The sequence below is a fragment of the Scleropages formosus genome, chromosome 13 (genome assembly GCF_900964775.1).
Source record: "Scleropages formosus chromosome 13, fSclFor1.1, whole genome shotgun sequence".
Classification (NCBI taxonomy): domain Eukaryota; kingdom Metazoa; phylum Chordata; class Actinopteri; order Osteoglossiformes; family Osteoglossidae; genus Scleropages; species Scleropages formosus.
Genome location: NC_041818.1, coordinates 5,875,135 through 5,939,944, shown reverse-complemented (window position 1 = coordinate 5,939,944; position 64,810 = coordinate 5,875,135). Strand labels below are relative to the sequence as shown.

General features: G+C 41.6%; 4 protein-coding genes across 4 annotated transcripts in view; 3 read left to right on the top strand and 1 right to left on the bottom strand.

Moving 5' to 3' along the window:
- Positions 1-7,109: 7,109 nt before the first annotated feature.
- Positions 7,110-22,173, top strand: LOC108925383 (TNFAIP3-interacting protein 3). Its single transcript, XM_018737245.2, has 7 exons — positions 7,110-7,505; positions 16,206-16,341; positions 16,422-16,565; positions 16,665-16,799; positions 18,246-18,482; positions 20,187-20,312; positions 21,430-22,173. The coding sequence occupies exons 1-7, from the start codon at positions 7,363-7,365 to the stop codon at positions 21,724-21,726; spliced, it is 1,218 nt and encodes a 405-aa protein (XP_018592761.2). The 5' UTR covers positions 7,110-7,362; the 3' UTR covers positions 21,727-22,173.
- Positions 22,174-29,151: 6,978 nt separating this feature from the next.
- LOC108925387 (probable alpha-ketoglutarate-dependent hypophosphite dioxygenase) lies at positions 29,152-34,471 on the top strand. Its single transcript, XM_018737248.2, has 7 exons — positions 29,152-29,228; positions 30,456-30,732; positions 30,962-31,265; positions 31,380-31,471; positions 33,114-33,253; positions 33,967-34,071; positions 34,236-34,471. The coding sequence occupies exons 2-7, from the start codon at positions 30,600-30,602 to the stop codon at positions 34,326-34,328; spliced, it is 867 nt and encodes a 288-aa protein (XP_018592764.2). The 5' UTR covers positions 29,152-29,228; positions 30,456-30,599; the 3' UTR covers positions 34,329-34,471.
- A 23,775-nt stretch (positions 34,472-58,246) lies between these two features.
- On the bottom strand, positions 58,247-61,499 carry LOC108925337 (glutamine amidotransferase-like class 1 domain-containing protein 3A, mitochondrial). The gene is made up of 5 exons (XM_018737177.2): positions 61,453-61,499; positions 60,135-60,247; positions 59,451-59,622; positions 59,050-59,251; positions 58,247-58,853 (listed from the first exon to the last, which is right to left on the bottom strand). The coding sequence occupies exons 2-5, from the start codon at positions 60,240-60,242 to the stop codon at positions 58,661-58,663; spliced, it is 675 nt and encodes a 224-aa protein (XP_018592693.1). The 5' UTR covers positions 60,243-60,247; positions 61,453-61,499; the 3' UTR covers positions 58,247-58,660.
- Positions 61,500-63,456: 1,957 nt separating this feature from the next.
- The window catches only part of LOC108925354 (uncharacterized), a 4,898-nt gene continuing 3,544 nt past the window's right edge, over positions 63,457-64,810 (top strand). Inside the window, exons 1-2 of the mRNA XM_018737204.2 lie at positions 63,457-63,615; positions 64,604-64,717. Of these exons, the coding sequence (XP_018592720.2) occupies positions 63,555-63,615; positions 64,604-64,717 (175 nt within the window). The 5' untranslated portion in view covers positions 63,457-63,554. The remainder of the gene's footprint in view (positions 63,616-64,603; positions 64,718-64,810) is intronic.

Genomic DNA, 64,810 nt, shown 5'->3' with positions numbered 1-64,810 from the left:
TTTTCAAAAGTTTCATTCAGCTTTAATATCCTTCTTTTCAAATTTTAGTATACATATAAAATTAAAAGATATACTGATGATATGAATATCATCAATATATACAAAAGTATTCAGACCTTATCAGTATTGCAAATAAGTCCAGACCATTCCAGCAGTTCTCTCATTTTTCTGAGTTACTGAGCAGTAAATGGAAATTTTATCCTCTACGATATTTTAAACGCTGAAACTCAAAATAAATTATTTTAATATGACATTTGCATTTTAAATATTTTTTTTAAGAAAAAGTAAAAGAAAATATTTTGCTATTTTTTATAAGTATTCAACCAGCTCAGAAAAAGGACAAAATAAATTTTATTGTTTGTGATTCTGAAAAATGTGAGAATTGGTGAAGGATCTGAATAAAGACACATGGCACTCCATAATCAGAGCACTATTTATGATTAAATGTGAATTTAATTTGACTTGTTGATGAATGACTTTATGTGCAGCCATGTTGGGCATTCTTTGTCCACTAATGACTATCACCTCTGGTTCCAACATTCGCTCTTGTTTCAGAGTTCCATTCTAACAGTGTAACATGCCTCTCCACACCAGTCCACCCACACCCCCTTATGTCAAATGCATTGGTGGTTTCCTGCCACATTGGCTGACTCTAACACCAAAGTTCCCCAAGTGTGTGTCAGTCATGGTCACACCGGGCCGTTTTTGTTTCTTTGTACCACACTGTTTTCCCGGCAATTTTCTCTTAAATACACATGACATCACATCTGCAAGTCTTGTCTAACCAACTCACACGCGCATACACTATGTGTGCTTGTGTGGTTAAATGCATATGTGAGTCCTGTGAAATGTTGCTTTCCTCAAGGAGCAGAGCCTTCCTGTGACTGATGACTAGAAAGAATATAAGGTAAACATGAAGTCTATCATCCAAATCATTGAAAGTACAGGTAGTACCCAACTTACGATGGGGTTACGTTCCGCGAAACCCATTGTAAGCTGAAAATATTGTAAATCGAAAATGCATTTAATACACCTTACCTACCGAACATCATAGCCTAGCATATGTGTGATGGGCATTAGGGGCTTGCCATCTTCATACTGGCCAAGTATCTTGAGTTTCTCCTCAAAAGTAATCGCCCTCTTCTTCTTCCCGCCAGTAGCAGGAGACACAGATGGGCATTTCTGTAACATCATAGATGCACAAAATACAATGTAAATACAGGAGGGTATCTATATAGTGACCACGTGACAGACTGGGAGATGCGGTTTGCTGCCGCTGCCCAGCATCATGAGAGTATCGCACCGCTTGCCTGGGAAAAAATCTAAATTCGAAGTACAGTTTCTACTGAATGTCTATCGCCAGATCACCATCGTAAAGTCGAAAAATGGTAAGTCAAACCATCGCAAGTGTCACGTTTACGCCCACAACCCAGTTGACAGCACCTGACTCCAGTTCCTGACTAATTGCTCACCCTTTAAAAGACCCTCCTCAGCTCCCGTACCTTTGCAGAATCTCGTCAGAGACAATCGTCCTCCTTCATGATGTCCAGTCCATACACAACCCTTGTTCTCAGTTCTCGTTCTTCACTTTTCGTCCCTTCGCTTTGTTTCCCGGCCATCTCACGGATCTTCGTTTTAACGCCGACCGCCGATCGACCGATTCTTCGCTTCGTCTCGTGACCTCACCCACGGATCCCTGCTCTGACCCCGACCGCCGATCAACCGACCATTCGCCTGTCCCCGCCACCGAGAACTTGCCTGATCCCCTGAATTCAGACGAACAACTCTGCACTTGGGTCCAGCTGTCCCGGTTCCCTCGGTTCCACATGACAATATAAGTCGAGGAGCATCTGTACCTTAGTCATGCACGAAAGTCAAAATAAAAGTGACAAAAATATTTCTGTATATCTTTTTTTCTCACTTCTCTGCTCAAAAATACACCAATCTGTTAGTTCAGATACGCAAAATCAAGTGATTTTCAAAAAATAAATACCTTATGTTCAGTAGGAGTGGCACCAGGGTGCAGTGGGTAGCGCTGGGGCCTGGCACTGCTTGCGCACGTGGGTTCGAATCTCGCTCAGTTTGTGTGGCGTTTGCATGTCCTCCTCGTGTTCATTTGGATTTCCTCCCAGAGTCTAAAGACATGTTTCAAGTGAGTTTGTCACTCTAAACTGCAGTGTATCTAGCACTGTTTGTCACCTTGGCTTGGACAATGGTGTGAGATAAACACTCATCACTGTAAGTAGCTTTAGAGAACACAGTCTTGTAAATGAATAAAAGCAATGTGTATACAGTCCACAAAAATCCCTTCAAGTTTATGTTTTCTTTCAGTGAACAGTCCTCAGAGGGAAAAATGGAGGAATATGACAATTTCAATTATTACCTGTCCAGGAGGCCCTCCTGTTTGAGAAATTACTTCACACCATAGACCCTGGAGTATGTTTGTGTCCTCCACCCGGCGCAGGGTTTACCGTGGCTTTGAATAAAGAGCTGTCACTCATCCCTCCCAAATCGGACTTGAAGAAGGATCCTGATTTTTCACTGTCATCGCCATCATTCCAGTGGCAGAACAACATGTCAATGGAGTTCTCACAAATTTTAAGAAGTCACAAAAAGCTTTATTGAACACTAGCAGAGACAGACATCCCAGCCCCTATGGTTACAATTATACATCATATAAAATACTGTATAATACATGAAGGGACAGTAGCTAATAAAGCTGTTGTAGAGCTGGACCAGAAACTACAATGTGATACACATAAATGGAGTCATTTCAAGCACTGTATATAACTATATTAAAAGTGGTTGCTAAATATCTCATTGTGTGATTTCTACCTTGAAGATAAATTCCTCAGTAGATCATGTCAGGGATCGGGTGGACACTGATTTCTGGTTTCTCGTCTTCTACTTCCGAGGAAGATCCTATGCGTGCGTATGATCTTGCAAGACCCTTGCTCTTGCAATCTTATGAAGAAAATCTCTAACCTCAACCCTACTTCTCTTCTGAGGTCCTGCTCTTGCACCCTGGAGAACATCTTCGAAGTCTAGAACAATATTGTCATGGTTTCCCACACAGAAGAGAGCCGTCGGACCCAATCACAGTGCTCAGGGTGGTTTATTCAAAGGGCAGTCCAATCTCGTAGTCAAAAAACAGGCAAAGGGTCACCAAGACGCAAATGAAGTCACAATCCAAGAGATGAAATCCGAAACACAAGCCATGAGTCGGGGAAGGCAATGATGAGGAGGCGAACAGACAAGGAAACAGGGAATACGGAGGGGAGGGGGGTCGAGGAAAAGAGGCTCTAAAGTCGTTGTCAGGTAAGGCACTAACTAAGGTTCCACAAACTGCTGCGTCCAGAGCCGCTCTTCATACTCCCATCTCTTGATCAGCCGCAGGTGTCACTTGCTGTGTGGAAGCAGAAGGCGTGACAAATATCTCTTCCACTAACATCTCCAGTTCAAATGTGTTTAGAGTTGGCTATAATACACCTCTACTGTCACACACATTTGGAGCCAATCCACAGACAGATGGATCCAACATCCAAGCAAATGCAACACCTGACAGGTATAGAACTAACCCCTAAGTGACTCGCACACATGTTGAGCTGTGCATTCCATCCATATCTAGGCCAAGCTGAGGAACAAGCAGCAATGATCAAGGCCTATTAAAATAACGAAAAGGGCCATCATTCCTGACAGCGAGGTTCTCCAGCGTGTGTTTTTTTTGGCTGGCAATAACTCAGTATATGGCAAAGGAAAGCCACATCAGTCATCTGTTGAGTCATGACTTCTTATGAAGGCCGTTTATTCATGAGAGATGGAGCTCTGGGCTTTAATGAGCATCCCAGTCTTAGGAGATTACTGCAAAGCTGCATTGGAAGGCAATTTCCTGAGAATGACAGGGGGAAATATTACATCCAGTGCCAGCTCTTAGGATGCAGATCATGTCCAACACAAAAAGACCCTGTATGGCCTGAAAGGTCAGCACCGAGGGAGAGACACATCAAAAATACAAGCCCAAAGGCAGTAGGCTTAAACCAAGTAAACCAATGCATGCATGCATTTTTGTACGAGAGAAGCGACAGGTGAAACTCATTTTCAGTGAGCACACACTTCCTTCTCTATCTTACTTGGTTGCCTGTTCAAAAACTTTTGTTCAAGACTACAGAGATTCCACTGAAGTAACCAGCTTTGCCTGTCACCAAAAGATTTCCTGTTTAAGTCCCAAAAGGGGAAAATTGACTTTGTTGGTCTCAGCCTGATGCCGGGCTTTAGTAAATTAAACTAAATTTTTTGCACACTGTTGAGCTGGTTTTACTGAAAGCAGCAAGACACTCACCCTACTTCTTCCCCTCACTCCTGCTGGGTGGGGCTCTGTGTAAAAACACCAAATTTGTCCTTGTCTGTGACTAGAAGCCCAGTGAATAAAGCCATCTCAGCTGATGAATGTTAGAGCTGCATCTGAATGATCCAGGGCACCAAAACACACACAACCATCAGACGCCATGAAGTAGTGGGGAAAAAGTGTGTGTGTGTGTGTGTGTGTGTGTGTGTGTGTGTGTGTGTGTGTGTGTGTGTGCCAGAGAGTCCGGAAAAAACTCCGTCATCAGTTCCTAATTTCCACATTTGCTTAAAAATGTTGATACCTCAGTGTTTATATACAGTCATATCCCGTATGCATATAAAACACACCCATTCGAGTTAAGAGTAGGGCTTCTTTGCCCAGGGATTTGAGGATAGCCTCTGGACCACTGTGACCCTGGCAAGGAGGTAACAAAAGAGAGTGACTATATTTATGAAAATGCATAAATTGAAACTCTTCATTTATAAAAGAAAGATTGACTGGGGAAAAAAAAAAGAAAAACTGGATGATCCCCAATTAATATTGTATAACGTACAGGGTTAAGGAGGTTTCATAGAAAATTATTCAATTGAATCTACCCAGCAAAGACCATAGTTAATATGAATATGGATGATAAATTCCTTTATGTGAAAGTAGCCCTGAAACCATCCAACATTTATTTTGGATACGTCCCCTACTGAAAACTCTTTGGGATGAATTGAGTCTTATATTAAAAACTGGTAAACACACACAATGTCTACAACTGTCCCAAGTGGGGTCACGGGGAGCCGGAGCCTAGCCCGGCAACACAGGGTACAAGCTGGAGGGGGAGGGGACATACCCCGGTTGTTATACCAGTCCGCCACAAGACACCCCAGACCCACCACCCGGCAGGCACCGGCCAAACCCACTGTGCCCCCAAGCCCCCCAACAGGTAAACACTGATATTAATTTAAAAAAAAAAAAAAAACTGAATGTGATGATAAACTTTAATTCCATTGAAAATGTTAAAAAGATGTCTTTTGTAAGTGACTTAATTACCATATTGATATTGTAGCATGCCCTTTGGAGTTTCTGGAGTGAGGGTTCTGGGACAGGCAGGTGTGGGTGTGGGCAGCAGGGTAACAGTAAATAGCACTGCTGTCTCACAGCGCCTGGGTGGTGCAAGAGGGTTTGTGGGTTTGACCCCTGCTCAGTCTGTGTGGAGTTTGCACGTTCTCGCCGTGTCTGTGTAGGTTTCCCCCCACAGACCAAAGACATGATGTTCAGGTTCCTCCACTGTGTGTGAGTGACACAGAGAGAGTGTGTTCCACTGCTGTATGGATGAGTGACCCATTGTAAGTAGTGTAACTAGCAGTGTAAGTCACCTTGGTGAATAAGGTGTGTGGGCTGATAACACTACATAGAGCTGATTTGGAAGAAACTCTGCTAAATAAATTTAATGTAAAAGTGCTCTTTATTAAACATGTACATGTCTGTCAATGGCAGTCTTGACAAAGGGCAACAGACATTACAGGACAGACTAATAAACACTTGAAGGTTCCCCCGGTCACTCTGAGCCCCCCTACTCTCTACAATGGTTAGGGGGTCACCCGTTGAACCCCCCAGAATTGACAGACAGAGCTTTAGTAACGTGACGACCGATTAGAACGGAACTCAGGACTATGTACAAGAATGGACACTAACACCTACTATTTTACATCAGTTCACCTTAGCGTCGTTACAGTATTTTACTACATCGAAATGGTCACAGAAGAAGGTCCTACCTTCTACTGCACAAGGCCTATTTGCAAGTAATTTCAAACCGTAAAAGACAAAGCTTCTTCTTGTTTACTGCATTTAATCTTCCTGCATAATGTGTTTGTGTTGTAATATATTTATATTTATAGAGCCCTTATAGTGCTCTTATCACTTTTTGACAACGTTGTGGAATGTTGTATGTGCTCTTCTTTCTGTTGTGTTGTGTAATAGTTTTTTTTTTGTTAATTAAAATATTCAGAAAAAAATAAAATAATAAATAAAAGAAAACAAACAAACAAAAGAATACACAAAGAGATAGATAGATAGATAGATGAAACTATGCGAACTGAGTATGACCTCTGAATTTTTTTAAATACACCTCTTATCAAACCAAGTGTTGACGTGTGAAAAAATTTCCATAAAGCACCTCAGCCAGTCATATGAGCTTAAGTGTATCACCGCGTCACGCTTTGCCTGTGACCCTTGCAGCCCCCCCGACCGCAAAAAATACACCCCCGGTATCTACTAGTACACCTTTCAGCCAAACACTCTAGTCTCGTGTCCAAGTGTGCGAGTGTGTGTCTGTGTGTGGCTAGCATTATTCCCGCCTCAAGATTAGAGAAAGAAAAACAGTTCTGGTAACGAAATATTTCACTGAAGCCCAAATGAACATGGATAATTATTGTGTACGCTGTGGCATGGTGCTTGTCACGTAGGGACACGTGAGCGCGCTTCTAGACGCCGGTCTCCCGGCGCGCTCCCGTGGCGGCGGAATTCCCCCCTCCTCGCGCCCCACCGGTCGTTCAGTGCACCCACACTGCGCGCGCCACCTCGGCCGGTTGCCTGGCGCTAAATGCTGCTGGTGAACTTTATTACCAAGTATATTATTCATTTCTGACTGACTGTGAACTGTGTCTTTAATCTTGTGAACACAATAATTTGAAAACGTTTTTTTTTTTTTCTCCTATTCCTCATACTAATGAAAGAAAGCAGAGTTCGCAGAACAAGTAGTAACACTTAACGGTGTATATTTCCCCCGTGTGTGTGTGCGCGCGAGTCACGCCTCTCCTTTGACTTTTTGACTTCCTCTTCGAAAGTAACACAGACAGACAGCCTACAAATATAGTGTCGCGTTTCGTCTCGACTTTTTTTTCGCAGTCACACCGAAGCGAGCGGCTGAACAAGACACCTGCCGCATTGAAATAAAAAAAAAAAAAGCGCTCAGGTTCGTGCCTTTTTCCTTCCCGTCAGTCAGTGTGTTTCCCGGGACTGAGTCGCTCATGGACGGGAGCTGCTCCTCCTCGCAGTCTCTGAGCTCCGAGCCGGACTCCAGCGCGCAGGGCTCTCAGGAGCCGCAGGAAGCGCCTGAAGTGCAGGGGGAGGGTGAGGAACGGCGCGCAGCTGGACAGGGAGCGGCTGCACAGTGAGTACACTGTACTACAGTCTACACACTATAATACACTGTGCTCTACTACACTGCTGCTGTACTCACTGTTACTGTACTAATATGCAATGCTCTACACTGTGTGTATTCCGCTATACACTATGCTGTACTCACTGTACTATACGCTATACTATACACTGTACTCTACTACACTACTGCTGTATTCACTGTACTATACACTATACTGTACACTTTACTACACTGCTGCTGTACTCACTGTACTATACACTATACACTGTATTCTACTATGCAGTATGCTACTACTATAGAATATACTCTACACTGTACTCTGCTATGCACGGTACTTTACACTGTACTATACTATACATTATACTATACATGGTACTCTACACTATAGACTGTACTATACAGGGTACTCTACTCATAGACTATACTCTATACTGTAGTCTATTATTCACTGTACTATGCATTGTACTCTAGACTGTACTATACTCTGCACCATACTGTACTCTACATTGTACTTGACTATGCACTCTCCTATACATTGTACTCTACCTGACATTTTACACTGTACTCTACTGTACACTGTAGTTCGCACTGTACTCTACTATACACTACTCTACACTACTATACATTGTACTCTCGACTGTACATACTATACACTATACTTAACACCGTACTGTACTCTACATTGTACTCTACTATGCACTCTACACCATACTTTACTACACACTACTGTACACTATAATCTACACCTTACTCTACAATGTACTCTACTATACACTGTACTCAACACCGTATTCTGCTATACACTGTATGCTGTGCTTTATACTATACCCTATATTGTACTCAACACTGTCCTCTACTATACACTGTACTTTTATGTACTGTACTATACAATGTACTGTTCACTATAATGCACTCTGTTGTACTTTACACTCTACTGTACCGCACAGTATACTTTTGTACTGTACTGTGCTCTATACCAAACTGTACTGAACTGTACTTTATTCTTTTTTCTACTGTACTTCACACCATACTCTATACCACTATACTGTACTCCACTGTAGTATACTGTGCTGTATTCTACTCTACGTCATGTTTACTGGAACACTGGGGGACACTCACCGGACCCCTTTGACTCACGCACACGCACACGCACACGCACACGCAAAGTTAAGGCAGCAGGTGTGTAACTCTGCTTTTTTAGCAGTCAGTGACAGAACAGTCCCAGTGCGAGTAACACACAATAGCACAGGTAGAAATCCCCCTGCGCCTCCTGTCATAAACAATGGTGGCGCGTCACGGCTTTTTTTGATTTCACACATGACTTTTACTGTCTGCACCGCTTCCTGGCGCAAGTCACTTTTTATGCATGCATTTGCATCATTTTATTGAAGTAATTGGTGAAAAATTTCAGGTAAAAACCATACATTCAATTTGGCATTACTTCATTTAGCAGATGCTTTCCTCCAAAGCAACTTCCCATGAACTCTATGTAATGTTATCAACCCAAACACGTTATTCACCAGGGTGACCTAACACTGCTAGATACACTACTTACAATGAATTACTCATCCATCCATCAGTGAAACACACTATGTCACTCACAAACTATGGGTGACTTCGAGTCAACAATCCACCTGAACAGCATGTCTTTGGACTGTGGGAGGAAACCCACACAGACACAGGGAGAACATGCAGACTCCACAGAGACTGAGCAGGGATCGAACCCATGTCCTCCAACTACTCACTGTGCCACCCCGAGTATTTAACTTTTATGTAAAAATGTTCTTCACTCTATATATTGGATGTAGATATGCTTAAAACTATATGTATATATATATTTATGTATATATATATATATATATACACATACCTGTATATATGTACATACATTCCCTTTACAATATCAGAAAACTTCTCAGCATAGTTATGTTGCGGTAGCAGTTGCCCAGATCGATGGCGCATAAATGTTATTTGTGGTGGGCGGAAGGTGTGAGGGAAACTACTGTGAAACTCCATTATACTGGTGTAAAACTACAGCAGCCCCAGGAACTTCCTCGGGGGTGTTACTTGTGACACCACAACAGCCCTCACGCTTTCCTACTGCTGTACATAACAGCTGGGTCACGGTTATGCTGTGAACATTAGAGCCACATTTGTCTCACAGATACTGAGGTTTGTTAATATTTATTAAATTTTTAAACATCCTAGACTCATGCTGGAATACAAAGATAACAAGGAGGCTCCTAAATATGGTCGCTGATTGATTGATTCATATTGGGGGGCGCGGTGGTGCAGTGGGTTGGACCGAGTCCTTCTCTGTGGTGGGTCTGGGGTTCGAGTTCCGCTTGGGGTGCCTTGCGACGGACTGGCATCCCGTCCTGGGTGTGTCCCTTCCCCCTCCGGCCTTACGCCCTGTGTTGCCGGGTAGGCTCCGGTTCCCCGCGACCCCGTATGGGACGAGTGGTTCTGAAAATGTGTGATTGATTCATTCACTCACTCACTCAGTCATTTCTTAGAAATCAACACAATCTTTTTTTTCATATCCAGAACTTGTCCATTGATTTGGAGAAACTGCGTTTAACTACACTATATTAAATCAGAGTCCAGATATAAATTCGGGGTTTACGATCACATGACAGTCATGCTGTTACTGAGGCGTACTGAGGATGGGGGTGCGTACTTCCAGGGTTCACGCAATCCTAACGTGACCCCCCCTGAGTATTTTTGTTTAACTTTAAAGTATTATTGCTAATAATTTTGATCCTCCCAATACCTGACAGCTTGCTACACCTTTATGCTGTCATCATTGTTTCATATTTAGCAGACACTTTTGTCGCAGGTAGTTTACAGTGCTAGATTCCATCTTTCTACCCATCAACACACAACAGAGCAGTGTAACACACACACTAACACATTAACACCCTGCAGGCATTTTAGAGTCACCTGTTGGTTGTATCAACTGAGATTCCTTGCCACTCTTGACATTCTTTTTAAAATAGTTTATGATGCAAAAACATAACTTCTCTGAGTGTAACGTATGGTCCCGCATATATTTATCACACATTTGCAGGGATGGAATGCCGCTGTAGTAATGATAAAGATGCTTCCTTTCAGAGTTTTCCAGTCACCCAGAATAGCAAATGTGAAATATCCACTATAAATACCGAAACATGCTTCGCTGTTGATAACACAACCGACACCACAATGCAAAAAGTTTAATAATTTCTTCCTTATCAATATTCAGTAAATTACAAAAGGAATTGCCAGAAACAGAAGAAGATTGTGTAAATATATTCAGACAAATACAGCAACCCAAAAGAATAAATTGTTTTTTAACCACCAAAGGAAATTCTGAAATTCATCTTATAAATCAAACACCATTTAACTATGAGACACTGAAGTTTCTTGCAAGAAAATTAGAATTGGACCCATTGCTGAAAAACTCCTTCCATCTAAATATGATGTCATTCCATAATTTATACTACCTGAATTGGAGACTAGTGGTTAGAGCTGGGGGGGTGCGGTGGTGCAGTGGGTTGGACCACAGTCCTGCTGTCTGGTGGGTCTGGGGTTCAAGTCCCACTTGGGGTGCCTTGCGATGGACTGGCGTCCCGTCCTGGGTGTGTTCCCTCCCCCTCTGGCCTTACACCCCTGTGTTCCTGGGTAGGCTCTGGTTCCCCGTGACCCCGTATGGGACAAGCGGTTCTGAAAATGTGTGTGTGTGTGTGTGTGTGTGTGTGTGTGTGTGTGTGTGTGTGTGTGTGTGTGTGGTTAGAGCTGGGGGGGGAGTGTGGTGGTGCAGTGGGTTGGACTGGGTCCTACTCTCCCGTGGGTCTGCGGTTCAGGTCCCGCTTGGGGTGCCTTGCGATGGACTGGCGTCCCGTCCTGGGTGTGTCCCCTCCCCCTCCGGCCTTATGCCCTGTGTTGCCGGGTTAGGCTCTGGTTCCCCGCGACCCTGTATGGGACAAGTGGTTCAGAAATTGTGTGTGTGGTTAGAGCTGCTGTCCTCTACTTGAAGGACCAGGGATTTGAATCCCACCTCCTGCTGAAGTACCCTTGATGAAGGTACTTACCCTCAATTGATACAGTAAAAATGGCACAGCTGTGTAAGTGACTAAATCATTTTTAAGTAACTTTTCCTCAAGTATATTATAAAAGCGTGCTTTCACTCTGTTACATTTCTCTCACGCTCTTCTTGCTGCTTTTGAATTTCTTTCGTTATATTTTAAATTCCTCCACTTAGAACTAATAAAGTCGCTTTCGCTGTGATCTTTTAGCACCATCTCCTCGCAGTCTGCTGACGTCTTCTGTCGATCTATGGGCCGCTTTCAGCTGTCAGTGCCTTGGCCAGAAGCCCACTTTCGGGTGAAAGTTCATGTCCCCAAATTCATTCTGTTTATACATTTCTCCCACCATTCAGCAGAAGCTAAAAAGATACAAATTCAAAAGCATTTATACATTTAGCAGCAGGGTTCACTAGTTGCCCATGCTGCAATTGTTGGAATTCAGAATTTTCAGACACAAAAGTTTTTTAAGTTCTTTTATCTGTTTTTATAGAGAAGCATCAACTGAATTAATGCAGATGTAAATTTAGAGACACAGAACATCTGCAAGCACAGGCAGTTCTGCAAAACACCACATGGCGATGTTTATTGATAATGACCGGTATCCAATATATCAAAAAACGCAACATGGAACAAAACAGAGGGGCTTTTTTTGGTTAATGACTCAAGAAGTTCAGATAAGCTCAGGGCCCACGCCAGAATGTTCCATGGTTTTATTACCGCCACCCAGAGACCCAGAGGCCACGCTCGGCGTGACACAGTCTTCAACACCCTGTAAAGACATACGTGACATCTGTGGTCACATGATCTGGTCACAATGACATTGACAAACACATTTGTTGCCAGAGGAGGTTTGTCTCAAAACATAGTTCATCCACATGTTTTGTTTATTCGCAACCCAGGGAGGCCTTTCTGTATGTGGGGGTGGGGGGTGGGGGTGGCGGTGGCTCTGTGCAAATGCAAATGAGTGCATTGGAGCAGCGAGCAGCGCTCGCGTGCCGGTGTCACAACAAACCCTGCTTGTAAACTGGGACGGCAAGAACAAGATGAAGAAGATAAAGACTCTTATCTTTGTTTTCTTGAAAAAACATTTTGCCTTGGAGCTGAGCCGCCTCCTTCGTTTTATTCTGATGTAGCTTTTTCCAGTTCTTCCAACCATAAGGGACGGCAGTGCAGGGAATCCACGTGTAGCAAATGTGGTCACCATAAATTCACACGTTAAAGATTTTTACTTTGTTCTCACTAAAAATAAGTATTAACCACTTGATTGCCAACTTTAATGGATGTGTTTTCCCTATCCAACAGAAAAACATTCATTTACACTTTAGGACATATATATCCCTCATGTAGTTCTTACCAAAAAGTATCAGTAGTTAACTGTTGCCTTATGTGTAAAGGTGCACGTAATTGATTTTACACATTTTACTGTCGTTATTTATTGACCCACGAATAAGTCAACATGCAGGAGTCGTCAGTGAAACACTAAGAGCAGCCCATCGTCAGGTAGCCTGTAGATCTCCTTCAGCAGAAGTAACCTGAAGCAACAGTTTTCAGTATGAGTTTCCTCTCTCTAGCATTGCATCAGAAGAATCCTCTCTCTCCTCCATAGCACAGTAAAATCTGTCATGTGTTATTTGTCACATTCTTGCTGAAGACTACGTTAAGGTAGTTATTGTCAAATGAAGAAAAGCATAGAACTGAAAGAGGCTGTACTTTTTTTTTCACATCAATTTATAAACCAGCCAAAACTTTCAGTGTATTTTCTGGAAATTTTTTTTGTTCTCCCCACAAGGCATTCAGTTAACTATTTTGATTATCAAACCTGCCAGCATGTCTTCCTAGCTCTTCTGCAGCAGAAGCCTTGTGAGATGCTTTGCTTTCCCTCTTCAGTCCAGTTTATCTCATACAAGTGTTGCTCAGGTGTACTCAAACTTTTGGAACATCCTAACCCTAACCCTAAGGGACTGTTTATTCAATAGCTTTCAATTAGTTTTACTTTCTATGCAGTCCAAAGTTAGTACAAAAAAATAAAAGGTCTTTAAAAAAAAGAGTCTTCTTTTATTTATTATAGCTGCATCCAAGGTTTTTTGCAAACCTAAACCATAAATAATTCAAAGCATGTCTGTATTAAATTTTTGTCGATTGTGACCAGTAGGTACAAGTGACTCGGCGATTACAAACAAAACACGTTAGGAACAGCATTCCAGATATGTTCATAATTTGAGGAGATTGTGTATATATTAAATTGCAGTATGACAAATTGAGTGTGCCTGGTGACCCGTGTGTGTTACAGTTTGAAATAGCCGACAAAATATTTTAACTGCTCACAATGACTATTGACAACACGTGAACGTGGTTCAGCACAGTTTGTGAGGACAGCAATAGCCTCTATGTCGGTTCATGCTGGAACAAAGCAGGAGCAGAGAAAGAGGAAGCGGGGGATGAAGCCCAAGCAGAACGGAGCACTGCTGCTGACCAGAGCGGAAACTTCTTGTCAGACATTCTGTCACTGGGGAATTCAACATGCCTTATGACCATTGGGAATGTATCATCCACAGCTGTGACCCAGTAGGGTACTTAGTACCACGGTGAGTACTCAGTACGACCAGAGACACTGACTGTAACTGTTCAACTGATAGATCACTATTAAGAGGAAGACAAAGCAAAATAATCAAGAAGAGTTTGTCTATTTAGATTCAAAGCAATTTTCATGTTTTAAAATTAATACAGGCCACTTCTCCTCATGCCACAACCAGGCATCTATCTTGCAAATATTTGCATTTGTTTATTTAGCTGTGTCAGCATAATGCATTGTAGAGAGCGACCTTTATTTTAGCGCTTCATACATTTTGCTGACACTTTTCTCCAGGATAACTGCTAATTATTCAGCGTTGGTGAATAATTTACTGTAATATGTACTGTATCAATTCAGAGTAAGTGCCATGAACAAGGATGCTATAACAGGAGGTGGCATTCAAACTTGGGTTGTTTGGGTCCAAAGGCAACAGCGCTAAGCACTGCCTCTAAAATATATTGTAAAGAACAACCTTTGTTTTTAGTTTTTTTATACACCAATACATTTGTACCTCTCGAGGCCGAAGAGTGGCACCACTGTCTCACAGCACCTGGGTGGTGTGTGAGGATGTGGGTTCGATCCTCACTCAGTCTGCATGGAGTTTGCATGTTCTCCCTGTGTCTGTGTGGGTTTCCTATGGGTACTCTGGTTTCCTCCCACAGTCCAGAGAGATGTTGTTCAGGTTCACCCATAGTGTGTGAGTGACAGAGAGAGTGTGTGTGTTCCACTGATGTATGGATGAGTGACCCATTGTAAGTAGTGTATCTAGCAGTGTTAAGTCACCCTGGTGAATAAGGTGTGTGGGCTGATAACACTACATAGAGTTCATTGGAAGTCGCTTTGGAGAAAAGGATCTGCTAAATAAATGTAAATGTGTTACATTCGTCAGTTTTTCAAAGATATGAGCTCTTCCAAGTTCATTTTCTTTTTCTTGCACTCCAAAGACACAGTCTATTTTGTCAAAATTTATCTTTGCAGAGCCAAAATAGCCCTTGGTTAGGTGCAACAAAACACACTCATGTAGAGTACAAGCTCAAGCTGTGGAAGGAAGAGGGAGGGAAAAGCATGCGGCTTATGGAGGAATTACAGTCACAAAATTTTTAAAATTCATTATTCGTACTTTCAGAAACAACCCAGGAAATAAACAGAGATATGTTTCTCTTATTAAAGCTAAATTAACCACATACTGACAAACTTGTTTATGTGATGAAGTAGTCTCTTCCATATGGCCAGATTGGTGGCTTATCATGACACATGCAGTCGATTTTTAAGGTGAAACACTTTTTAATTAGTTCTTCCCATGCAATCCTTCATTACGCTGCACTTTGCCTTCCTTTGTTTCATTCCCTTGAGCCACCTGATGCACAGAACCAACACGGATCTCAGCGTTTTGCTTGTGGTGGTTGTGGAAGTGATGTACTTTTTCCAGTCATTTTGAAGTAGACTTCAGTTTTGCTTCTTGTTAATAAAAGATAATAACATGTTATATCCTGTTTCACTCTGTATCACATGAGCTATGGATGAAAATAGAATAAATAAAAGTCTTCTAGAGAATTTTTTATGTATTTTTAATTAAATAAAAAATTCTCTATAAGACTTATGTTTATCTGAGGGGTGCGGTGGCACAGTAGGTTTGACCGCGTCCTGCTCTCTGGTGGGTCTGCGGTTCCAGTCCCGCTTAGGGTGCCTTCTGACGGACTGGTGTCTTGTCCTGGGTGTGTCCCCTCCCCCTCCAGCCTTACGCCCCGTGTTGCTGGGTTAGGCTCCGGTTTGCCGCAACCCTGCTTGGGACGAGCAGTTTCTGTCTGTGTGTGAGCTTTATCTGATTTTTTTTAATTAATTTTAACTGTTTTGTGAATAACTCAAAGCATTAAGCTTTTATGGTAGCATAGTGCCTGGATTATGAACAATTCCAAGTTATAAACTGACATCCAGTTTTAAGTTGCGTTTTTAAGTGGCAGCATGGTTATAAAAAGGTATAGTTATAAAAATGCAGTTTTTTATATACTGATGACTGTGTTACCCGCTGCAGTGTGTAGGGACTCTGTGACCGTGTTTGTGCTCCCACAGCAGGAAGGCCTACAGAGCGCTGGCTGAGGAGGAGCAGGTGACCCTCATCACAGAGAGCATGTCAGTCACCTCAGCGGATGAAGAGAAGCTGCTGCTGCTCAACCGGAACACCGAACTGCGTCGCATCAACAAGGAGGTGAGGGGTATGAGTAGGTTGGTGCTACACGTCACTGCAGGGCCTTGGGAAAACGTGACCAAGCTGTCCTTGTTCACCAGCTTATGAGGCTGAACGAAGAGTGGGACCACATCTACCGTAACACGACCACTGGCCTGCAGCAACGTGTCAACAGTCTGGAACAGGAGGGTGCCACCCTCAAGCATCTCAACAGCCGGCTGCTTCTCAAAATGGAACATGAGCAGGTGAGCACGGGGGAACGGGCCTGGGCTGTAGAAGATGGTGTGGTTGAGTTTTGCAGCCCTGGAAGGCGCACTCGCTGACTGGGATTTGACCCTGTGCAGAATAAGAAGGAGTACTATGAGCAGACGCTTCTGCAAGAGCTCAAGAAGAACCAGCACCTCCAGGAGTATGTGCGTTTGCTGGAAAACCGCCTGCACCACACTGACACACACCGGGACTGGACAGGGGTGGCACTGGTGAGTCTTGTGTGTGAATGTATATATACGTAGGTGGGTGTGTGCATGTATGAGTGTGTTTTACTTTATGTGCTCTATGTGGGTACTGTGGTGGTTAGAATCATCCCTTTACAATAGAATGAAGCAGGACTGAGACCACCCTCCTGCTGTTGTGCCATTCATCAAGGTTCTTGTGTAAAACTGATACAGTAAAATGACCTGGGGGCGGTGGTGCAGTGGTGCAGTGGGTTGGACCAGGTCCTGCTCTCTGGTGGGTCTGGGGTTCAAGTCCTGCATGGGGTGCCTTGTGATGGACTGGTATCCTGTCCTGGGTGTGTCCCCTCCAGTCTTACACCTTGTGTTGCCGGGTTAGGCTGCGGCTCCCCACGACCACACATGGGACAAGCAGTTCAGACAAGGTGTGTGTATGTGTCAAATGACCAAGCTGTATAAATTGGTATATCAGTGTAAATCAGCTAGTAGTATAAGCTGCTTTTGAAATAAGTCTCAGACACAGGCGATCTGAAACTTATGACAGCTATCCTTCAACCTAATTATATGATTTTTGAGTCCTGATGTCTAGTCATAACGTCTAACACTGACCCTCCATCTGCTGTACAGTAACACTGACTGGTTGCACTGCCTCAAGACTCCATATTTATTACTGACTCGGTCAGTGTGGCTGTCAGCGAATGTTTTATGTAGAAAAACATGGTTGTATTTACAGAATTATTCATCTGTGATTCCATTCACTTTACTTTTTTACTCAGAATGACTAGGAAGAATTCAACTTAATTTTATTGGTACAGAAAAGAAAACATTTATAACATTAAAATAATGTTAAACATTATAAATGAAAGGGAACATATATGAAAATATAATACTGTACTATATTTATATAATTATTCTATATTACTATTATTTTAACATAAATAAATGTGTGAAATTAATGAAAAAATATAACAAAGCCCTGTTAGACAACCTAATATTCATGCTATTACTTGTTTATATTTCATTATGGTTATTTAAACAATTAATACCATAAATATTATGCTATCCTAATGGGTTTGTGACTTACAACAAAATTGACTTAATAATGAGGTCATTGGAACATAAACCCTGAGGTAAGTCAGAGACCACTGTAAATGCGCACACGCACACATCATCTGAAACCGCTTGTCCCATACGGGGTCGCGGGGAGCCGGAGCTTAACCCGGCAGTACAGAGCGAAAGGCTGGAGGGAGAGGGGACACACCCAGGATGGGACGCCAATCCGTCGCGAGGCTCCCCAAGCAGGACTCGAACCCCAGACCCACCAGAAAGCAGGACCCAGTCCAACCTATCGCGCCACCACCCCCACCACGGTAAATGAATAAATGTAAATATGCATGTGAATGTATTTATGCATATATGTGTGTGTTTCAGTCTCCCTCTTTAACTCTGTCTTACTCTGTTTCATCTTAACAGAATGGCTTGGAGGTGGCACAGCCCCCCAAGGTAGGGAGTCCACCAGAGGCCCCCCGACAAGGGTACCAGGACTCGGGCCACAGCTCACCGCTCCTGCCGGGTTCTCCGCCTGCCACAAGTCGGTGGAGCAGGACCCAGGCAACCAAGAGCTCCCCTTGGAGGGAGCCCAGTGTGGAGTCAGACACCGAGAAAGAGATGAGGAACCTGAAGGAGCAGCTGGAGGCCCTGCGGTGCCAGGTGGGTCACAGTGGGCTAGTCCACGCATTACCGGTGAAGCGGAACCGGAAGCCTGGCACTAACACGTGCGCCAGGCTGTTTGCACGGGCGTATCTTGGCCATAGCCTGTAGTTAGAGACAAAAGCCCCTCTAAGGTAGCTACCCTCACTGCACAACATGGAGCACATCGCCACCTACGGGCCACCAGCTTTACCCCCCACCAGTTCTGAGCTGAACAGGCTGTACAGCCAGTTTTTTTTCCTCCCCAACACTTTTTCGGCAAACAGTTCATAATTAAAAATAATAGGTCTCTGTTAATTAAAATGAAAAATAAAAGGTCTATAATTTAAAAATCTGTGTAACTTATTTATTATTTTGAATTTTAATTAACAGAGAGCTTAGGTAAGAAGAATGTTTGAAAGCTTTCAGCTCAAAAGCTTTGACCTCTTGCTGTAATAGAATTCGTTCCATCAGAAGTTTTTGAGTGCATGGCCATTAACGTTTTTTTGAACATATTGATTGCTTTTTGGGCATTCGACTTATATGGTTTCTCTATACTTTGACTATACAGCACTTTTCCTTTCCAAAGAGTAAATGCTTGTTGTGCACATCTTAAAAATGTTATGTCCATGTTTATGGAAAAGGAGTGTATGGGTTTTTTATACTAATTTAAAAAAATAAAAAGCTAAATATTATACTACATTGAAAAAAAAACTGAACATTTTTGTTACTTCACTTCACATATTAGCCTCTGTGTTGCATGTGGCTTGGATCAGTTGCTGGGTCTGATAACAACTGGGGAGGCATTTAAGGACAGTGTGGTGTTAACATCTTTGGATTTTCATAATTACCCTGCGCAGAAATTTATATGGAAAGAATACAGCATGACTATCATTAAGAAGCAGAGCTAAAGATGTTTACATTAGCATTCCCATCCACTTCACTGCAGCTATATTAGTTGTAGCTGGTGTTTCAAGTCATCTAAAAAAAAGTATTTTTAAACGTGGAGAATGCTTTTCTATTTCATGCTCTTACTTTGAAATGCAAATCTACATTGCCCACTGGCTGTCCAGTATATGCATCAAATATTATAAAGGCAAGAGTTCCTATTAGTAATTTCTCATTTTTATATTCAGATACCAAGTTGTCTGGAATGCCAGTCTGATTCAAAGTGTTCACATTTAGTCAAGGTGCTGCTGCATCATGCCTGGTATTCTGGTATTAGGGGTAAAACACTGTTTTCCCTGAAGGCAAACAGGGGCTCTGAACTTAGAATCCTTGTCAAATGCCAGTACAGAAGCAATGTTTTTATTGTGGGATGTGTGTAATGCCTGGTGGCTGCCGTCTCATAGGTGCTGGTGTGACTGCACATGAGATCGATCCCCACTCGCACTGCGTGGAGTTCACATGTTCTCCCAGCATTTATAAAGGTTTCCTCCAGGTGCTCTGGTTTCCACGCACAGCCCAAAGACATCTATTTCAGGTGGATTGGTAACTTTACTTGACCCATAGGTTCTGAGCATGTGTTACATTGCTCTGCTGTATTGGATGTGCGAATGGCTGTAGGGAGTTTACTGCAGTGTATCCAGCACTGTTAGTCACCTGGATAAAGGTGTCAGACATGGTGTCAGATCATCTTTGTCTGCCACTTTGGAGAAAAGCGTCTGCTAAAGCAGTAAATGTGGATGACCCTTTTGTAACTGTGAGTGTATGTTTGTCCTGCAGACACAGATCTATGAGGCTGACTACAAGACAGAGCACAAAGACCGCGAGCGCATGTTGCAGGAGAACAAGAAACTGCGCCTGAAGGAAAGCGAGATGCGGCAGCAGATGGCGCTGTTGCAAGAGCAGGTAGCTGCACTTCCTCCACTGTTCAGTACTTCCATCACAAGGGCTTCTTTCCCTTAAGGGCTTTAATTTGCTCTGTTGAACCCCCCTGCATTATTTGAAAGACTGTAGTTCAAAGTTCAAATTACAGTTTTTTTTCTTATCCAAAAAGTAATGCATAGCTGCTGAGATGCACCTAAAAATAACTAAAACACCAAATAAAAGACATTGCAAACAATGAAATACTCACACCAGCATATTTAAGGTTTTTGTAGCAATAATTATTGTGCGGTATCCACATACATAATGGCCATGAGAGAAGTATGTTTTAAACAGGCCACGTTTAAAGCTGGCCGTCCTAAAATGGTGCTGTACAAAACCCCTGCAGGAAATGGGGTGGTGACATGGGACACCCCTCAAAGCGCATACTGGTCTTGTTTAGCCAAATTAAACACTGCTTTATAACACAAAGTAGAAGAAAATATAAAATATGTAATCACACACACACACACACACACACACACACACACACGCAGAAACTGCTTGTCCCGAGTGGGGTCGCAGCAAATTGGAGCCTAACCTGGCAACACAGATCACAAGGCCGGAGGGGGAGGGAACACACCCAGGACGGGACACCAGTCCATCGCAGGGCACCCCAGGGGGGACTCGAGCCCCAGACCCACCACAGAGCAGGACCCGCCCAAACCCACAGCACCACTGCCCCCCCCCCCAAAATATGTAATAAAATATCTACTTAAAACATCACGGAGTATGCCATTATGAACTTTTACACAGTGCACATTAACAAATGTCCCATGTTTAGCTGGAGGTAGTGGGGAACATGGTCTTACTGGGGTTTGAATCAATCCACAGTGTATGTTTGGTTTTAAATAGCTCTACGCTGCTGCACTGAGTGGGGTCATACACAAAGGTGAACCAAATTAGGTGAACCAAAGGGTACCTTCTTTTATGTAACACTGTAATACATTTTTATTATGTGGGACCCCGCTTTTCATTAGATGAATACATCTAAAATTTGGTGAGGTGTCATTTTAATGCCAAGTTCACTGAGTCACAGGTAAATATGATGTGTTTGCTGTGCGACTGCACTGATTTAGCTGTAACACCTGTCTCTGTGCAGCTCAAGGTGTACGAGGATGACTTCCGGAGGGAGCGCTCTGACAAGCAGTTGTTGCAGCGACTCCTCCTGAAGAAGACGCCGTCTAGCGAGCCCGTCCTCGTCCATCGCTGCAACAACGAGCAGGAGGTACCGACGGCGGAGGGGGGTGACAGGGAGCGGCAGCGGGAGCGAGAGAGGAGGGGCCGCTGCAGCAAGCAGTGCGAACGGCACGGACATAAGGCCGAGCGCCCACGCAACACATGTCCGCAGCGGCATATGGAGGTGCAAACGTCGCCCTTCTCCGAGGAGTACAACTAAACCCCACCTGCGCTGCACCCATGTCCCTGTGCGCTCATCCTGGTATTGACCAGTCCAAGTTCAGAAAACCCCTCCTGCTCCATACCTTTTGAAAAACCTGCCTTCAGAATGTATCAGCAATCAAAGTTTACAGCTTTGGAGAGAGTTACACTAATGCACTGTAACGTAGAACCATCTCTGAGCTGAGCCCACGAGTCCTTCCACACTGTGACACACACACACACACACACACTGGTAGCTGGATGGAGATCACAAACTGATCACTTAGCCACATTCAGTGGCTCTGCAGACTGGGCATTGACACCTTTCAGTTGCCATGGAGCCCATTCGCTGAAGATATACCATCCTCACATTGTTCTAGTATTTAACTTAATGGCACCAAATTCTTACAGTAATCCTAATGCACTGATGTATGAACAGCTGTCCCCTGACATGCAGAGTTAACTGTCAGAGACTGTCAGAGCTATTATTATTATGATTATTATTATTATTATTATTATTATTATTATTACAAAGCCTTAGAATAGATTTTTTCATGTTTTTATACACAACTGTGCTAAAGTTCTATGAAAAGATTTTTTGTAATATATTGGTAAATATATTGTTTAAAAATTGTGCTTTTTTTAATTTGTATTTATACTTCCCTGTGTAATGTAGTATTGTTTTTAGAGGAACTGTTGATTTTTAATTATTTCCATACTAATACAATTCAGTTTTTTTAAGTGTTGAAATAAAATTTTATACTGTTTTGTAAATCACTTTCTGTAAATTCCCTTCCTATCTGGTCAGTTATGAAATTGAGTCTCGTTCAGCATGTTACTCTGTGTGTGTGTGAGAGAAAGAGAGGGAGAGAGAGAGATGCCTCCAATACCCATAGTGGGGTAGAGATGCATGCGATTTTCTCCCATTTTTTTCTCCAGTATCCTGCTAAAAACTCCTGTGTTTTATTAAGCACTGTCAGTTAATCTGTTGTAGCAGAAAATGACTTTCCATAAATAATGCAGGAATTCAAGTAAGTTTAACAATGAATTCAAGGTCTCTAAGAATGTATTAACATTTAAGCTGTCTGCAATTTTCAATTTTTGTAGAATGTAAGGTTATTTACCTTAGTGTCCAGATGTGGTATTTTGTACAAAAAAATGATTTTTAGGATGAGCTTTATATTTTCCTGTATTAAAAAGTGAACTTTACTGACTCATACCTCAAATATAAAGCATATAGTATTGACCTGTTTCTTCTGTTCTTCTTTTAGAATTCTAAACAAGTGTTATGTAGACAATGTAAGATGTTAGAGAGTTTCATATACACCATATTGCTGTATTAAACATTTTTCATGACAGTTTCTGTGAGTTTGTCAAGATTGGCACTGTTACCGTAACCATCAAGTTATAATACATGTAATTAACCTGTTATGCAAATCTGCCAACATGGGAACGTTCAATTATTTTTCTTAAATATTATGCCCAATATAAGCACAGTTGTTCAGTTATTTTCAGTGTTGGTACTTGTATATATGGTAGGGGGGTGCAGTGGCGCAGTGGGTTGGACCACAGTCCTGCTTTCCGGTGGGTCTGGGGTTCAAGTCCTGCTTGGGGTGCCTTGCGATGGACTGGCGTCCTGTCCTGGGTATGTCGTCGTCCCCCCCACCCCCAGCCTTACGCCCTGTGTCACTGGGTAGGCTCTGGTTCCCCGCGACCCTGTATAGGACAAGTGGTTCTGTGTGTGTGTACTTGTATATATAGAAGTTTACAGAATACAGAAAACCCTATCTGTGTTAATCCTTAATTAATTTTCCCACTATTGATGGTTTGGTTTAATAATGTTATGTATGTAAATGTTTTTTTTTTTTTTTATAAAAGAGGGCAAAAGTACTGAGGAGTACATGGGATTTTATATCACATGTTTTACCTGACATGCTCTTCCTACTTGCTGAACTTTCCTTTGTCTTGACATTTTCCCAGCCACTAGGTGGAGGACCAAGACTGCCTATTATTTCTCAGTTAACTCATTGCTAATATTTGTGTTCATTTCTCGGCATATGACACGGGCAACTCATATTTATGCATATAACAACACTATGACAAATTTATGTGGATATTGCCGCTGCTTTCCTCATCCCTCATATTTACCTTAAATTAGCTGACACTGTCAAAAAAAATGCTGGGTATGGGAACACCAGTAATGATAATAACAAAATTTTCACAATGTTGTTGCTTAAATAGCTTATCTTAAAACAAATTAAGAAACATCACTGTCATAATTATACATATAATAATAACGTATAAAGCTTAATAATGTTTACATTAAAAAATTCAGGGTTTCTTAAGGATGTCACTGGTTTTACCTGTTACTATGTAACCAATATTTTACCTTCATTTGCTCCTTGACCTATTGTATCCATTTATACTCATTAATTATTCCAATACAAATCTTTTCATGCTTAGCGTACAGTGGGAATTTAAATAACCTCTTCTGTACAAGTTGCTCAGAAGTAGCAAATAGGAAATATTAAAAGGGAAAATAATGTGTAAAATCATAAAATGTATTGTTACTTTATTTGTTTCCTGACAAGGATTTCTTTATTATCATTATTTTTCATGTAGCTGACAAGTTATAATGTTAGTTTTATACACATAGCTACTTGCTTAACTGTTTTCCCATGTTACAACAGGGTATTTTACTGTGTCAGTTGAGAAAAAGTACTCTGCAGGACTCCTTGAGCCATTACATTACCTACTGCTCATACGTACATACACACACACACACACACACACACACACACATTTTCAGAACCGCTTGTCCCATACAGGGTCACGGAGCCTACCCGGTAACACAGGGCGTAAGGTCGGAGGGGGAGGGGACACACCCAGGACGGGACGCCAGTCCATCGCAAGGCACCCCAGGGGGACTCGAACCCCAGACCCACCCGAGAGCAGGACTGTGGTTCAACCTGCTGCACCACTGCACCCCCTACTGCTCATACATTCAGTGAAAATACTGTTTTCAGACCAATGTTACAGTCTTGTGCTCTTTGGCTTTTTCTTTGGAATGGTTTTAATACCATTCTATATCTTAATACATCTCGAATTCCTCTTCTGTCATTTATTAGCTTTGATCAGGTACCATTTTTAATTCTGTAGCATCATACATGTCAGACATGGTCCACTGGAGAATATCATCCCGTACTCGATGTGATTGATCTTAGAAATCATGACTCATTCATTCCTCCCAACAAATAGCTGAAGCTAATATTTCCATGCAGGTTCTATTTCATCTTTTAGTCTGGGAGGCCTTCAAAACTGATTTCCAGACCCAAGTGACTCAAAAAATCAGTACTGATGAACTTTTTTCAAGTAATAACCTGTCACGCTGACAAAGAGTACTGGACACATATCCCGCGGTGGATGGAACTCATGAGCAGGGACCGACTTTGTGTCCAAAAGGTATTTAATTCAAAGCATTTGACAGACACATGACTGTTTTGATGCTTGCTGTCGCACCGAGGACAGACTAACAAAGGGTGTTAAAGGCTAACCACAGAAACTGGAGATGAAGTATAATGTGTGGGAACATCCTGCAATCATCATGAAGTTTCCGCAGCCAAGTATTAGTGTGCAAACCAGTGCATGTGGCTGATTCACTTCGCTGGTGATATGAGAAAAAGGAATCCACTGTAAAGTAGTGTATTTCACATTAAGTTTCAGATTTTGTTTTGTTTTACGTTTTCCAGTGTATTGTTACTGGAATACAGGTCTTCTATTGTTTTGTGAACGTTTTGTCATGTGCCATATGAGAAGAAAACTTATTATTACAACCCAAACTTTAATACAGGAAAAAAGTATACATTCCAGCATGAGAAAAAAAGGATAATAAACAGCAAAATGTGAAGATGCAATGGAAATAACTATCCAGGATGTGAAACTGACTAACGAGTTGGTGTCACTTTACGGTATTTTTTATTCTGTATTGCAATTACAAACCCCATTTCCAGAAAAGTTGGGACACTTTCTAAAAACACAACAAAAACTAAAAACTCTAAGCTGTTCATTCACTTGAACCTTTATTTAACAGACAAAAGGACAAAGAAAAGATTCTCAGTGTTTTCGCTGATCAGCTTAATTCTATTTGTTAAATATAAACAAAGTTAAAAATTGATGCCTGCAACACACTCAAAAAAAGTTGGGACAGAGGCATGTTTACCACTGGGTCACATCACCTTTTCTTTTAATTACACTTTGTAATCGTTTGGGAACTGAAGAAATCAACTGTTGCAGTTTTTCAAGTGGAATTTTTGCCCATTCTTGCTCTATGCAAGACTTGAGCTGCTCAACAGTCCGTGGTCGTCGTTGTCTGATTGGAGTCTTCATGATGCGCCATACATTTTCAATAGGAGACAGATCTGGACTGCAGGCAGGCCAGTCAAGCAAACGCACTCTATGCCTCCGAAGCCACGCTGTTGTAACTTGTGCAGAATGAGGCCTGGCATTGTCCTGCTGAAATAGACATGGAGTTCCTGGGAAAAGACGTCATCTCTCCAAAATTCCAACATAAGCCTCCACATCAATGGTATCTTCACGTACTATATGCAGATCACCCATGCCGTGGGCACCGATGCACCCCCATACCATCACAGAGGCTGGTTTTTGCACTTTTCGTTGGTAACAGTCTGGATGGTCTTTTTCATCTTTGGCACGGATTATCCAATATCCGTTTTTTTTTCCAAAAGCAAGCTGAAACGTAGGCTCGTCTGACCACAGAACACGTTTCCGCTGTCTTTCGGTCCATCTCAGATGGCTTCAGGCCCAGAGAACTCGGCGGCATTTGTACGCAAAATTAGTAAATGGCTTCCTCTTTGCATAATACAATTTCAAGCATTTCTTGATGCAGTGGTGGACTGTGTTGAGTGACAAAGATTTTTCAAAGTACTCCGAAGCCCATGTGGCTATGTCCATCACGGTAGCATGACGGTTTCTCAAACAATACCGCCTGAGTGCTCGATGGTCACGCGCATTCAGCAGAGCTTTCCACCTTTGGCATTTACCCACCGAGATTTTCCCTGAATCCCCGAATCTTTTCTTGATATTATGAACTGTAAATGGTGAAAGACATAAATTCTTTGCAATCTTGCGCTGAGAAACACCGTTTTTGAACTGACTGACAATTCTCTGACGAAGTTTGGCACAAAGTGGCGAACCACAACCCATCCTTGCTTGCAAAGACTAAGTCTTTGGTGGATGCTCCTTTTATACTCAATCTTGATAACCTCACCTGTTACCGGTTAAACTGCAAATTGTGGAACCTTCCAGAACAGTGTTACTTGTAACCTTTTCAGTCTTGTTTTGCCTCTGTCCCAACTTTTTTTGAGTGTGTTGCAGGCATGTCTTGAAACAACATTACTGCTGCAGCTGTACCACCAGTTAGAGTTTAGAAATATTGTATGAAAACCTGTAGGTTAGCTTCTTGATTTTTTTTCCTATACGTTCTAAAAAGTATCGATAATAAAGATAGTGGCATGCCCAGGCTGCAGCAGAGGGGGATGGTGAGGAGGAGCAACTTTACCACACCTGTGGGTAATAGTTGGCCCTCTTTTACCCCTGTCTTCCCAAACAGTAGGGGGAACAGACTCGGGAGTTCCAGACAAATGCCGAACCCAAGACATTGAGGAAGAGCGAAGCTCAGACCCTAAAGCCTCAACACCCAACAATGACCACACAACATGGCACAAACACGAGAAGAATGCACCCCTTCCCCGTTCACAGTTCCCCTTCTCTGATGCACTGCATGTGTGAATAAAAACTGTTTCCACCCCCCAGATGTGTTCCGTGTGTTTGTGCTACAAAGATCATTTTAAAAAACCCAGCCAGAGGATAGTGACAACAGCAAATGCCTTTGGATCTGAAGGTCACAGATTTGATTCCCACTTCCCACTCCCACAAGCTTTAGTACCCTTGAGCAAGGTACTTACACCAAATTACTTCAGTGAAATTACTCAGCTGTATAAATGGGTAAATCATTGTAAGTACTTTAGCACTGGAAGTCATTTTGGAAAAAAGAGCATCAACTAAATGGATGAATGCAATGTAAAAAAAAAAAAAACTGATTCATTTTAAAATTTTCCTTATTTCCAACTGGGGTACCACTGTCTTCTTACAGGGAAGTGTGGAAACAGGAGATGTATGGGAACGGCAATGGAAAAAAGTGTCAGATGTGACACAAACTGCGCAAAGTTGCTCAATCTCTTTCCAAAAGTATTTCCTTATCATAACAGAAAAAGACCTGGGCTGTTCTGCCTTCAGATAACCCATGAAAACTGTATGTAATGAAATTTAAAATGACCTTAGGTGAATCTTAAAAGCTGCAAATATTAAAAAATGTACATTACAGCAAAACCACTTTGTTGGTAACATCCAACTACTGATACATTACAAATTGTATTAATGATTTTGTACATCGCTTTATTTTTAAGCGTAAAGAACAGTTAACTAAAGCTTTTGAATTTGCTCATTTGGTGGCCGGCTCTGTACTGCAATGTTTTCATGATGCGAAAGACACTTAGAAAGTCTTTCACTTTTGAAATGGTGGCAAATATACGACATGTGAGAACAGAGCAGTCTCTGTTGAGCACACAGCACTGTTCTCGTGGTTTTGGGTTGTGTGACTTTGTCAAAACATTTTAATCACTGCAGATTTTCTATAAGAAACAGTTAACAAATGGTCTCTATACATACATTCTTAGATTTCCAAATAAAGAAAATTAACATGTGAAGTAAACGAATTATCATAACACTACTGACCCCTAAGCATGCTTTCTCCACATAAGGTGCCACAAGTATTAAAAATAAATTGGTTTCACCTTGACTTTAAATAAAATCAACTTTTCCGGAGCAACCCGCAACTAAATTCCGAGGTAACTTTATTTCACAGGAGTCATCATCTAGTGATTTCAGTCATCCAGTTTGTTTCAATGATCATTATTGCATGGTCCAGCCATACACGGGATACAAGGTAAAAGATTGCATTACACCCCAAATTTAACCATTTCCAGTAATGTTTGTCAGCACCCTGTGTTTTTTGGAAGCTGAACTCGAGCATTCCTTTGACTGACAATGTACCACCAGAGGGATTATGTTTGCCATCAGTATGAACACAGGGATCAGTTTTTCTGTTATGATGATGCCATCACTTACTGATATGCCCAAAAAAGTCTCTGTGTCAATAATCTTCAGTGAAGTACAAAGCCAAATTGTTTACTCTTTAGGTAAGAAAAAGGGAACGTGACAATAGATCACATTTTTCCCGAGAATGTATTTGACTCTCCGCCCACCTTATCTGCATGTACAGGGAGGATACTGGGGACTTTCCATCACTCCCTGCAGCCCTATTTAAGAGATGGTGCTACAACTGTCCCGAGCAGCATCGCTGGATCAGTCGCTCCCATCCGGGCCTTTCAGGCTATTTAAAGACAAGGAAGAAATCGGTTTCAGAACCTCTGTGACCCTGTAGTAAGTTTCCTTTTGGGTTTATTTTATTGGTTTATCTTTGAGGTTTCTGCTGTTTTAGGGGATCATTTTTCAGGTTTTCACACTCAGCATTTTTGTTGGTGGCGGCAAATTCCAACAAACTGCATTCATGTTTGTTCATTTATCTCATGCTTTTCTCAAAAGAAAATTACAGTGGGTACAATTTTGGCTACAGTTGGTTACAGTGGCTACTTATAATTATGCAGCTATTTTTACAGCGGGCTAATTTTTTTCTAATGCGGTTATGGGTAAGTACCTGAATAAATACCGGGGTAATAAAGCAAGTGGTAAGAATTTGAATCTGAGCCCTTAGGTCCAGGTCCAAAGGAGGCAGTTCTAACAGCAATCTTCATGTCTCTATAGCTGGTAGTGTAGTTGTTAGACCTACTGCCTTTAGACCTAAAGTTTACAGGTTCAAGCCTCCCCTTGGGCTGTAGTGCTCTTGAGTAAGGCTCTTACCCTAAATTGCTGCAGTCAAGTTCTTTGCCTATAAATGCATAAATAATTGTAACCTCATTACTGTAAGTTGATTTAGAGAAAGACACCAAGTGAGTAGACTGTAAAACATATCAATACATTTAACTGATGCTTTTTTCTTAACTGACTTATAGTGTCAAGCTTCTTACAATGATTTACCCATTTATACAGATGGGTTGCTTTAACAGGAGAAATTTTTAGGGTAAGTTTCCTGATCAAGGGTACTACACCGGGAGGTGGGATTCAGCTGCAACTTTTGGTTCCAAAGGGTGTAACTCTAATGACCGCACCCCCTACGGCCCACTACCCTACAGTGTCTGCTGCCCCTGAGAAGTCAATAAACAATTGAGTTACATTTTCTATTCTCAGAAATGTTCTTACAACACCCTGGACTTTTTGGTTTCCCTAAATTCCATATGACTGTAAAAGCAACCCAGAGTAAATTTACCATGAAGTGGGAGGCAGCTGACTGCAACGTGGTTAGAGGTGTTACTGTTGGACTCACCTCCTACTGTAGTACTCTTGCTGTATTACCCAGCGGTAAAAATGGGTAAAAAGTTGTAAGTAGCTTAACACTGTAAATTGTTTTGGAGAAAACATCAGCGAAATGTGAAATTTAAAAGAAAAGGGACATATCAGTAAAAAGGAAACCAGACACTGTAGTTTCACAGTGTTGAAACAGCATCCACTCAGTTTTTTGGACCAGTTCACTTCTTTTTTTTTTTGGAACAGATCTAAAAACAGTCTTCAGCCTGCCAAACAGTTCCGTCTCAGCAGAAGCCAGAGACTGAGGGGTACAGGAATTTAAAAGGGAGAGGACAGCCAGCATCCATCAGGAAGGTGACGCAGAGCCTTTGAGCACAAAGATCTGGAGAAATGGTTCCTACAGCAGCAGAAAAGCTGAAAACTTTGTATGAGCAGCAGGGCTTCCTCACGGAGCTGCCAGTGCTGAGCATCACAGAGCTGCAGGAGGCCAGGGAGGCCTTCACCCAGCTGGAGAGGGAATTTGGTGAGTCCCTCCACTGCAGGGGGCCATGGAGGCTCTCTAAATACAACATCCAACCTGTATGAGTAGGAAGTCCTACTTGTGGAGATATGTCAGCCCTTAAAGTCATTCTCCTGCATCAATATACAGTTAAATCATATCAATTCAAGATGAATCTTATCTGTGGGCAAGTTAGGTACTGTGTATAAACACAAAATATAATTTTTTTTAACAAGGTGATATATCTGTGTAGGTGAGGAGTACACGCAGTACAGTTTACACAACGTCCATCTGAAGTACGACTGGGTGATGGGCCTCGTCAAGCACCCCAAAGTCCTCGAACCTGTCAAAGCCATCTTGGGACCTGACGTCATCCTGCTCGATTCTCGCTTCATCTGCAAATACCCAACACAGCTTAAGACCACCTCCAGTGGAGAGGGGAGCAAAACCGCCACCAGTGATACGGGAAACACCTCTGAAGAGAGTAAAGGACAGGTTTACAATGGGGCGCAGGATGAAGCTGACCTACCCTTTGTAGCCTGGCATCAGGATATAAGGTCAGGTCCATGTCAGAAATGACTTGTAAAGCATGTTAGCAGCAGCTGAAGCTGTGAAAAAATTCTGCCAGTAATGGTAATTAAAGGTTGTTTAAATGCAAACGCTGACTACAGGTACTGGGGTCTGGATGGAGGCTCAGTGCTCTCTGTGTGGCTGGCTCTCGATGACTCACGGGAGGACAATGGAGCCCTGCAGGTCATCCCAGGTACACAGAGGTTTAATCATGCCCTATGAAGTATATCCCGTTCAGTTATGTATTGTAAACTATGCACTTTGTAGCTGAGTTCATTTTATTTAGTTGAAATAACATAATTTCACATTTATTCAATTAGGAGATATTTATTCATTTAGTTGGGGGTGGGGGGGTGCGGTGGCGCAGTGGGTTGGACCACGGTCCTGCTTTCCGGTGGGTCTGGGGTTTGAGTCCCGCTTGGGGTACCTTGTCACAGACTGGCGTCCCGTCCTGGGTGTGTCCCGTCCCCCTCCATCCTCATGCCCTGTGCTGCCGGGTTAGGCTCCGGGTTGTCGCGACCCCACGTGGGATGAGTGGTTTCAGTCAATGTGTGTGTGTGTGTGTGTGTGTGTGTGTTTTCTCCAAATCCACATACGTCTCAGAGGAAACTCCAAAGAGTACATTCCATCAAAAGATGGAGAGATTTGGATGCAGACATACTATTCTACAGTCCTTTGTCGCATTCCACCATATGAATCAGTATACACACGAGAAACTGCATAAAGGCAGTTTAACAAATTGTTGTTAAAAATTAAAAATGATTGAACATAAACACACGTTTATCAACCACTTATGAGATCAGGAGAAAAGTGAGTTCATAAGAGGTGAGTTTTAAGACCTTTCTTAAATGTAGATGGAGATTCAGCAGTTCTGAGTGAGAGGGGGAAGTCATTCCACCACATCAGAGCCAAAACTGGAAACCTTTGTGCTTTTGATTTTGGACCTGTTGTGTGTGGGACCACCAAATGAGCAGAAGTGGAGGGGCACAGCAGTCCAGTTGGGGTGTGGTGAATGGTCTTGTAGATATTGGGGAGCAGATCCAGTGACGGTTTTATAGGCTGTAAGCAGAGTGTTGAATTTGATGTGAGCAGCTATTGGAAGCCAATGCAGACAGATGAGGAGGTGGGGTACATGGGAACACCTTGCAGGTCAAACACGACCCGTGCAGCAGCGTTCTGTATCAGCTGGAAAGGTTTGATGGCAGTAGCTGGAAGACCAGACAGGAGAGGGTTGCAGTAGTTCAGGAGGGATATCACCATGGACTGGGAGTAATGTAGAGTTAATGGCAAGATAAGGGCAAATCCTGCAGATGTTTTGCGGGATGTATCTGCAGGACTGGGTTATGACTTCATTACATTGAGAGAAAGACAGACTTGAGCGGCAAAAGGATTGGACAACAGAAGTAGATTATGCCCTTGTGTGACAGCAGGAGGTTGGAGATTTCAGTTTCTGGCAGGGGATTAAATGTGGAGGCTGTGACTTCTCAGGGAGGTTCAGCACGATTGCAGAAGGTGCAAGTCTGATTTTATTATGACTTTTATAATAAGATGAAAAATAAATAGAAAAAAGAGTAAATAGGAATGGTGTCCAGTCTAGAGTATACTCCCCAGACTTGCACCCAGTGCTTTTTGGATAGGCTCTGGCTCACCATGAGCCTGTTCAGGATCAGCTGTTATTGAAATTGGATGGATGGATAAAAATTTTCTAACTTGAGTTTTATTACATTGAAATAATATCATTTTATTATGTTTTATTCTCCTTAAATAATATCATTTTATTATATTACAATAACAGTATGTTGATGGCACAGACCCTTGTCTCTCTTGTTCAACAGGTACTCACCGCTCTGGACTTCTGCCTCACCAGTCATCAGCCAGTGCAGGAAACATGCTCAGTGTCAACCAGGAAATCCCTGAGGACCTGGTGGAAACTGAAAAGGCGGTGCTCTGCCCGCTGCTGGCTGGACAGATGTCAGTAAGTGATTTGGACCCAAGTTATCACCTTCATGCTGATGATCCGTTGTCCATGTTTAACTTTATGGTAATTCATGTGACGGTGTAAAAATCGGTGTAAATGGATGGTCTCCAACTTTGTGTGGCTGTACTTTTTCATCCTTTACATTATACAGTACAGCCATCTATTCTGGGAGCTGGTAGTGCAGTGGTTAGTGGCTATTGCCTCTGCATCCAGAAGTTGCAGGTTTGATCTCCACCTTCCACTGTAGTTCCCTTGAGCAAGGTACCTACTCTGAATTGCTCCAGTAAAACATTACCTGGCTGTAGAAATGGGTAGGTAGTTGTAAGTTTGTAACTGTACTAATAATTGTAACCTTAACATTGTAAGCTGCTTTGGAGAAAAGCATCAGCTAAACGTAAATCTATTTGTTCTATCTTGATATAATCCTGTACGTATCATGTTCAGTCCTACTATATGTCATGGCATAATCCTCTTTATTCTATTTTAATCCTATTTTGTCAGTATCTGCTTTCTCTAAGTCAGTGTTGCAGTAGCTGGTGCCTCACATACACTAAATTAACATGTTTATGACATTTTGTGTTTGCATTTTATATTTTACTTGTGAGAGTGTGATTCTAAGAAGGTTCATAATTAAAGCAAGAACATTTTCTGTCCTTCTGTTTCTGTGCATCTACTGTTTCACTGCTTTTAACTCTTATTCTTTGTTTGAGGTGCATGATGGATTTCTGGTCCATGGCAGCAACCCCAACACATCAAACAGCAGACGCTGCGGGTTTGTGATCCGTTACGTCCCCACGTGCGTGTATCCCACTGAGGTGAGTCTTTTGACAGAGGGCATTAAAAAAACATTGGTCCAATCTGTTTCCATCAAGATGAATGATGGCACGGGGCAGTCAAGAAGCAAGGAAGCCATGCAGGCAGTATTCTGCCCTAAAACACACAAAAAGTGTTCATTGCACGTTCTATGCCTCCCTAATAGGACCCTGATCGCCCGAGGCGTTTCGCCGCAACTGCACTGGTGTGCGGCAACGACAAATTCAACCACTTCAAAAGCATCAGTGCCGAAGTTTGACACTGAGTCTCAAGTATAACTGTCAAGAAGTACTATGTTTTATGTAAAATTGGTGAAAGGGCCCTTTTACTCCTGCTTACCTGAAAGCTCTAGTATTTCATTAACTTCACGTAAAGTCTTCTAGCATAAATCAGAAATTTGTGAATCTAATGCTTTCACATTTATTATTAGTGTGCTTTTTTCCTGTTATAGACAATTTACCATCAAAATATGAGGATGTGTTTTAACAGTACAAACAAATAAAATTAACCACCTGCTTTCCAAGCAGACCTCTTCTATTACACATCTTCAAACACTGTCATCTTCACGTTCTTCAAAGACAAATGTTTTCCAGAAAATTTCTTTGCATTTGGATTTTCTTCATTTCGCTATTTTTAAATTGGTATTTTTTCATTGAGCACTTTGTCCAAAGCAGCACACAATGGTTTCTGTGTTGTGTGAATGCGACTCCTTCATAAAAGGAGACTTACAGTGTTAAATGCACTACATTAAACTCCCCACTATCATTCACCCATCTGTGCTGCAATGAACCACACTCATTCAGTCACTCATATACACACAGCTTTGGCTATTTAAAGCTAACAGTTGATTTGAAGCACATCTTTGAACTGCGGGAGCAAACTAAATCGCTTGGAAGAAACCCACACAAATACAGCAAGTGCAATCAAACTTCACACAGGCAACTGGATTCAACTCCACATCAGTTCACACAGCCCAAGGCCTGTGAGGTATCAGCGCTACCAGTGGTACCACTTGAGCTCAGTAGGTTATGCCGGAATATGATATGGAAACCAAATAATTTAATTTGTACAATACAGATGTCAACAGGAGTCCTTCAATGTTTATGTACATTTTGTAAGGACTCACAAAAACACAACATGTAAACCATGTGACAGGACTGTGATGGTATGGGCGACGGATGGAGGCAGTAGTGGAGAACCGAAGTAGTTGGACCAAAAACGTTGATTTTTCTTTACTTAAAAACATGATCTTCAAAAACACTTTAACCTCAGCTAAATACAAAAAACAAACATTGAGTTACAGAAGAAAATAAGGCATATGCGTCATGGGCTTAACCCCTTGCACCGACAGCAATACACAGCTTTTCCGTTCTCTGTGTGAGTGCTGTGTCTGCATGAGTCTCCTAATTAGTGACCAAATATAAGCTTTACAGCAGTAACTCCGCCCTTCTGGCTACACCATAACAGCCTCAACAACTAATTCCAAAATACATATTCCCCAAAAATAACACCCAACATAAATTCAAAAAAACATACAAACCATCTGTCTGTTATAAATATCCCTATCTTGCAATATATGAAACATTTATCCCATTACACGGTAAAACACCCCTGTCAAGTTGGTTGTGCCCAAGGACTCCCACCTAGAAATACCCCGATTGGTTCAGTCCATCTGGTTTGCAATACAGGCTAACCAGCACAAGAAAGATGTTAAATTGCTGAATGAAAAAACTACAGAAATGATTTTTAAAAACTGCAATAAATGTGATTACTTTTAACAACCAACTGCATGTACTTGTCATACTACTTTAATAAAATAAATGTTAATACTTAATGACAACGGATACCGGTAGGTCTTTCCCCCAGCACCCAACCTGGTTCAAACAGAAAATGTTAAGTGAAATACTGGACCAAAACAAATAGTGCGACAGTACAAAGTGAAATTCATGTAAATAGGCAGCAGCAACAAGATTTAGTACTTCATTGATGGTATTTTTGAGGCATCTTACTGATTCTTTGCTACCAGCATGCCCGTCGCAGCTCAGTATGTGACAAGGACATGACATCAATGGACCAACGGCTGAGAACGGGTGTCAGGCCTGCACCCGCGGACACATCGGGAACACCTGTGTCCGATCAAGCGGGCACGGCATAAAAGGACAACAAGCGCGGAACCGCATAGAGAAAATGCAGCGCTCTGTCACCGTGTTTGCTTCCTTGTCACTGCTTTCCTGGTTTTTAGATTCCTTTGCTTTGTTCTACCGACTTCGACATCGTGTATTCCCCCCGGATGCCGTTCGCCGTTTGACCAACCTTCGCCTGCCCTCAGACTACCCATTTGTCTGCCCCTTGTTAAATAAAAGGTCGAGCCCGCACCTAAGTCCGTTGCTCAACTCGCAGTCTCCTCCATGACAAAAGTAGTGAAATACTATCCATACCACAAGGATAGCTTGAATAAGACTGTTGTAGAAGGATTAAAAGTGTGAAAAAAGCATTAGTCACATAAATGAACAACAAGGCAGAGATAATGATTGAAAAGTGACACCGGAAAAATATTGATAAAAAGCCAAAAAATACACTAGATCCATTGCTGGGACTCTGGATAAAGAAACGGATTAGAAAAAGCAGATTACAAAAAACAGCATATGAACATGTCCTCAGTGAGACCACTGGGTGACCTCTTAAAGCTGGCAGCATCATCAAGGACAACACACACCCTGGTCACTCCTTGCTTGAACCGCTGCCATCCAGCAAATGGTTCAGTAGAATAAAATCCCGCACCAATAGACTGAGGAACAGCTTCTTTCACAGAGTTGTGGCCTCCATCACACCCTCCCAACCCAACCAGAGACCTTTTTATTTCAGTAGACTGGGTGTTATATGCATATGTAGATTATATGTAATTTATATATTTATTTATTTGAAGTGTTCTCTCTGCTGCTGCTATCTGAGGGTTGCCACACAAAATTTCATTGAATTGTATACATTGAGAAAAGGGGGTGCGGTGGCGCAGTGGGTTGGACCGGGTCCTGCTCTCCAGTGGGTCTGGGGTTCGAGTCCTGCTTAGGGTACCTTGTGATGGAATGGTGTCCTGTCCTGGGTGTGTCCCCTCCCCCTCCGGCCTTATGCCCTGTGTTGCCGGGTATGCTCTGGTTCCCCGAGACTCCATGTGGGACAAGTGGTTTGGAAAATATATGTGTGTATACATTGAAGTTGGGGTGTGGTGGCGCAGTGGGTTTAGGCTGTGCCTGCTCTCTAGTGGGTCTGGGGGTCAGGTCTGCTTGGGGTGCCTTGCGGCAGTCTAGCGTCCCGTCCTGGATTTGTCCCCTCCCACTCTGGCCTTGCACCCTGTGTTGCTGGGTTTGGCACTGGCTTGCTGCAACCCTGCTCGGGACAAGTGGTTTCAGTCAGTGTGTGTATGCAATAAAGTGTCTTGTCTTATACAGTATTTAAAAAGGGAAAATAATGTAAACAGGGATTCTTTACCTCCCAGCTGGTCTGTCTGCTTGTCACAATCTATCTACTGGACAACTCACTCATTTTGCCTACCTCTCTCAGCACATCGAAGCCAAAACCCAAATTTGCAGATATATCCTGTATAATATCCGCAAGATCCGTTCCTACCTCACAACTGACTCTGCCCAACTACTTGTCCAGCCTATGGTGACGTCTCGTCTGGACTACTGCAACTCTCTCTTATGTGGCCTTCCCGCTATTGCCATCAGACCTCTGCAGCTGATACAGAACGCTGCTGCCTGAGTTGTGTTTTACTTGCCGAAGTGTTTGGCTGTATCTCCTCTACTGGTTTCTCTGCACTGGCTTCCCATAGCTGCTCGGATCAAATTAAAGACACTGGTTATTGTCTACAAATGCATCAATAGAACTACTCCTAGCTGTTTACAAGACTTGATCAGCCGTTACATCCCAACTAGACTGCTTCGCTCATCTACTTCTGCTTGCTTCGTGGTCCCGTGCACGAAAGGTAAAGCACGGAGGTTCTCAGTTCTGGCTCCGTTGTGGTGGAACGATATCCCCCTCTCACTCAGAACTGCTGAATCTCTGTCTACATTCGAGAAGGGTCTGAAAACTCACATTGCCCACGATCTCTCAAGCTCATGTATGGTATAAATGTTCATGTACCGTAACTTTATCATCATGCCCAGATAAGCCTTGACACGGCCCCTATTCCTGTATTGTATGTAAATGTTTGTGTACCTTTAAAGAAAAAAAAATTCTAGGAAGGTGATCAAGATTGGTCTATCCTAAGTTTTGTGCACCTACTCGTGCGATGAACATCGGTGCCTAAAGTGGAAAGAAACAAACTAGGTTCACTTAAGAATCACACATCTGCAGCTATGTCTCTTTCTCCTAACTTAATGCACAAATTGTATTTTCTATGAGATGTACGTCGCTTTGGAGAAAGCGTCTGCTAAATGAAGAAATGTAAATGTAAATGTTCAACCGCTGTGGGGTCTGTCAAGAACTATAAAGGAGTGAGTGCTTGTTGGGAGGAAGGATTGAGGAAAAAGGGGTCTTTGGACCAAGAGCACTATTTTTAAGTGCTCGTTGATATCTCCCGCTGTGTGCCCCAGAGTGGTGTTCTACAATACCACACATCTCTCTGTCATAAATATGTACCCCTGTCACCCCCCTCTTCTAGATATCTTCACTAATTCAAGACCCATAAAGTGAAGAGCAGCAGCGTGATGTCCCAAAAAGTCTGGCCACAGATTTATGTACATTTATGTTCAGTTATCTCTGATTTTAAAAGTCTTTTGGTTTGTCCAACACAGACATGGATAGTGTAGGAGGTGCACATCATGTACTACCTTTTATTTGTAATGTTTTGTCCACGTGTGGATGTTCACATGAGACTCACATTACATTTGGTAATTTAGCAGATGCTTTTCTACAGACCAACTTACAATGTTAAGGTAAAAATCATTATTACAAGCAAACAATTATTTACCCATTTAGACATCAGGCTAATTTTTACTGGAGCAATTTTAGGGTGTGCACCTCGCTCAAAGGTACTACAGCCAAAGGTGGGGATTGACGTTGCAAGTTTTGGATCTAAAGGCAGCAACTCTAGCTACTGCACTACCAACTACTGTTCTCTACATACTTACGGTGCTACAGCAAAAGCAAGTGTGGCGCTCAAAGGTACCATCTCGGATCCAAAATGATACCATTTCAGTATTGCTTTAGGATATTGTATTAATGTCACTCCTTGTAAAATGTACACTTACACTGAAGGCATCTCACCATATTGCACAATGTACAGTATGTGTTTAATGACACATAGTCGACACATTAATGTTAGGCAACAGTGAATAAATATGTTGCTTTTGTTTTAAAATCTAAAGCTCAGCTATCGGTCTATACGTATTATTTATTATAAATACTGGCCGTGTATCAAAAATATGCAGTAATTAAATCATAGTAAAAATACCATGTGATCTGTGTATAATCAACATTTTACTGTTATTAAAAATAAATTAAAATGAATACATAACTCTCAAAATTCAGTGCATCACTGAAGGTACAAGAACACCACACAAAATGTGTTGAACAGACCATTGTACCACACGCTGGGGTACAAGGAAGACAAAAAAAAGAGGAATTTCTAGGCTATGTTAAGATTGAGTAAACTTGCTGGAAAATAAATAGAAATATACAGTATTTTAAACTGGAACCGAGTTAAAGGATCTAAGCAAGAAATTGGAAAACATCTGCCTGGCTCCTGTGCAGTAGTTCAAAGAGATACCAGGTATTTGTGGGCACTTTGATTCATTCTTCTTTTCAGTTCATGCCCTACAAGTATAGGCCAGGAGTTATGTAATATGTTGATACATGTGATGTTATTGTTTCATTAGAAAGAAAAATGAAATGTTGTAAAGAGAATAAGCCAAGACAACTTTAACTGTAATGTAATGTAATATGGTTTGATGAGTGCAAGATGATGTATTTAAGTCACAACTGAAAAAAAATCAGTGGAATGGAATGCATAGATAGGATTTTTTGAGTGACTGAAAGGTGTGCTCTGCAATGCGAAACATAAAAAAAAATCAAGGAGTTATTTTTTAAGACATATCTGTTTTACAGCTCTTGTGTATTTTATCGGTGTTCTAAACTGTCTCTAGGTGGTGGTGTGGTGTTCTTGGCTGGGTTCTCTTCCTTGGTGGGTCTGGAGTTCAAGTCCTGCTTGGGGTGACTTGCAATAGACTGCCATCCTCTCCTGGGTGTGTCCCCTCACCTCTAGCCTTGTGCCCTGTGTTACTGGGTTATGCTCTGGTTCACCCTATCCCTGCTCAGGACAAGTGGTTTCAGCCAGTGTGTACAAACTGTGTCTAGTCTAAATTGGTGATCATCCAATTTACAGTATATTTCAGGGTGAGCAGAAAACAGACACCGCAACAAGTGGCTCTTTCTAAAAAAAACCTTGACTTTTTCTAAAAAAATTTGGGTTGTCAATAGTTTCACAACACTGGTGTGACCGGTCTGACCCAAGAGAAGAAAAACAATCTGATCATGTCACAATTCCAAGACTGGAAATAGGCTCACTTTCAAAACAATTTGTTTGGATATTGATTGATGTTTTGCTTGCCTTTGTTTCAAATGTGTCACTTATTAGACATACTGCATGAGGGGATATGAAACAAAAAGCATACCAGAAATTCAGAGCACATATTAGACAAGCATGTCCATGCTATAACCTGTAGATCTGTGAAGTAATTGTGAGCAATGAACACACTCAATAGAATGTCATTCTATTCAATTTGTAATCTAAAGAGATATATCTCATTCAATTATTTTTATTTCATATGCATTCCATTACATGTCTCCTTTACAAACTAATGAATCAAACATAAACACACACATTGTCTGAAACCGCTTGTCTCCAGCGGGGTCACGGCAAACCAGAGCCTAACTCGGCAACACAGGGTGCAAAGCTGGGGGGGAAGGGACACACCTAGGACGGGACACCAGTCCATCACAGAGCACCCCAAGTGGGACTTGAACCCAAGACCCACCAGAGAGCGGGACCCAGCCAAGCCCACCAAGACCCCACAAGGGACAAGTGGCTGTTGATGATGGATGGTTACTGTTAAGTAGGAAGTTTATTAATAAACGGCATTAGTTTTGGAAGTATATTCACTTTACAGCTTTTTTCCCCAAGTGCCTAAAACTTTTGCACAGTACTGTAGATGCCAACCAAACTGCAATGATTTTATTTACTGTACCAGGAAATGGATAAAATGAACTGGACTCAAACGGCACACCTTGTCAAGTATTGTGCTCTAAGGCATTTAATATTTAAGAAAACATACACACAGATCAATATTTTTATTTAGAGATTTTATTTGGTTTCAGTGTAGAGGAATCCAAAGGTCAACAACATAGTTAAAATGATAAGTATCTGAAGGAAACTCCCGCCGGAATGCGGAGAACAAATAAACTCTAGACAGATTCCAACCAACTTCTGAACAACTTGGGTGCTGTACTTGCTGCACCACTATGCCAACCAATAATAATAATAATAATAATAATAATAATAAGAAGAAGAAGAAGAAGAAGAAGAAGAATTGCATATCCTAAGTAAGTTTTTAGGATATGCTTTTAGGCTTATAAACTTGTCATTTCCAGGAAATTGGGAAATCCTGCACCTGCAATCTTTGCATGATAAATAACTGATAACAATGATTTAAAAAGTTATGAGTGCATTATCCTTTGAACATTTTCCTTTTTTAACTACATAAGGGAAAGAACTAAATGATTTTTTATTGCAATATCAACACTGGGCCACAGTGTCATACAGAGACAAGGAAGCAACACAGAGTATTATTGCAGCTGAAAGGGCAAGTATACATCAAGGACAACAAATATTGATTTCTTAGAAATTATATCACTCATTGCCATGTCATTCAGTTTTTTCTTTTCCTTTTCTCATAATCTTCTGTACAGTGAAATGGTTGAAAAGAGTTTATAAGGAACTGTAGCCACCCTAAACAAAGGAGAGTCTGTTTCATAATCTTGCATAATGATCAGGATGACATACTGAGTGATCTTGTCATACCTGAGGACAATGGACAAGTTATTTTTTTCCATGGGCTCACAAAAGACAAAGGACATTTTTACCTCCATTGGGTCACTGGCTGCTCTTGAGTGAACAGAATAATGGATGCAAGTGTTATGTAACACATTAATGATGCTGAGACACTTTCCACATTTAAATTACAGGTGAGAACAATGAATGGGGGTTATTGCTAAAAGGTGTGCTCTGAAATTCAAAATATGTCAAAAATCAGTTACTCTAAATGACATGTATTTTACAATTGTTGCATAGTTCATTAGTGTTCCACATGTGATTTTTGATCATCTTGAGGAGAAAACATTGTGCCATTGTCCATGTAATTGGTCACTTCATAAAACAAGCGCCACCTTTGTAACTTTTCATAACAAAACCAGTTGACTGCAGCGCTCATGTTAGAATATGGACAAACTTGAAGGAAAACTGTCAACGCAGTTTATGTATATTAGCATACACAGCAAACATAGCAAACACATATTTCACTGAATTTGCAAAAGAAAAGAAATTAGAACCACTGTAGGGTACAAAATTAGCTTAACATATTTCCACATATTTTAATACACAATTTTTTATTACTCTGTGATCCTGCCTTAGGATGGACTGTCATTGTGAATTATTTATTTATCTGCCGTGTTAGACAAAAAAAATTGAATCAATGAGGTATGTGCAAAACTTTATGCACCTTGTCAGTCAGCTATTAGTACATAAACATTTACATTTATTCATTTTGTCCAAAGCAATGTACATCTCAAAAAATACATTGTGTACATTACATTAGCAGAGAGAGAGACTGAGATGCAGATGTGGGATTCTTAAGTGCAGTTAGTTTGTTCCCTTCCACCATATAAAGCGATGTTCATCACAAGAGTAGCTGCATAAAAATTTATCCGAATATCCACAGTTCCTGATCACATTCCTAATAATATTTTTTGTTTGTGTTGAGATACATATAAACATTTAGATTACATTACAGGAGTAGCTGTGTAAAGGTTTATCCAGGAATGATCTCAAAGTTATAGGACATGAACATTTAGACTTTACATGAACTTAAGAGATCATAGGTGAACAGAGTCTGGAAGAGGTCAGATTTCAGAGCCTTTTTAAATGAGGACAGAACTTCAACAGTTTTCACAGAGCCAGAACCAAGAACCTCCATGCTTTACCTTTCGTACATGGGACCACCAAGTTGGCAGATGTGGAGGAGCGTAGCAGTCTGGTTTGGGTGTAGCGAAAGATCAAGTGTTTTAGATAGCTGGAAGCAGTTCTATTGATGCATTTGTAGGCCATACAACAGCCTACGAAACCATCAATGGATCTGCTCCACAATATCAATAAGACCTCATCACTTGCTACACCCCAACCAGACTGTTACACTCCTCCACCTCTTCCTGCTTGGTGGTCTCTTGCATGAAACATCCAAAATCAAAAGCACAGAGGTTTATGGTTCGAACTCCAGTGTGGTGGAATGACCTCCCCCTCTCACTAAGAACTGCTGAGTCTCTAGCGACATTTAAGAAGAGTCTCAAAACTCATTTTGTATTGTTCTCTGATATGTACCTCGATTTGGAGAAAAGCATTTGCTAATTGAATAAATATACATACAAATGTAAGAGAGGCAATTCGCAAGACAACCATGCAATCAGATGCTGTAAGTGAAAGTGGGCTTGATGGAATTTCCCGTAACATGTATTTGTGAAAAGGAAACTATGCATAGAAAGCCCAGCTTAACTGCTAGGGTGTGCTGCACAAACAAAGTGTAAAACAAGGAAGGGAGTTTTGCTGATTGTTTGGTGATTTGACTTTAGATGAGAGCAATTACCAAAAGGAAGCTGATGTGAAACTCATGTTATGTAATATGGTCTACTTATGTTATGTAATATCTTGATAACATAACGTGTCTAATTCGTAACTAAGAACAGTGAGATTTTAGGAGAGTTTTGTTTAATTACTGAAAAACATGCTGTGCAATTCAAAACATGGAAAAAAAATTGAGAAATAATTGTTTATGTCTGTTAATGACTTTTTGCCCACCACAGAACCATTAATTTTGCCAACCACTGGACCACTGGGTCACTGTATTTAAGGAATTACCCTATGATTATTTAGTTTTCTTTGACAATTTGATCTGTAGTGCATTGGTATGTTTGTTGTTGAAACATTTCTTTGTGAGATTTAAATTAAATGCAGTTACAATTTAAGTAGAAAAACAGATATGTTTTGTTCAAAACGTTAAGCCCTCTACAGTCATAATTTTGAACATTGGATAATTTTTACTCTTTTAGACAATTTTTCTCATTGCTTCTTTCCTGCTAAATACAGTGTATGTATAATTTATTATAAATGTTGGCCTTGTAGCTAATATTTAGTAATTAAATCATAGTTAAAATACCATGTGATCATGTGTATAATCAAATGTAGCAAGAGAAGGGGCCGACAGTCTGGTGAGTGGCAGGTGAGGGGGTTTATTTCTTTGTGTTCGTCACACAGGGACTAGTGAGGGGAGGGAACGGGGGTGCAGGGAACAGGTGTAGATCAGGAGTGGTAGGTGAGGGATGCGAGAACGGGATCGCTGTCGCTCTTGGCATCTGTCACTGCCCGAGGTCGTCGCGCCCAGGAAGTCCTCAGACTCTCCCCCTTCACTGTTAGAGGCCGGGAAAGAAATAGAGGTGTCGATTATTTTCAGCTGTCCCGGCTTCGTCCCCCGTTCAGACTGCCCCGGTGCGCTACATCAACATTTTACTGTTATTAAAAACAAATGAATACATGACTCTCAAAACTCAGTACACCACTGAAGTTACAAGAACACCACACAAAATGTGTAGAATAAGTATGATTAGTTTATTCACAGTTGTAATAAAAAATTTCCTGTCAATAATTTAACAAACATTATATTAGACAGATGAAATGTGTTTTGGGGAAAATGTATGTCCCATAATGATGTGCTTTCATCTCATGATTTATGAATCACAGCACACTTTGAGAAACAAAAAAAGAAAAAGAAGACCTGTGTGGAACCTGAAAAGGCTAATTTACTGTAAATTTGCAGATTTTAATAGGTGGAATAACTTTCTGAAAATCAGATTTTGGTTTTCAGAAAGAGATTTAGAATGAAACTTCATTAATGGGTCAGAGAAGTAAGGAGAAAAAGGTTCTATTTAAAAGAATCTCTTGAATTTTCCGTTATTATGGTGTGGAAGAATTGAATCTGAAATAAAAAGCTAAGTGACACTAATAACTGCATCATATAAATACCTGTGATCTAATTTTCTTTAACAGCCCTTAAAAAACAGAACAGGGTCTTCTTGAACACATTTGAAAGTCTTTGTCATCTTTTTAAATGTTTCAGCAATGACAATAAATAAATGCAGAGGTTTTTTCATACCTGCATTGCCTTGAAAAATTAGTGAAAAGTCGAAATTGTCAGAAGAACTTGATTCTGCATACTTATTGAATGAAAGTATACCTGCCACACCTTCACTTGTGTAACTGGTGGATTTCGGATCAATGGTCAACAGGGAAGTGTGGCTTAAGTTGCCAGTAAATGTTCTAACTACTGAAAAGTTTCCAGTATAACAATGTATACACCTTGAAAGATCGTCACGATCTTCCCTTCTAAAAATGTCTTCGTCACTCACCTCCACCCCAGCTGCTCCACAAAGAAAATAAAAAAAGGTTTCACCCAAAACTCAAATGTCATAAAAGTGTATATTTAAAACAATACGTGAAATTGAAATGTGTGATACCGATGTCATAGCCATAGGGCAGCACACCCATCTTGTCCAACAGAAAAACTATAAAAATGACACATGACAATTTTGTACATGAAAAAATTAACACAAACAAATGATACTAAGGTTAGATCCTTCCTGGATTGAGGCCTTGTCGTGGTGGATGTGGCTTGCATGATCTAGGGATCTCCAGAGCCATATCGTTGGGAGCAGTATGCTCCTGGTAGGGTTTCCCAAGGTGAGCAGGTCTGGAGTCAAGAGCCAGACTAACAAGATCCAAAAATCCCTTTTGAAAGAGATTAAGAGTACAATGTGTGCTCTGCCTGGAATAGGGTCACCTGGACATACCTCTGGAGCCAGGCCTGGGGTTAGTATTCCTGGGCAAGCACCTGGTGGCCGGGCTGTCCACGTAACCCAGCCAGGGTCAGCCCAAAAAGGCAACGATGGGGGCCAGATCAATTAAATTTACACAGAATGGATCTTTGTCAAAAATACAATATTTCACGTGAAACCTGTTGCATTAATAAATACTCAGTATGGAAAAAGACAGCTGTAAATGAAGAGGCTGACCATAGTTTTTCATAATACAACTTGACATCAATCTCTCTGTGGATATTTTTGCATTTCTACCATGTTTTTCTGGTGTTGTTATGAGAAGAAATATCAAAATTTGTTTGAGTTTTACTTATGCTTACATGTGGTTGAAGTGGATTGTCGGAGTGGTTCATGTAGCTTAAATAACTGGCCTAAAGTGACTTGAGAGGGTGAATCGAAGTACAACTTCATGGTCATTATACTTGCGCCTGGTAAAATTAAAAGACAAGACATTGTACAAGACTGCTAATCTTTATATAGTACCTGTTCTTTTATGTTTTTATTTGTAGGACATTTAGATTTGCATTACATTTATTCCTTTAGCTGATGCTTTTCTCCATAGTGACTTACAACATTGTTTCCCACACGTATTTACCAGTTTATAAAGCTGAGAAATTTTACTGCTGTATAATAGGAATCAGACAGAGAAGGATATAATAATAATAATAATAATAATAATAATAATGGTAAGTTGTCCATTTAAAAATCAATAACTTGTCTTAATTTAAGATAAAGCTAGAAATTCATCAAAAATAACAAATTTTTTATTAAAAATCATTTCAGTCAAAACAAACAAAACATGACATTTCCCCTTTTGTACTGCAAAATAATGCCAGTAATAGATTATTTCTAATACCAATGGACACATTTGTCCTTATGAAGACTGCACTACATCGACTGCTAGAAAGAATGTTGTACTAGAAGCCCTCCCTTAAAAAACCCACAGGTGTTTCCTTGAAGTTTCTAAGAATCTCCACCTTGCCAGAAGAAAAAGAAAGTCTGCTACATGATCTTTCATAATGACCAGAATGTCATTCTAAACACACACACACACATTTTCAGAACCGCTTGTCCCATATGGGGTCACGGGGAACCGGAGCCTACCCAGCAAGACAGGGCATAAGGCCGGAGGGGGAGGGGACACACCCAGGACGGGACGCCAGTCCGTTGCAAGGCACTCCAAGCAGGACTCAAAGCCCAGACCCACCGGAGAGCAGGACTGTGGTCCAACCCACTGCGCCACCGCACCCCCTCATTCTAAACAATCCTGCCATATTTGAAGAAAATGGACCGTTTGTTTCTTCCATTGTTTCACTGGCTACTCTAGAGAGCATTTACACATCGGAAGCTTAGATAAAATTAAATGTATGTGTTATGTAACATGCTGATGAGCATGAGGAAACGTAAACTGAACCTCTTAAAATACCATTGGCAAGATGACAATAGACTTATCATTGTCTTGAGTTATAGGATGATCCTTCATTTCCTAACAAACAGTCAAGGTTCTGCAAATGATTGTCCGAGGGGTTGTTGGATATATCATATTTATTTGCAGATCAGACAGGTGCAGGTTTCAAACATTTAAGAAATAAAATCCACTATTGTTTCTTTAAAAAAAAAAAAAAAAATCCGCTTTTCATTATCTACCCCATTTTCAGGAATGCTTTAAGGCCAGTTGGTGGTATATACCTCCTGGTAGAGTAGTGGTTAACGCTATTCCCTTTAGACCCCAAGGATGTAGGTTCTAGTATCCTCGAGCAAAGTACTTATCCTAGATTGCTCTATGTAAGGGTAAGTAATTATAACAAGCTTGTAATAAGTTTTACCTTAACATTGTAAGTCACTTTGGAGAAAAGTGTCTGCTAAATGAATAAATGTAGATCTTGTGCATAATGCAATATAGAGAACCTGGAAAGGGCACAGGTTTACTGACTTACACCTCAGCTATGCAAGTGGAACTGGTCAGTGTGACACTTCAGGGAATTCAGGTTTCCCCAGAATGATGTGAGCTCTACAGTGAGATTGGAACCATGCAGGTGGAAACAATCCACCTAGTGAAACGTGTCACACGGTGAATGAGATCCAAGTCAAATTTTTCACCCTTGTTGTCATCCGAAGAAAGATAAGAGACACTTCAGTAGTTGGGCAGAGCCTGGAAACACTGAGTCCACACACAAGAATGGTGCTCAGCTGACTTTCATGGCCAATCTTAAGGAAATGACAAGTGCCTGTCAGTAGTCTACCTTCTCTAAAATATCACACCAAGGAAACAGGTGATGAAAAACACAGTGGCATGTTTTAACAGCCTATCGATGTGCACAGGAGACTGGAAACAGAAAAGACTGAAAAGAACTGATGCGACTCTTGTCCTATATATTTAGATTACATAATTAATTAATTCATCTGAGTTTTGATCATTTGTGAAAATACATACATGCCTCATGTACAATTGAACCTACTGCTACAATAATACTATTACTAATATTATGACTACATATACTAATATATGGCTACAATACTAACACTAATAATACTAATAATAATAATAATAATAATAATAATAATAATAATAATGTTGATAATAAAGGCAAAAGATGATCCAATTGTGCTCCTTATTAGTTTCTTTATAATGTGTATTTCTGGTTATACACTTGTATGTGTAACATGTCTCAAGGAGAGGTCAGCAGCACTAAAACTTTTTATTCTTGAGGAAAGGAAAGATGACTGCAGAAAACATGATCCAAATAAACAGAATCCTAGCACTGACTAAGATGACAAACAGACTTTTCTAATATTTATAGAGCCAGAATAACTTCACAAATGGATATTACCTTTCGTGCCATTCAGCTCAGAGCAGGAGTATTTCTCTAGAAATATAATTTCTGAAAGGAACTGCAATCATGTTTAAAGCTTTTTTTAGATGATTTGGGCCTACAATGGAGAAGATTTTATTACTTTCTATATTTTTACATGCAAACAGATAAGTTAAATAACCTCGTCTGTTCTTTTTTTGATTTTGCTCTTAATTTTGGGGGAAGGATATAGCGAAACAACTAGCATCATATTGTGACAGGTGAGGAGAATGTCTCAAGAACTGGAATCATTTAAGTCGCTTAAACTCTGAATGCAGGGTTCAAGTTAATTGAATCACTCTCAAAAAGAATGTTTTCTCAGAGCACTTCATAAAGAAAAAGAATCATGCAACCAGTAAAAAGAACTGCCGACGATGACTATAGTACCAAATGGCTCACTGATTTGTGTTATTTCTATTTTTTATTTTTTTTTATTTTACAGCTGCTTTATCTAGAGCATTCAAGCTTGTTTGTAGCACAGTGGTGCAGCGGGTAGCACAGCCGTTTCACATCACCTGCACTGTGGGGGCAAAGCTGTAATGCTGGTTTTTTATGCTTCATATAGTCCGTCATTTTTTGTGTTGACCTATCAACATGTGTGTTGACCACTGGAAGAAAAGGTCAGTTCCACATTTACCAGACGCTTTTCTCCAAAGCAACTTCCAGTTAACTCCCTGTGTAGTGTTATCATACACTGCTAGCTACACTACTTACAATGGGTCACTCATCCATACATCAGTGGAACACACTCTCTCTGTCACTCACACACTATGGGCGACCCTGAGCAGCATGTCTTTGGACTGTGGGAGGAAACCAGAGCACCCTGAGGAAACACATGCAGAGATGGTGAGAACATAAAAACTCCACACAGACTGAGCAGGGATCGCACCCATGTCCTCTTGCACCAACCAGGCACTTTGAGACAGCAGCGTTACTCGCTGTGCCGCCATGCTGCCTAGATTTCAGTTTCATACTCTCCTTTGTAATGGGTCAGAGAACTTGCCAGTGAAAATTCCTTAGAAAGTCTTAGGTACTAGCTTGCACATTTTTGATCAAACAGATTTTGGACAGCAGAAATGGTTTTGACATTTAAGCTGCAAAATTAATAGGCCTCTGATGTTAATGAGTTTGATGTTATTATTGGGTTATTATTCTTTCTGCACTCTTTGGGTCTAGGACTGGTTATGTAACGGTAGAATGTAATAAGTCTGCTTTGAACCGTTAGCTCACAAGTGAACTCCCAGGTTTTCCATTGACCACCTTTGCAAGATCTTTTTACACAATCCTTTTTCTGAGGGAAGATCCTTTGTTCATACATCGCCATGTAACATGACATAGGTGTTGGTGGAGTGTTTACAGTAGCCTTTAGAAAATTTTACTATCTGTATGTTGTGCATTATGTTTTACATGAATTCAACTAAAGGGATGGAATCTAGACAAATGCTCTTTTGTTTTCTCTAGAGAATCACCTTAAGGCTCCACCTTTTCATTACACGGTACCTAAAGTAGAGTCAATGAAGTGGAAGCAAATTCCAAACAAAGCCTTGTTTTTGCTATGTCTTTTCAAAGATGGCCTGTCAAAGGTTCCCATAGATTCTTTCACTGAACCAGGCAAGAGTTACCTGTAGTTAAAGTTAAATATTTCCTCATGAGTCATTTTTCTTTTTCTGATGTAAACTTCCTCAATCATTTTGGTTAATAAGCCTCTTCATCAAGTCAAATGTCATATAATGTCTTCCTTCTGTTTTGTCTAAAATTAACTTCAAACTATCAAAGTGTCCCGTTATGTTGTTGTTTTGGTGACTGTACATTCCAAGTGTGCAGTGAAAACTGAATTTCTATTCCTCACCAATGATGCTGTACCAATGTTTTACACCATACAATGAATAAGTTCTTTCTGATTAATTTTTCATACAAACTAGTCTATAGGCAGCCCTCTACTTATGTAAATTTGACTTACATAAATCCAGTTTTACGTAAAAAATTCCCAGCTTACACATTATGTACGGATAGGGCTTTTATTTTACGTAAAACATCTGAAACACATTACCAACTAATAAGGAAATTCAGTCTAAACAGAATGTGTGTACTTTATGGCATTTGAAAAGGCAAGATATGTTAAAGACTTGCTTTACTTTGTGCTGTTTTTCTTAGATTACATAGCACCATGCTGCATAACGCTGCCAGTGTGAACTACTCGAGCCAGCTGTACTGCCCATCAACCATGAATACCACCAAATACCTGCTGTGTTGGCTTGACCTCAGCCATCTGGACCTAATATTAAATGTCAGACATGCACACACTGATGACTTATATCTAAAACATTTCCTAAATAATTAATGGACTTGGAATGAAATGATAATTAAATGATAATATCATCATCATCATCATCAACGCCTTACACCCCTCCTGGGGCATAGGCCGCCAACAAGGGCTCTCCAGTCGTCTCTGTCCTGTGCTTTCTTCCAAGAGCTGAGATATCTTGAAGTTTCCTTGTTGGCGTTTCTGTAGCTGGCAAGGTGTTTACGGTATGGGGTAGCTAGCTCCACGCCCTCCTTCCTCCTTTTTAAGCCGGGCTCTTAGGGCCGTCTATGACGGAGTTAATAATAAATATAATAACACTGTAATGTTAATAGTATACCAAAAGGGAGGAGGACTATTTCCTGTTTGCGCAAATGGGAGATGTTTTCCTATAAGGCTGGTAACAAATCGCATGCTTAATTTTGGTCTCATTCCATAACCAGCCCAGAATAAATTTCTCTTGAATGTAAGTATGAAGGAAATAGTTCTAGATTTTATGAGAGTTTAATTATATTTGCCTAAGGCTTCTTTTGCAAAGTTTATGAAAACAGCCCTCAGACAGCCAAACCAGGAAAAGGCAGGGATCCTATGACAGAAGCTGGATAACAAGAGAGACAGCAAGCAACCATGGTGACGCAGAGATACTGAGCACAAAGACTTGGAGAAATGGCTCCTACAGCAGCAGAAAAGCTGAACGTTTTGTATGAGCAGCAGGGCTTCCTCACGGAGCTCCAAGTGCTGAGCATCACAGAGCTGCAGGAGACCAGGGAGGCCTTCGTCCAGCTGGAGAGGGAATTTGGTGAGTCCCTCTGATGTAGGGCAGCACGGAGGGTCTCTAAATACAACATCCAACCTGTATGAGTAGGGAGTACTGCTTGCAGTAATCAATGTCTGTCAGCCCTTAAAGTCATTCTCTTGCATCAATATAGAGTTAAATCATTTCAATTCAAGATGAATCTTATCCGTAGAGAAGTTAGATTCATTTTTTCTGTAGGCAACAGTAATGCACTATATAGTGCACAAATATTTTTCTATGAATGCAGGGGCAGCAAGTAGGGTAGTGATACAGTTGCTCCCTTTGTATTCTGAGGTTCTATGTAAGAATTCCCCTTCCTGCTATAGTGCCTTGATCAAGGTACTTGCCATGAGTTAAAGTAGTAAATTTAAATGTATAAAAATAAATGTAAATGTGAAGATCACAACATTATCAGTTACTTTGGTGAAAAGCAACAGCTGATTGAATGTAGTGAGATGATGTGTGTGTGGCTGTGTGTAATTCTGTTTGCAAGCGGGTAAGGCATACACACCGTACAGTCTGCATGATGTTCATTTGAATTGTGGATGGGTGATGGTCTTGGCCAAGCACATTAGAGTCCTAGATCCTAGTCCATGATCACTAGTCCTAGAACCTGTGTTTTTGAGGCTGCTGCTAGTGATCTGGATGAGCTTACAGACTCTGTAACATCATATATCAGTTTCTGCGAGGATATGTGCATCCCTACCAGGACTCGTTTAACATACAACAATGACAAACCGTGGTTCACTGCAAAACTCAGACAGCTTCGTCAGGCCAAAGAAGACGCCTACAAGAATGGGGACAGAGTCTTGTATAAACAGACCAAAAACACACTGGCAAAGGAGATCAGAGTGGCTAAGAGAAACTACTCTGAAAAGCTGAAGAAACAGTTTTCAGCCAACGATCCTGCGTCAGTGTGGAAAGGCCTGAAAGACATGACCAATTACAAGACACCATCCCCCAGCACCGTGTCAACTCAACAACTGGCCGATGATTTGAATGAGTTTTATTGCAGGTTTGAAAAACCCTGTCTCACACCCCACACCCATTCAGACCCTCTCCCCACGCATCAATTAACACCTCCAGTAACCCCCACCTTCCCCCCTCCTGCACCTTTGATTTGTGAAGAGGAGGTGTGTCGGGTCTTCCGCAAACAGAACACAAGGAAAGCACCAGGCCCAGAAGGTGTCTCACCGGCCTGCCTAAAAACCTGTGCTGACCAGCTGGCCCCTATTTTCACAAAGAACTTCAACAGATCACTGGAGATGTGCGAAGCTCCTTCCTGCTTCAAACGCTCCACCATCATCCCCATCCCGAAGAAACCCAAAATCACAGGACTTAATGACTACAGACCTGTCGCCTTAACGTCTGTGGTCATGAAGTCACTTGAAAGACTGGTGTTGGCCTACCTGAAGGACATCACTAGACCCTTGCTGGACCCCCTGCAGTTTGCTTACCGAGCAAACAGGTCTGTGGATGATGCAGTCAACATGGGACTGCACTACATCCTGAAACATCTGGACAAACCAGGGACTTATGCGAGGATCCTGTTCGTGGACTTCAGCTCGGCCTTCAACACCATCATCCCACACCTCCTCCTGTCCAAATTAACCCAACCTTCTGTGCCCACCTCCATCTGTCGGTGGATCACCAACTTCCTGACAGACAGGCAGCAGATAGTGAGGCTGGGAAAATTCTCATCCAAAACTCGCACGATCAGTACTGGCGCCCCCCAGGGATGTGTGCTCTCCCCACTGCTCTTCTCCCTGTACACCAACGACTGCACCGCTAAAGACCCCTCTGTCAAACTCCTGAAGTTCGCAGACGACACCACACTCATTGGCCTCATCCGGGATGGTGACGAGTCTGCTTACAGACAGGAGGTCCAAGAGCTGGCTGTCTGGTGCAGTCATCACAACCTGGAGCTGAACACGCTCAAAACAGTGGAGATGATTGTGGACTTTAGGAGAAACACCTCAGCATTATCCCCACTCACCATCATGAACAGCACTGTGGCAACAGTGGAGTCATTCGGGTTCCTGGGCACCACCATCTCACAGGACATGAAGTGGGAGCCCCACATAGACTCCATTGTGAAGAAGGCCCAGCAGAGGTTGTACTTCCTTCGCCAGCTGAGGAAGTTCAACCTGCCACAGGAGCTACTGATGCAATTCTACTCCGCAGTCATCGAGTCCGTCCTCTGCACCTCTATAACTGTCTGGTTCGGCTCAGCTACGAAGTCAGACATCAGAAGACTGCAGCGGATAGTTCGGACTGCTGGAAGAATCATCGGCACATCCCCCCAGTTCTCCAAGAACTGCACTCGTCCAGAGTCAGTAAAAGGGCTAGCAAAATCATTGTAGACCCCTCACATCCAGGCCACTTCCTCTTCGAACCTTTGCCATCTGGCCGGCGCTACAGAGCACTGAGCACCAGGACAGCCAGGCACAAGAAAAGTTTCTTTCCTCAGGCCATCTACCTCATGAACAGCTAAATCCCCCCCCCCCAGAGAATAAACCAGTGCAACACACAATGCTATTTATATTTATATTTTTAACTATTTATCACATTATTTCTCTTACTCACACTCCCTTCCATTTGTACCTAGTGACTATTTTTGTATATTGGGTACTTTTTATATTTTTGTATATTTTTTATCCCTTATTCATATCTTCTCACCTGTCTTGTCACTGTCATTCTGTCTGTGCTGTGGAAGTTCCTGTCACCAAGACAAATTCCTTGTATGTGTGAACATACTTGGCAATAAAGCTCGTTCTGATTCTGATTCTGATTCTAGATATGATCCTGCTTAATTCCTGCTTCATTTGCAAATGTTAAACATAGCTCAACACCACCTCCAGTGGACAGAGAAGGAATGACAGCACTAGTAACAGTACCAGGGTAATCACCACAATCGATAGGAGTAACAGGTTTGCAAAGGGGGACTGCATAAACCTGACCTTCCCTGTGTGTCCTTAAAACCTGTCAGCTCTGTACTTAGGGCTTTCTTTTATTATATTCAATGTGCAGTATGTTGTGTTTTTATCAAGATAAATAATGGCATCAGCAAGAGATGTACATTTATCTGACACTTCCCTCCAAAACAAAGCAATGGAGTAAGTAATGGATAAACCTTTAAACCTTTATCCATTGTTAACTTTTACACATATACTCCTGTAATTTAACGTTAATAAAAAAATACTAGGAAGGTGATCAGGAATTGTGGATATTCATATAAAGTTTTATGCAGTTACATTGATTCATGTGGTGGAAAGAAACTAACTGCACTTCAGAATCATGCATTTGCATCAATGTCTTGCTTACTGCTAATGTAATGCACATGTTGTATTTTCTATGAGATGTATGTCACTTGGGGGGCTTGGTGGCGCAGTGGGTTTGGCCAGGTTTTGCTTTGTGGGGGGTGTCACAGACTGAGCTGTGACAGGCAAGTTGGTTCCAAGGAATCAGCAAGATGCCGGCAAAGTACCATCAATGTAACGCTGAACCTTGTTGCTGTTGCCTGTCACATGCATTTTATCTTGTATTGTTATATTGTTTGTTCTGGCTTTGTATTCCATTTAACACTGTTTGTTTGAACTCGATTGGGTGCCGGGAAAGGCCTACCGGTATCTGTCTGGTTGTCATTAATTAATACTTTTTTTAAAAAAATATATCGGGTATATGTACTGTTGTGGAGGGTGAATGTATTTATTGTTTTTAGAAGAACATTTCTGTAGACTTTTCCTTTCCATGTAGCTGTCTGGTGTTCTGTTGTGTTTGGTGCCTTGTGTTGTAAACCCGATGGAGTGAACTATTTGGGGTATATCTAGGGGGGAGTCCTTGGGCACAACCAACTAGGCAGGGGTGTTTTTACTGTGTAGTGTGAAATGTTTTTATAAGATGTATGTAGGGATTTTTATAGCAAAAAATGTTTAGTATTGTTTGTATGTTTTAGTATTTATTTTAGATGTAATTTTGGGGGAAATGTATTTTGAAATAAATTGAGGCTGTTATGGTATAATCAGGGGGCGGAGCTATTACTATATAGGTTTGTATTAGGGCACTAGTGGGGAGATTTTTTGATGCAAACTTATGTAGACACTCTCATGCAGTGAATAGGAGAGTTATGCATTAATGTTGATATAAAAGGTTAAGCCCATGGCTCATAGGCCTCATTTTTTTTTTTTTTATAACTTAATGTTTGTTTTGTACTTGGTTGAGGGTTAATGTGTTTTGAAGAATACTTTTTAGTAAAGGAAAATAAACCTTTTGGTCCACTACTTCAATTCTCCACTGCTGCTTCCATCCGTCGTCCATACCTTCACAGGGGGTCTGGGGCTTGAGTCCTGCTTGGGTTGTCTTGTGGCAACTTTTCCACCAGGGGGGTGCGGTGGCGCAGTGGCGCAGTGGGTTGAACCGGGTCCTGCTCTCAAGTGGGTCTGGGGTTTGAGTCCCGCTTGGGGTGCCTTGTGATGGACTGGCATCCCATCCTGGGTGTGTCCCCTCCCCCTCCAGCCTTAGGCCCTGTGTTGCCGGGTAGGCTCCGTGACCCCGTATGGGACAAGCGGTTCTGAAAATGTGTGTTTAAGTATATGCAATAATATCTACTTTTTTGTATTAAGGCTAGGCTTTTTATATAACATGGTGGCACAGCAGGTAGGTCAGGTGCCTCAAAGTTCCTGGAACGTGTGATTGAACACAGGTTCAATATCTCAGTCTGTGTCGAGATTGCATGCTGTCCTTAGGTTCCCTCCAAAGACATACTATATTTCAGGTGGATTGACTACTCTAATAACATAGGGAATGTATAAGTGACTGTGCTACCCTGCAATGGACTAAGGTCCTGTCCAAGGTGTACCCTGCACAGCCTAGTGCCCTGTGCTTCCAGAATAGGCTCTGGACAACCAGAACTTTGCCTCGGATAAGCAGTAATGAGTGGCGATTAGGCTTTTTTACAAGGAATTTTACGTAAGGGTGTGTTTGGCACTTGCATATCACCCTATAATATTATACCCCAATTCATGGTACTCCATGTCTAGCTTATACAGTTGGAAAAATGTATAATTTTCTACAAGAATATTACAATTGTTTTTCTATGGTTGTGGTTTTATTCCACAAGAAAACATGTTCACCTTTGCTACCTTTTATAAAAAGGCTAATTTAGTTGTATCATAATCCTTTATTTAGCCATTTCAACATTTGTTAAAGAGTCTTGACCTCTGTATGCCACCTGTCTTTTATAGATTCAACAGAAGGATAAAGTACTTAAATACTGAGGACTTGTGTGCTGTATGTTCAAATTTTATTTGACAGAAAGATGTTAGACTATGGCTGCTATAACAATCACATTATTAACTACCAAAAGAACTATAAAATTCAATTTCTTTTACATAAAAAAAGTTTTTCAGTAAACTAATCTTTACATAATATTGTGAGTTCTTTGGGGGGTGCGGTGACGCAGTGGGTTGGACCGGGTCCTGTTCTCTGGTGGGTCTGGGGTTCGAGTCCTGCTTGGGGTGCCTTGCGGCGGACTGACGTCCCGTCCTGGGTATGTCTCCTCCCCCTCCGGCCCTATGCCCTGAGCTGCCGGGTAGGCTCTGGTTCCCCGTGACCCCATATGGGACAAGCAGTTCAGAACATGTGTGTGTGTGTGTGTTCTTCCATAAAACCCCTGACAGGCACATACTTTCCACATTGTGTAGATATCCTGTCATGGACTTGCATCTTGTCCCTTACTAGCATTGGGCCCCATGTTTCGGCAATTGGCTCCAGACCACCGTGACCCTGACTTGGACAAGGGGTCGATGAAAGTGAGTGCGAACACTTTTGTAAGCAAATGGCAGAAGTTTGGCACTTGTATAATATTCAGTCATAGGATATTGTACATGACTTTCTGTATTGAAACTGTATGCAATTTATAATGTACATAATTTATGCATTGAATTTATTCCCCACTTCTAAAGAAAAAATGTGATACATGTTAAATTTGTTTATAGAATTTATTTAAAAGCACAATAAACAAACTTTAGATGTGGGCAAAGGCAGCATTTTCACAAAAATAAAAGTTTTCACTCCAAAAGCTGTGATTTTGGTCAAATTTAATGTTCTGTTGTACAAATAGCGCAGGTAACAAAGCTCGCATCAACTAATATTTAGGAAAATTATCCCTTTTGTTTTATCACACTAAAGCATAGAATAATAGTTTCTTTGACTTCTTTTGTTCCCATTTTTATTTCATTTGGAATTGTCACTAAGTTTTACTGAAGTTGCCTTTGACATTCTGCACTACTTAGCACCAGTTAGGACTACACCAAAACAAAACGCATTCAAGCCAAGATGGAAACCATGGTCTGGTTCTAATCCTGAAAAATTTTGAAATTAAATAGAAGGTTGATGTACCGATAAATAAATCGTGCCCTTTTATCGTCACCCAATCCTCCTTTCATTTAAGCCAATTTGAGCACCTCTCCTACCATGATGCCCACTTCATCGAATATCTCATGCAGCGGAGCATTACACATGAAGGCGCTGCATGTCACCAGCTTGTTCTTGGCATCGATGTGCACCTCCCCGACGTTCTTGTTCACATGCTTGCAGCCCAACTCCTTCACAGCACAGGCTGTCTGAGCGTACGGGTATCTAGTGGTCAAGAACGGGCATCAAGTTCAGAACCATTATGACCCATTATTTGAGTGAGTGTCTTTGTAGCAGCAGCAGCTCTCAACATTCTTAACATTGTTTTCTTTCTATTTGTTTACAGTTAGACGAGACTAACCTTTGGTAAACATCTCTAAACTATGGGATCGTGCAAGTCTCCGTCCTGAGCAGTACTCACTTCTCACATTCACTGTCGTGGCCCACAGTGACCTCACAGCCCGGGAGCAGCTTAGCCGCCAGCACTGGGGAGATGCAGCAGAGTCCCAGGGGTTTGCCCGCCTTGTGGAAGCTCTTAATGGCCTTCTCCACCTCAGGCTGCACTGTGCAGTTCTTTCCATCGGTGGCCCAGGTACTCAAGTTCTTGGCCACTCCGAAACCACCTGCGAGAAGTAACAGGTGGATAGTTGACGTATGTACATTGCTGAAGCTGAACTTCTGGATCACATGGGAATAAGTCAACAGGATCACCGTTCCTCAGGGCCTGTGTAGATCTGTATCAGCATGAACTCTGCTCTGATGATAAAAATTATGTATCTGTGTGTTTCCATCTATTAGTGAGACACAGTACACAGTCCTCACCAGGCAAGATGAGAGCATCGTGTGCTGAAATGTCCAGACTCTTTAAGTCGCTGATGTCCCCACGGGCGATGCGGGCGCTCTCCTGCAGCACGTTTCGCTTCTCCTCTGTGGGTTTTCCCTCAATGTGGTTCACCACATGCATCTGGTCAACATTCGGAGCAAACATCTGGACCTGGAACCAGCATCCAAAGCAGACATTGCACATCTAAAATTTTGATTTGTGTGAAAATTCATGTACCTATTTGTTAAAGAAAGTAAAAAATATTTGTAAGGTATGATTTAAATATTTTTCTTAAAGAACTTTCTTTTCTGTCATCATGTAACCTTGTAAGGAATTTTTTTTTAACCTTGTATTACTCTGACTCTGCACCCTTACTATTATCATTATTGTTACTCCTTCATGTTGTTGATGGTGCTGCTGGAAGTGGATATGCATCAGCAACAGGAAGACATCTAATGAAAAATTCATGCCTGCCACATATCAGGCCTCACTGGAACACTCAGGAAAGCAAATTCATTTAACTAGTTCTCTTGAATAAATCATTAGCCTATAATAAACACAATACTGTATTTATTTAAAAACTTTTAAGTCTGGATAAATGTGTGTCCTTCGCTTTACCTCCACAAGTGTATGATCGTGGATGTGTGTGTGTGTGTTAGAATAACCCTGTACCCTGAACTCACCTTTGCCCCAGCCCGACTCAGGTGCACCAGAACTGCGGAGGCCTCGTGCACCTCCGAGCCATCATACACCCCGCATCCAGAGAGCAGCACTGCCACACGCTTCACCATGGTTGCTAGAGAGATGCCAAACATACACATGCACACATATTTATGGTTTTATCAAACATATGAGAACCATTGCAAAGTTACACATGAAGGCATGTGTGACCCCTCCTTCATTGTTCCTCCAGGAGAACACCTGCACTCAGGCTTGTTGAGTTCAAGCGTAGGGTTAACTGGGAAGAATGCAAGAAGGAGAAAAAGGCAAATAGGCCATTAAAAACATCATAGGTCCTCGACACTGTGCCTCTAGCGCCTAATGGGAAATCCGGCACTAGGGGGAGGTGTTTGCGTGTGCAAATTTTGGAGGACTGTCCTTCTGGGTTTGATCCCTGCTAAGTCTGTGCTGAGTTTGCATGTTTTTGGCATGTTTGTGTGATGTTTCTTTCAGGAGGATTGGTGACTATGAATTTCCTTGAGGGTGTATGTGTGTTGCATTGCCCTGCTGTACAGGAGGGTGAATGACTTTAGGGACTTTACTGTACTCTAGTTAACACTAAGTGCATTAAGGTGTCACCTATATACTGGTTAATAATAATTTTACCTCGTTTTGGAGAAAAGTGTCTGCAGAATGATTAAATGTGAAGATACAGTCAGATATGTGGTTATACTCTGGTTCTTTCAATGAGCTGTTCTGCATGTCGGACCCACGGGAGCACCTGTTTGCAGAGTCAACACCTGTCGCTTGTGCTTTAATTACCAAGATGCGGCTGTTTGAACAAGGCCTCCAGGGAGCTTTACCGAGGTAACCAGGATGGTCAGGCAGTTTCCATGTCAACACAGCAAACACGTTCTGATGCGCCTTCATAAACAACAAGGGCTCTCGCGGAAGTGCAGCGAAGCCTCGCTCCGTGTGCTGCACTCCCACAGTAGTGAGCAATGCAGTGGTTAAGAAACGGGGTGAACTCATGGAAGTTGCACGTTTGCGCAGAAAAGAAGAACTGCTCTCGATCTTGTTGAGCAAGTTAGCTGTAAAAACGTGTGTGTGTGTGTGCGTGCGTGTGCGTATACCCCTTGTACAACAAAATTATCTACTTAAGCCTTTACCATGTAGAGCAGCATTAAATAAATCCCAAAGCACACAATACTGTGAGACACAACTCCTTTACTCTGCATTGTAAGTCACTTTGGCAAAAAGTGTCTGCAAAATGAGTAAATACAAGTAAAAATAAGGTAGAGAGGACCGGAGGAAGACATGCTGTTGCTAGCAGGGTCCTACCTTGCTTTGAGTTGTCGGCGAGACCTGTTTCAGTAGGAAGTTCCTGCTTTGTTCCTGCTTTGTTCCTGCTTTCTAACTGGTTTGGCTGCTGACGGCCTTTTATACCCTGGAGCTCTGACCACGCCAGCAGAGGTGGGAAGAGCTTCTCCAGGGACAGCCCCTCAGCGGAAATCTCCCCCTCGATGTAATGCAAATGTTTTACTGGAAAGGAAGTGGAACAATAGCCATTTGTTCTACATATAAAAAAATTGCACAGTCATTCCTTATGCCTCTTCATGCGCCTGTTTAATTAACAGGCCGTTTTCAGACGACTGATAAAGACTATTATCTTTACAGTATAGACAGTTTTTGGTTATGACGTTTAAAAAATGAGGATGGTTTTATATCTCCCCCAACACCTCTCCCATCTTGACATCATTTCTGTCTGCTAACTTTATTCTGTTTCCACCATTTGCTCACAAACTGCTATTGCATGTGAAAATTTTGACTACGTGATATAAGGCAATGTTTTAGCTGTAAGGAAATAAATAACTAACTAAAATAATAACTAAGAAGTATTCTCAGCAGGTATTGTAGTGTTGTTTCAAATTAGCAGAGTTTTTTCTTAGAAAGGTTCCTTAAAGATTCAGGAAGTAGTAATGTGACACAGAATGAGTGCGTGTGTGTGTGTGTGTGTGTGTGTGTGTGTGTGTGTGCATCCATGCTTTTCACTGTTGGGGGAGTGGAAGGACAGTTGGGTTGGGTTGGGTTGGGTTACATGCCTGGAAAATGTCTACTGCTAGTTGGTTGGCCACATGTTAGATCATCTTCTATTTTGAGGCATCAGGTTACAGTATTATTAGACAGTTATTGTGTATAATGTTAGTGAAGGTCTCAAGTGGAAAGTTTGTGGACACTTAACCTGAGATATCTCAAGACATGTCCTTCTTCCGCTTACAAATTGTCTGAATTCAGTTCCTTAAGTCTTATAATATAGTCCAAAAGTATGCACAATAATGCTAAGTCATTTCTCCTTTATGCATTACAGCCACTTTTTGGCATTTGTAGTATATAGTATAATATTGTATATAATGTCCATGGAGAATATTCAATGTTCAATCATACACAAAAGGTGTCTTTTTTTTTTACATCATTGGAGTATATGCCAAGCTCATTAATACTTAATAGATGTTTGCTTTGTGCTTGAATTACACAAAATTAAATTCCTTGTGTCTACAAAGTGAGGAGGACAGCATCCTTCCAAGCCTTCCAGCCATTCCAAGACATGTCCCTGACACAGCTGTGAATAAGGGGCAGGATGTGGACAGTGGAAGGTAATGTAAGATCTAAGGCATGTTTCATCATACCCTATGTGTGCCTGAGCTGAGACAGAGAGAGAGAGAAAGAGAGACAGAGGGATGGATGGAGGGAGAGAAAGAGACAGAGACAGATAGAAAGAGAGATAGAGACAGAGAGGAGACAGAAAGAGACAGATAGAGAGAAAAAAGCAAGCAATAGAGAGACAGAGATGGACAGAAAGAGAGAGAGAGAGACAGAGAGAGATGGATATAGAGAGAGAGAAAGAAAGCAACAGAAAGAAGGAGACAGAAAGATGGAGAGAGACACAGAGAGACAGATAAAGAGACAGGAAAAGAGAGAGAGAGAGAGAGAGAGAGAGAGAGAGAGAGAGAGAGATGAATCAAGAGCCAGAGGGAAAGAGACACAGAGATGGATAAAAAAAGAGAGAGAAAGAGAGAGACAGGGGGATGGATGGGGGAGAGAAAGAGACAGAAAGATAGAAAGAGACAGAGATGGAGAGAAAGAGACAGATAGAGAGACAGAAAAAGCAAGAGATAGAGAGACGGGGGGGGGGGACTGATGGACAGAAAGAGAGAAAGAGACAGAAAGACACAGGGACAGATAGAGAGCGAGAGAGCGAGAGAGAGAGAGAGAGAGACAGAGAGACGGTTACAGAGAGAGAGCGAGATCGTTAAAGACAGAGAGAGAGAGAGCGAGAGAGAGAGAGAGAGAGAGGGAGGGAGTTCGGCAGCGATAGGACACGTCTTATAAAGAGACAGTTACCTGTCTGAAGGAGAGCGCGCGCAACTGACTCGCACCTGGACATGGCGCAGGTGGACAGCGAATCTCTGCACTTCTCTGTGGGCATTCTGGCCATCTCTGGAGGTAGGAAACTCACAGTTCCAGTGCCTTCAGTCCTGCTACCGCAAACCATCATCCGGCGTTTAAATTAAAGTTTATTATTGTTCCTTCTTCTCGGACGCATGGAGAAATAAATTCGCATAGCGCGCATTAATTATTATTATTTATATTGAGCACAACTGTGCGCTATGAAGCGGGTTAAATTCAGGAATACCACATATTGGAAATATAATACACACACACACACACATTTTCAGAACCGCTTGTCCCTTACGGGGTCACGGGGAACCGGAGCCTACCCGGCAACACAGGGCGTAAGGCCGGAGGGGGAAGGGGACACATCTAGGACGGGACGCCAGTCCGTCACAAGACACCCCAAGCGGGACTCGAACCCCAGACCCACCGGAGAGTAGGACTGCGGTCCAACCCACTGCGCCACCGCACCCCCCTAGGAAATATAATATATATTTATAAATCATTTCTATTACAAAGTGAAATTGCGTGTCAGTGGTTGAACTGAACAAACTGTCTTCTTTCCTTCTTTGCTTTACGTCTTTAAATGTTAATAAAACTTGTCAGCACTGATTGTAACCTTTTCCTATCAACGTAATAAGTCGGAGTTTGTTCGAAATATGAAATATGATACATGATCCCTAGTTAATCGAGGCATTTATATTGACAGTTTCATTACTATTAGATATATATATTATAACCTTAGAGATTACAGAGATTATAGAAATAAGATTATGTACAGTATATAATCTCTTATCATCCATCATTGTAGCCTGATTCCATGACATTAAAAATGTTTAATGCTGTTAATTCCACTGTACTAACATTTCTGGTCCCCAATACAGGACAAGCTGTTACACCACTGTACTGCTGTACTGAACATTCAGCAACTGGCAGTTTCACAATGAACAGTGTTTTACAGTGTTTAACTCTCTCCCAGGCAAACAGAAAAGTCTCAGGTCTTAGAATAACACACAAGCTGTTCCAATTTTCCACCCAGGCTCTTTGCTGCTCCTGGTGAACGACTATGGCCAGACTGCGGGGCGAGAGCTCATTCCCAACACCGCGCTCGGCGTCCTCCTCCTCATCATTGCCGCATTGCTCGCCTACTCAGGTAGAAACTTCCTCCACTTTTATGCTAAACACATCCGAGCTGTGTAATAATAGGCAGCTCAATATATATGTTAAGCATGTAATTTAGAACATT

Coding starts and splice junctions, on each gene's coding strand:
- LOC108925337 (XM_018737177.2), bottom strand. CDS start 60,242: ATGGTGAAGCGTGTGGCAGTGCTGCTCTCTGGATGCGGGGTGTATGAT. Junction 59,623..60,134: donor TGAGTCGGGCTGGGGCAAAG/GTGAGTTCAGGG, acceptor TGCTGGTTCCAG/GTCCAGATGTTTGCTCCGAA. Junction 58,854..59,049: donor CACGACAGTGAATGTGAGAA/GTGAGTACTGCT, acceptor CTTGACCACTAG/ATACCCGTACGCTCAGACAG.
- LOC108925387 (XM_018737248.2), top strand. CDS start 30,600: ATGGTTCCTACAGCAGCAGAAAAGCTGAAAACTTTGTATGAGCAGCAG. Junction 31,472..33,113: donor AGCCCTGCAGGTCATCCCAG/GTACACAGAGGT, acceptor CTTGTTCAACAG/GTACTCACCGCTCTGGACTT. Junction 34,072..34,235: donor CGTGCGTGTATCCCACTGAG/GTGAGTCTTTTG, acceptor CCTCCCTAATAG/GACCCTGATCGCCCGAGGCG.
- LOC108925383 (XM_018737245.2), top strand. CDS start 7,363: ATGGACGGGAGCTGCTCCTCCTCGCAGTCTCTGAGCTCCGAGCCGGAC. Junction 7,506..16,205: donor GGACAGGGAGCGGCTGCACA/GTGAGTACACTG, acceptor GTGCTCCCACAG/CAGGAAGGCCTACAGAGCGC. Junction 16,342..16,421: donor TGCGTCGCATCAACAAGGAG/GTGAGGGGTATG, acceptor CTTGTTCACCAG/CTTATGAGGCTGAACGAAGA.